The 72,089-nt window shown below is 44.7% G+C and overlaps 1 protein-coding gene and 1 pseudogene across 1 annotated transcript; one reads left to right on the plus strand and one right to left on the minus strand.

Moving 5' to 3' along the window:
* Positions 1 to 53,047: 53,047 nt before the first annotated feature.
* Positions 53,048 to 57,709, plus strand: LOC134483588 (uncharacterized). The gene is made up of 6 exons (XM_063278826.1): positions 53,048 to 53,175; positions 54,207 to 54,366; positions 55,547 to 55,690; positions 56,322 to 56,488; positions 57,209 to 57,314; positions 57,432 to 57,709. The coding sequence occupies exons 1-5, from the start codon at positions 53,049 to 53,051 to the stop codon at positions 57,271 to 57,273; spliced, it is 663 nt and encodes a 220-aa protein (XP_063134896.1). The 5' UTR covers position 53,048; the 3' UTR covers positions 57,274 to 57,314; positions 57,432 to 57,709.
* A 5,303-nt stretch (positions 57,710 to 63,012) lies between these two features.
* LOC134483585 (zinc finger CCCH-type antiviral protein 1-like) lies at positions 63,013 to 64,941 on the minus strand (annotated as a pseudogene).
* Positions 64,942 to 72,089: the final 7,148 nt, after the last annotated feature.

Consider the following 72,089-nt stretch of genomic DNA (forward strand, 5'->3'; position numbering starts at 1 on the left):
AGCACATGGCTGGGCCATGTTGAATTCACACAGTCACCTATGGATTTTATGTTTTGGCTTGTAAACACACACATATAAGATTCAAGTGACACCCAAGTGGAGAATTGCTGGAGTCCTCCATGGCTTTCTGAACTGTCTGAGAGACCATCCTGTCCACAGTGTATAGGGCACCATCTACTCATAGCTCACACAGCATGAGAAGATTAGTGAGGGTTAACCTGGCTTCTCTGTCTCCTACTTTCTGCCACACTAGCCCTAGCATCTTTCTGTATTGCAGTGAATGTTTAGAACCCAGGAGGATGGCAGCTTCCTTGCTCAAATATAGCAAGTTCCTCCTTGCCTGCTTTGAGACTGAGTCTCATGCAGCCCAGGCTGGCTTTGATCTCACCATTAGTTAAAATGGCCATGAACTCCTGGTTCTCATGCCTCAGACGTCTCTGAGCGCTGGGTGACAGGTATGCACCACTCTTAAGTCCTGCCACTGGGACAAGAGTGAGCAGAGCCAGCTCTGAAGCACACACTTTGCTGGTGTCAGGGATGACTGACTTATGATCCTGTCTTCCTTGCCCATGGCCCTTCTCCTTGGTGCATGCCATCCTTCCTCCCTGTGACTCATGGGGGACACCAAGCCTGAGGATGTCAGGAAGAAGTTTACTTACTTCACTGGGTTGGAGGCTGTTAGGTTCCTGCGTCAGTAGGTGCGATTCAAGCTAGAAGGTTTGTGGCATGAGAAACTGGAACAGAACTGGAATGGCAGGAACAATCGTCACCTGGCTCTGAGAAGACCAGGTGGGCAGAAACTCATCGTTGGGCAGGTAGTGAGCTCAAGACCAGGCTGGGCATTGCTCAGTGCACGTGAACAGGTGTGCTTACATGGACATGTGTTTCCCCCACATGGTCACCACTTATCCAGGCATGGTGAATACTCCAAGGAGCTTTTTATGTTTTAACATTGTGTGTGTTTGTGTGTCTATACATACATATACACACATACATTCGTACATAAACACGAATACACGTACCTGAAAACACATGCATATACATGACTATACACATTCATGCTCATGCACAGATATATACACACCTACATGCATACACACATAAATACACACACATACACACATACACACATACATGCATACACACATACACATATACATACACACATACACACACATACAATACATATACACACATACAAATACACCTATACACACATATAGACAGACATATACACACATATACATATACACGTATACACATACATGCATACACACATTCATATCCACACGTACATACAGACATATACATATATACTCACATACATGTAAGCACATGAGTGGAAGCCAGAGGACAGCTTGTCCCTTGGTTCTCTCCTTTTTACCACGTGGGTCCTGGGGATTGAGTCAAGCTCATCAGACTTGACAGCAAGCCCCTTTAACTGTAGAGCCCTCTCATTGGCTGCCAGTTGCCTCTTTCCACAAATTCTATCCATGGTGGAATGTTTACAGTTGTTATTCTCATGATTCCTTCAGCAATAGCGCAGACATCATTTACACTGCATTAGGAGTTATAATTCATGTAGATGTCAGGAGAGCTGGAGGCGTGCATGAAGAAGAGAGCCCACTTTCAATGTCATTATGTGGTATTGCCTTAGGCCCTTTTATACACTCCCCTGGCTTTGTCTGAGTATATGTTTGAGGTCTCTCTATGACTGTGCAAAGAAGTAAGAGATAGGGCTGGGCCACAAAATAGGAAAGTACTTGTTCATCCAAAAACAAAAACAAAAAACAAACAAACAAACAAAAATAGCTCTAGGGTTAAATATTGGTGCTAGTACTGAACTACACAGCCAGAAGGTATTTTTCTAAGTAAATAACACAATATTGGGGATGACAATATGATCAAATATCCTACAACATAAGTTTGCAATGTTACCTACATTTTATAAATCAAGTCTGACCACCGTTTTGGTTGTTTCCAATCCTGTCTGAGTGCATCATCACGGGAATCCCAAGGAAAATCAGAAATGGGTTCTTGAAGCTGTTGCACAGGGCCAGTATAGACCTAAATACCACAGAGGAAACCTTGATTCTTATCACAAGGGATCATTCACCATCCCTCTTGTCACATAACTTATGACAAGAGGTCACCTTTCCTAAACTTAGCCTTTTTCCCGAGTGCTGCAGAAGGGAAGACCTGGTGTCAAGGGGTCTGGATTCAAACCACAGGACACTGAATTCATTTAAATAGGTGTAGTTTATTAATGCACACACCAATACAGTTCAACCAGAGCAACAGCTCACAACTGTGTACTGGACATTGCTAGGCCCCGCTCATTGCAAAATCCACATGGGCTGGTGCACAAGTGTTGGAAATGCTTCGGTCTGTGGGCCCTGACTCAGGCCATTTTACACATAATTGTTCCTATTTTCCTTGAATCTATTGGGTCCTATGTGAAGAATACACTTGGGGAACTTGTTAAGATTAACAAACCTCATAACATACAGAACATAACAGGGTATGTGACCAGCACCACACAGTTCAACGTCAGAGTTTTTTGTTCTTTGTTAGTGTTTTTCTTGGCAACCATGATGTGGAGGCGTATTACAGAGTAATAGGAAAGAGCTGGCTGCTGTGTAACAAATTCACTGCTATTAAGGTAGGTATGGGGGCAAGACCTCAGCAATAGCCCTTAAGATCGGAAGGAGATGATGTGTTTAATAACTGAAAGGAGCTGCCTCAGCTGTGTTTCTCTGCCTGCTCAGTGCCCATTCAACATCACTCTGTCCCTGAAGAGGAACTCAAGGTCTGCCCCCAGCTGCCTGTGAGCCAGGAAGAGGCACAGAAAGGCAAGGCCACAGCACTGGTTTCCAATCCCTCAGTAATGCTGGATTTCCAATAATGTACTTGTATACACAAATACACTGTGGTAAGTTGCAATAGATACTAATCATTTCTCACATAGGGCAGCAGTTGATTGCCTACAACTAATTCTATTAAAAAAAAAAAACTGGCTCTTGTAGAAATATACAAAGAAATATCTAGGATGGTGGGGGATGAATTCTGCCATGGACTGAACTCGTGGAAGTGGGGTTGGGAGAACGATGCTGGTTAAATAGCCCACCAGGTTCACATTGTGTCAACTTGATTTAATCTAAGGACAAAGAAGTGGAGTATCTCTGATGACTTTCTTCTAGTCCCTTTAAAGCATCACTGGGGTTTGAACTCAGAACTTCACACTTCTTGATGGGGCAACTACACTCAAGGAAGCTTAAGACTGTCATAGGCACAGTATTATGCTATATATACAGAGTAGATAATACTAAGATGTTCAGATGGTGATGTCCATTTGTATGCACTCTTAATGTGGACCTAAAAAAAGAGAGATCAAGGTCCTTAAAATAGAAAGATCAGTTCCAGTTGTTTTCTACCATTCCAAACAGAACGACTGGTAGGGAGAGAATGGTAAATAATCGAGAATTCGTAGATGATGCTTTAAATGAAGTGTGGATTTCTGTGCTGGTTTAAAACAGGGTCTCAAGTATCACATGTTGCCCTCTACCTGGCTGGCCAGGATCACTTTGAGCTCAGATAAACCTCCATTCACTTTGCAATAAATAGGCTTATAAGAGTGGCCTCCAAGGACTGTGCAGACAGCATTAGCCTTTCACAGTTGAGGTGTGTAACCCACAACTATAGTTTTAGCCATGTTTTTCCATGTCTACCAGCTATTTCAGATTGTTGCTGTTCTATGCCTGACAATCAAGGATGCAGAAAAATAACCTGATACAGAGTAAGGACATGGTGATCACATCTTTGCCTCTTCCGTACATACTGGATGAGGTTTGTTAAAATTCCAATATTGCAAAAAGCTTTATATAGGGCCCATCACATTAAGGGTCACTATGCACTGTTCTATCTAAAATGGCCTAATCAGAACTGACTCCCATATAACACTTCCTGCAATCCTCATATGAGAAGCTTGAGCTTTTAGTTTTGACTTTGTCTTTTCTCGTTCTTTCTTATTTTTTGCTATATAAGTTGAGACAAAGGTAGTTAAGGCCATGAATTTGCCCCAAAAATTGGAACTATGGATGTGATCAATCAGTGTTAGTGGGTGCATTCTATAAAGTATTCATTTTTTACTATTATAAATGTGTTTTACTATGATAAATGTGTTACTACTTTTGTGTTTGGTGTGGTGGCCATTTCCCAGTGTACAGGTGCTGGGACCTTGCTCTATCCACTTAATGATGTTTATAGCCTCATTTTAGACATTTCTGTGCACCCTCTATATCTCTTGTTTATTTTATTTTTCTGATAGAAGCTCATGGTATATCTTACTCAGGCTTGTGAGCAGTGCTCCTTTAGCGACATTGGTGCAGAGAGCAGAACCCCACAAGCAGCATGAGGTTCCCTTCACTGGTGTCTCCAATATTGCATTTTCCTCTGCCAACTGGTCTCCACACTTTTCCTAGCACCTTAAAGACTTCAACTCTTTCTCCTTAGGAATTTTCTGGCAATTGTCGATTGCTAAGCACATGACTTCATGAGTGTTCCCCTAATACACACGCATGTTGTAACCTACCATGCAGACTATTTCTTGATGTGATATAAAGCACCTGTACATAATGAGACAGGAGAACTTTTGACTGCATATTCAAGCTGGTGTGAAATCTCAGGAAGTTTTAATGGCTTACATTGGTGAATGTGGACAATTTGAGTTAGGATGAGACATTTTTTGGGAAAGATTTGAAAGGAAACATTCATTTAGATGCATAAGAATTACTAAGGTTTTTATAATCAAGCCTTGAGGAAAATTTGGCTTTGGAAGCAGGAGATGCTCAGTGGCTCTGCCCCAGGAAAGTCTCCTGGAAAGGGCACCTCAGCTTATGCTCAGTACAGGGAGAACATTACCAGGGAGGCAAAGTCTGCTCCCCATGACATCAGCTGTCCCTTCTTGGACATTCTATTGTCTCCTAGAGAGTTCTGGAATCCTCTGTGATGTCACCAGTGTTGTAGTGACGACCAGTGCCCTAGTTTCTCTCAGTCTGAGTCTGGCAGTTACAAGCTAAGACATGTTTTCCCGTCTTCGCAAGCGTTTTGGGAGGGGGAACGTCGATTCTGGAGAGACTAGAGTGAAGGAGTCTGGCCTTTCGTCTCAAAGTAATGATGGACAAAGACAGCACTTCTGGGGAATGTGGAGTAAGTTCTGGGCAGTGTATTTTGAGCTTCCTGCCAGGGTGGCTGCAGGCTTACGCTGACCTTTCTAGCAATGGGCCACAACAACTGGAGCATCTGAAAAGGAATTGAATTTCCATGAATATCACAATTCCTGAAAGTCAGGATTTCATAACTTTAGTTTCCCCATCCCCACTGGGACGATATGGTAAGGCCAATGCTATTATACTGTGGACTTCTGGTCTTTACTTTTCAGTTCATTTGTTATGTTACATTGATATAATAACCTCATCAGTAGTCATGGAGGGTCCACCTTTTCTGAGTTTAGACAGGGCAGCAATGTATTTCACTATCATTGCTTCTTTAAATACAGTGGGTATCTGACAGTAGTAACAGGGAGAGATTGTGCTCCAGGCAATAACCTTATGTTCTTAGACCTTCTCTGATTTCTTCTAACTGGCAGGGTCATCGTTAGCTTTATATATTAGAGTGTGTGTTACAAACATGTTTCTAAAATACCAAAACTATTTGGATCGTGTAGACCAAGATTCAGCCTGTAACCTATTCGCACTTCTGGGGCATTTGGTATTTCACATAGGGACACTGATAAGTCTGTTGAACATATCCTCCCCGGAAATGCGTTTTAAATCCAAAGTTGTTGGCTTAGAGTATCAGGGTAGGGCATCTGAGTGTCTCCAATCACTCAAGTTTTCTGGATGGTGAATTTATCATCTGAGTTCTGAAGCCACAGGAGTGAGGGTCCTGAAACCAAGCTGTACCCTCTTCAGCTGATGATAATCCTGGAGAAGCCATCTCCGTGGTACATGTAAGCACGTGATGTCAGGCATAGGGAACACCTGGCTGCTTATGTCTCTTGGTATCTATAGAGTAGTGGGAGAACTGAGATCCACTGAGGAGGCCTCTTAAGCATAGATCAATCGCCTAGCAGTGACACTGGGTTCCTGGCTTATTCTCCTGTTTAGGCCTCACTGAGGTCTATGAACACTCTATGCATTCTCCCCATGCAGGTTCACTTGTGTTCTTCTACCTACAGACGCTGGGAGAGAAACATCATCCCCTGGCACTGAACTAAGCGAGAATCAGGCCAAGAAGGAAAAGGAGAGGCTGATTAAAGAGCTGCAGCTCATTACCGAGGAGAGAAATGACCTGAGAGATCGCCTGAGGTTTCTGACAGAGAGATCCATGAAGAACAGGTATGAATCGCTCCAAATGCTCTTGTTTCATTCCTGGGTCTGCAAGGTCACCTTCTTATCCTATTAAGGTTTTGGGTTCTAGAAAGCTGTGCCTCCCTAACCACCCTGTGCTAAACCTCACCTCCCATATAATGGAGATTCAGAACCTGACCCTTCCTGAGGAGTGAGATTGAAAATGGACTCATCTGCTTCCATTTATTTTAAAGCAGAACTTGTGGTCTGAATGAAGAATTCAGGGATAAAGTCAGGGAGAGTGAGTTCCCAGTGTGCATTTGCAAAGCCCTTGACAGCTGGTGGCTTTGCAAGATTGTAATTGCAGTGAGTTTATGGTGAGTCTCTGTACTTGCTAGGCAGGTGACTGAGTTCTGGAAGATCCAGGCAGCAGCCTGGGGTAATTTAGGACCCACCCTGAGTTCATATTATCCTAAATGCCGATGTTCATTGTATTCTATCATTTGGGGCCAGGTCACACTTCAGGCCAAATCCATATTATGAAGACCTGGAGAGAATGGAGGAGGCGGTCATGTCAATTCTGCACAACTTAGAGATGGAGAACACTGAGGTCCATGAGAACAACCATAAGCTGAAGAAGGAGATTACCTTCTCTAGGTAAGTCATGGTCAGAAAGGCTATCACTTGTGGAATGGCCATTTCTGACTTTCTTTGTTCTGGATTGGACGGTCTTCAGCTCTGGTTCTATCTCTTGTGCTATTTACCCATCAGTGTTCCAGGGTCATTAGGACTCAGTTTTCAGTTCCATAAAAGACTGTTCCTCATCCCAGGATTGTCGAGGCATCTTCAAAAGGCTCTAGAGAGAACAGCACTGATTGAAGTCAGCAGAAGTTTATTAGGCTGACCTGGACCTATGGTGTCACACCAGGTTTTACAACACTCAGTGCGTGGACCACATGGTTAGCATGACCTTCTCTTGGTTCTACTGACCTCTTTTGAGGGTGTTGGCCCAGTACTAATTCATGTTGCCCCCATGCATTGGGCTTTCATGGATAGTTGTGGATCCATGTTCTTTCTCAGAGGTGTGGACACTAATTGGTGTCAGGCCAAGCAAACAATTTATTCTTCCCCGAATTAACTCTTTATGTTCTGTGCAGCAGCCTTATATGTATCAAGATGCATTTTATTAAGTCTTCATGGGTATCTGGGACCTGGTAGAGTTAGTAGGACTTGGGAGTAGGAATGGGAGAAAGGGCCAGCATGATCTTACTATGCAGACTGTATTTCCAGAAACCTGCTCAGCCAGCTCCTGATGGAGAACACATGTAGGAAGAAGTTGGTCCCACTGAAGCAGGAGAGCAAGGAGGTACATCTTGATTGTGCACTGAACCAGAAATATTTGGTTGACTTTAACAAGAAAGATAAAGACCATCAACGGACAGAACCAGCATTATCAGGTAGGGACCTGTTAGCTTAACAATATCTGATAAAATTTGCCAATTTGATACATCTTTGCTTCTCTTACCACCTTTCTAATTTACACTCACAACCAGCCAACCACCTCATGTAATGGAATTGTTCATTGCTCTGCCTATGCACAAGTATTCTGGGAAGTTAACCACTTTTCAGAAACTGAATTATTGTGCAAGCATATTTTGCTGCTCGTTTTGAAGCTGCAGTCTAGAAATGGTGACAGATGAATAACATATCATATTATTGCATATCCATGTGATACATTGGATCCTATGTAGAGTTTTGAACAAGTTCTTCGTTCTTTGACAAATGACACTCTGTGGTCATGTGATCTCTTGTGTAGGACGCACCTTTGGGATAAGAACCAAGTGCAAATGTCAAATTAGTACTTGTCATTGGCTTTATCCTTGGTGACATATGGACATCTCCTTTCTTCCTGCAACCTGATGAGGTCTCTTGCCATTGCCCTGTTCTTGTTTTGCACTGGTATAAGTCTGGGTCCCATATTGTCAGCCCACATTACTGTGAGGCTCTCTGGAGATTTTGCCCTGCCCACAGAGTTAGCAACAATGATATCACTTAAAATGTCCATGTCGACTGTCCAATAGAACTGAGGTGGTAGAAGGCAGCATTCTGACAGCTGGCTTGCATTTCCCCACCAAATCAGTGTCTGAAAAACTGCCTTCCTCTCCCAGGTCTCAGAAAGTGCAAGAGAGCTGGAATTGGACACACAGCAGTAAGAGAGCTTCCTGAAGAATAAGTTGCTTTCTCAGGAGTCCCTGATGACCAACATCCTGAATGGTAACAACATTTTTTGGATGAGTATTCATCCTCTGAGTTAATTTGTCATTTCTTAGAGACGCTAAATTTATATACCACTAAGCCAGCCTGACTGATTGAAGTCTTACTTTCTTCTCAGAAAACAGCACTTGAGAGACAACTTGGGGGACCGCCTTTCATTATGTGGGCTAGAGGAGAAACAGCAATACATCTGTGCTTCTAAATGTTCCTTAAGAATATGCTTTTAGAAATATTTTTGTTATGATTTTAATTGAAGTTTTCTTTTTGTTGTTTCATATTTATATGTTCTTGTTACTATTTTTACTTTCAAATATTTTTAAATATTTTTATTCATTTTAATCCTGTTTTGTTGTAAAAATGTATTTGTTATGAATAAAAATTGAATTCTATCTCTTGACTCTTAAGACCATCATTCTTACTCAAGGGTTCTGTCCCCTCCTGTGGACTTAGAACTGACAGCTACACATGGATCTCTGCATGTTCCATGGATCCTGGGCTAATAAGTGAATTCAAAGTCACCAAGGGGTACTCAGTGTGACAGTGTCTTTTGTGTGGAGAATGTGGCTGTTCCTCGGACACACACTTTATGATGTAATCACTGACACACTTTACCCAATTGTTAGGGTCCATGTGGTTCTTCTGAGAGAGCAGCAGGTGCTCTACCCTGTGAGTCATCACCACATCTCCTGCAGGTGGCTTTTGTTATTCCACATGAGGTGCTGTATTAGGTGGACAGGATCACCTATGATTAAATAGAGAGACTCAGGAGATGTGTGTTCACAGGGAACTTACTGAGCTGTGCGTGCTCAACGTGTTAGGTTGCCAGGCATCCCTACAGGGCTCTGGTGTCCCCACTGCTCATTGTGGGTCAGGATCGTCCTCCAGCATCACTTAGTGTCCATATTAGAGCAGATCATTCACCTGTTATCAATGATGACCATATGTATTCTGCACATCTGATAAAATACAGAATAGAAACTAGCTTCTTGTAGGCCAGCTTGGCATAATCAGTTTTTTGATTGTTAGCAAGAAAATTATTGTAATCTAAGCAGTTTAGGAAGGAACCTCAAGAGCATCCATAGTGAATGTAGCCTGCAGCTGTGAACACAGGTTTCTTTTGGAGAGCAAGCCTGTGCAAGCCCAACCGAGGTGGGACAGTTCAAGCTACCCTTTTTCCATGGCCAATCTGGGATCGTATTGAGAATGTATTTTTTCCAGGTGACTGATTTCCAATTTGTGGAATTCATCTAACTTGCTGAGAGTGCAGGTGACTCAGAGAGTTAAAGTACAGAAGAACCAATCCAGTATGTCCACAAAAGCTTGCTGTCACCCCAGGGCTTTTAGAAGCTCAGCAGCTAGAGAAGAAATGTAGTATTTGGTTATTCTCATGCTTAGGTCTAGTCATTCACTATAAGCTGACCATGACACAAAAAGTGTCATCTGTGTCAAAACTAGTTGTAACTAGATTTACACCACACTATCACATCACTACCGTATTTGAGGTTCTCAGTTACTATCTAAGAACCTGGAAGAGGCCTGGGTCTTGCTACACAAACTCATAATTTATGTCTTCATGACACTGTGTGCTTTGTTCTGTTGATGCTACCATTGGCATACAATACCTTGGATACTTTGTGCTGACATCTGTGACATGAGACAATAGTTCATGTCATCCTATCCTGAATAAAATGTCCTTAGAGTACAGTGTAGTGGGAGGGGCCTTCTTTTCCTGTGAGATAGCAAAACATTTCCAGTCTTCAGTCAAGTCTGACAGCCATTGTCCAGTACCTGTCTTGAGTTGTCCACATTTTCAGCTAAGAGTCTTCATCCAGGCTGCTCTATAATTCTGTAGAAGATTAATAGGGTTCCAGCCCTAGGATTTAATTCAGTGTGACTGCACTTGCCGAACATGCTCAAAGCCCTGAGATCCACCCTAGCCCTTTGTGCTTTAGAGAAAGAAAATAAAGAACCACATTGCAGTTGAAGTTTCTCATCCAACAAAAGGAGAGCCTGCATAGGGCCTTTAAGTAACTCTAAACCCCAGCTTCTGCCCACAACTCCCTCCATCAATTCCATGATTGGTGTGTTTTCACTACTACTCACTTTCTTCTGTGTGCAAAGAATGTGCACCATGTCAGTAAGTGTGTGTGTATGTGTGTGTTTGTGTGTGTGTGTGTGTGTGTGTGTGTGTGTGTGTGTGTGTAGTCCCTAGTGAAAACTGTCGAGATACATGTAGACTCATGCTACTACTGTCCCATGGCACCTTGCAGGGAACCCTGAAATGGTGGCTACTTTAATACAGTCTAAACCGGGTGTGCATGGTTTCTGTAAGGTCACCACTACAGAGAGCAGGAAAAGCTTCAGTAGTCACATGGATGTGATCAATCAGTGTTAGTCATGCCCTTCCAGCGTGGTAGACTGCAGGTTGTCTGTCCCCATCACTTTGCTCTCTTGTGCCCAAACAATGCCAAGGTCAGGGCCATTGAGCCGTGAGGCAGAGGCTTACCACCCTCAGTTCTGCCTACGACCCCTAAGACTGTCTCTTTCGGGTGTGTGTGTGCTGGACACTCATGGATCCTGAGATCTCCGCAGCTGAGGTGAAACAGTACCGGAGCCATTGCAATGTGGGCACACATTTGGTTGTGGAGCTGGGCCACTCTTTGACATTTGGTGAGTGGACAGACAACTGTTGGCTGAGCCTTTGGTGAACCGGATGGCCCTTGGCCACATCAGCAGTCAGCAGTATCAAAGCTGAGCAACCAGTGTTTTATGTTCCATTTTGTCATCGCTGGTCAGTGTTCTGATGCCACAGCACATGGCTGGTCTCAATCTCCCCATGTGGCCACAATCCCTAATTGATATTGCCTCCACTTCCCAAGTGCCACTGGGATTTCTGTAGAACCCCTAAGGCAGCAGCAAGCAGGAGCTCCTGGCTATTCCCTCCCTGCTCTCTGCATCTGCATGTCGTTCTGTGTACATATGGCTATGTCCTCATATACTCTTGATGCCATGATACCTTAATAAACACTTGAATCATGCCCTGATGGCCAGTTTTCAACTGCTACCTGACACAATCTATAATCGCCTGGGAAATGAGGGACAGTCTGGATCAGACTGGCCTTTGAGCATGACTATGCGTGACTGTCTTCGTTGCTGTGGGAGATGCCAGGCAGCCTCTTTTCTGATCCTAGAGTCCCTATACCCAGCCACTTGTCCCCTCTACAGCCAGACCCTACTTCTGCTCCTAGGCACTGTCTTGGACTTCCTTCCCTCAGGTGGCTTCTCTCCTTTGGCTGCTACAGAAACCTGTTATGAGGACAGGAACAGGGAGTTAAGAGTTCAGAGCCATCTTCCCTTTGATGTTCTTTCTCAGAGGTCAGTGGGACACTTAAAGAGTTTTGTGTATACATTTTATTAAGCAAGGGACAATCATGCATCAGGCACAGGAAACTAACAGCACATCTACCGGACCTCCTTCAGCACCTGGGCATCTCTTCTGGCCTGTGCTTCTGTGTGCTGAAACCTGGGGACCAACTTCCTGTGGGGTTTCCCAGGATGACTGTGCACATTACTACACTGACGTAAATCCTCAAAACTCACAAACAGCAACAGGACTGACCGCCACAGGAAAGGTTCTTTATCAACATATACCACAGACCAGCAAGCAGAAGCATGGGCAGGTGGTGCTGTGGTTCACACACTTCTCTTTCCTCACTAGGGCAGGTGACCCACTGAAGAAAACAAGGAGGCAGCAGGATGGAAGAGGAAAACTACAACCCAGTCCTTGCATTAAACACCCAAGCACATTTAGACTAGAGGAGAGAAGTTTGCCAAGAATGAGGGCCACTTTGGACATCCATCATCAATAGCCCTGGCTGTCTAGGCCAGCATCAGATCCAGCCGTCTCCAGGCAGGTGTCCGCCAGGCCCTCAAGGGCACTAAGAGCATTAACCATGAAAAATAGAACAAGATATCTGCCTCTTGCCTGCCTGACAGCCAAGCATGTGTATGCCCTGGCTATGCTCACGCTGGGACCCCTGCTAGATATTAAGATATAGAGACCTGATAGTTGATTAGGACCCTGTTCGAAAAGGAAGATACAGGATATTTCCCTCTGGCATCCATATGTGCATGCATGGTTGTACAAGCTGGTAGAATCTCTCTCTCTCTCTCTCTCTCTCTCTCTCTCTCTCTCTCTCTCTCTGTCTCTCTCTCTCTCTCTCACACTCTCTCTCTCTGTCTCTCTCTGTCTCTCTCTCTCTGTCTCTCTCTCTCTGTCTCTCTCTCTCTGTCTCTCTCTCTCTCTTTCTCTCTCTCAAAGTTTTGAAGCACAGCAGAAGAATCTCTGGGACTCTAAGCCTGAGCAACCTCATCTGTGAGCCACAGCTTCTGTGTGAGAGCTCCTTTGTGTGAGAGGCATAGGGTGACTGAGGAAGGTTGCTGGTGTCCATCCCTGGCCTGCATGTGCATGCATACAGACACATGGATACATGCACACGCTGAGTTCCCCTCATCCAATCCTGAAATCTGAAAACACTGAATTTCAAATCCAGGCGTTCTCCTAACCTACACCTTCCCTCAGGAATTGGAGATGAGGCCTTGCAGGAATCCTCAACCAGTGAGACTGGCCCAGACCTTCTGAGATCCATTCTGCCCCAGGAGAACACAGCAGGTGTTATCAGGACAACACAGAAACTCAAGACTCCAGCCTGATGCAGGGACAGCCTGCTGGGTTAGGAGAAGACTCAGCATCAGGTTCCTGAATGAAAACATCACCTCTGAACACACAGGGTCGCTGTGGCTATGCCTTCAAGGCATCTTCAGCAGCAGCTTAAATGGACTAGGGATGACTATGGGAATCTGCCTGCAGGGTGATGTGGGAATCCTGTTGCTAAGGCTTGATCGCTAGATGTTGCCACAGAAACCCTTGAACTCTTCTTGGAGTACAGTCCAGGCAGAGGCTGAACACAAAACATTCTGATTATGAACTGAGTTTAACAGATAATCCGGAACCTGAAGGCCACAGGTCCAAAGGTCTGCACTGCAGGGGTGAGGCATCACTGCAGGGATGACCACACAGTGCAGGGGTGAGGTGTCACTGCAGGAATGACCACACACTGCAGGGGTGAGGTGTCACTGCGCGGATGACCACACACTGCAGGGGTGAGGCATCACTGCAGGAATGACCACACACTGCAGGGGTGAGATGTCACTGCAGGGATGACCACACACTGCAGGGGTGAGGAGTCACTGCAGGGATGACCACACACTGCAGGGGTGAGGCGTCACTGCAGGGATGACCACACACTGCAGGGGTGAGGAGTCACTGCAGGGATGACCACACACTGCAGGGGTGAGGTGTCACTGCGCGGATGACCACACACTGCAGGGGTGAGGCATCACTGCAGGGATGACCACACACTGCAGGGGTGAGGAGTCACTGCGGGGATGACCACACACTGCAGGGGTGAGGTGTCACTGCAGGGATGACCACACACTGCAGGCGTGAGGAGTCACTGCGGGGATGACCACACACTGCAGGGGTGTGGTGTCATTGCGGGGATGACCACACACTGCAGGGGTGAGGTGTCACTGCGGGGATGACCACACTGCAGGGGTGAGGTGTCTCTGCAGGGATGACCAGGAAGTTGACTGAGCTCCTCAGGGCTCTCCCTGTCCTGAATGTGCTTCCCTTCTAGGTGAGCACTGCAGCCTTCAGGGTGCTGGAGCCCTGTGTGGGCAGCAGTAGAAACTGCTAGCCTTGTTATTCACAGCTGAAACTATCACACAGGGCATTCCAGAAGTGAACACCACCAAAGTGGGGCCTTTCACAGCATTCTGGGTAGGATGGCACAAAGCCCCATGACAATTTCGCCTGTGATCCATACCAAATGTCTGCTGTCACTGCCTGTCTCTTAGGAGCCACCTGGATGATCCAGGGGATGGTCCTGAAGAAAAGGCTTGGCAAAATTGAGGTCTCCAAAGCCAGAGGAGCAGTGAGGAGGTGCAGGGGCCGTAGACCATGGAGACTGATATATGCTGATGTTAGACTACCCAGACTCATCCCTGTGTCCAAGTCTGGATGTCACAGAGGCACCTGGCAAAGGTCCCAACAGTTTCCTTCAGGATTCAGCTGTCTCCCTACTTGCCCTCCACCTAACCCACTTCCTGTGGTTCTGGGAGTCAAGGACTTCATCACCTTTTTCGTTTTCTTGTCATATTGCAGGTACTGTGACTCGACCACTCTTCCTCCTGCAGGAGACACATCATTTGTCACAGAACAGGACTGCTGCACCAGGAAGACCCATAGCATAACCAGGACGCTACAATGAAAACATGACTGGCCCTTCATGCTGAATGACAGGAAAAGCACCCAGCCTTCTCTTTGTTGCAGACTGGATTCCTCAGCCTTCCTGTTATGAACAGGGCATTAGTACCCTTCACAGGATACTTAGTGTTTATAAGACATTTATAGAATTCATCTTGTATATAAAGCCATTGGGCTAGGAGCCAGCATCAAGGCATCAAGTAGGAGGAAATACAGAAACATTCTAGGAAGGGACAGCCAGGGGCCAGTGGGATGGCTCAGTGATTGAGGACCAGAGTTCAGTTTCCAGCACATGGATGTTCACAGTCATCTGCAGAATCAGATCTAGGGGGTCCCATGACCTCCGCAGCTCCCAAGCAGCTACATGTATGCGTCTTAGACACTTCCTACTCACCGTGAAACAACCTAAGCCACAAAACATCCCACACCTTCTTGGATGGGCCCATCCCTGGGGGAGTCTTGTGTGTTCTGGGCTTCAACTCTAGGAAGGCTTGGCCTTGTTTTATAGGATGTCTTATTCCTTGTATCAGCAGAGAGAGAAAAAAAAAAAAAAGATCCAGTCCTGGAACCCTAGAGGACACTGCCATGATGTCACTGCTGTGCTGGCATAGGCTTAGAGATCTCTCCATGATCCGTCCGAGTCACCTAGAGCTCAGGGAATGATGGAAAAGTCCATGTGAGATCGCCCAGCGCTTGCAACCATGAGAAAGCTTGGAAAACACAGGGCACATGTGGTGTTTGATCCTGTGACAGTTCAACCCTCTTGAGCCTGCAGCTAAGACAAACAGTTACACTGGCCTGAGTGCACAGGCCAGATCTCAGAACCTGTTTGCCAACCATGGAACACTCTGGATCCCTCCTCACAGCTGGACCTTGATCTGCTACACCTCATCCACCCAAGCTTCTCAAGAAATGAAGCTACCAGGTTAATATAACAACTAACTGAAGGCAGCAAGAGCCTTCAGCCGCCCTGTGGCAGTAAGGTCAGTCCATAGGTCTCCTGTCCCTGCACCCTCAGTACCTGTGAGAGCCATGGCCACCTATTCCCTTCTGAGGTGAGAACAATTATACACACAACCTTGCTTTCAACAAATCCTGCCTTGGCCACTGGTGGGACCCTCATGAGATGCAGCAATCTGATGCAGACCTCCTCAGACACTTTGGCTTCCTTTCTGGCTGCTGGAGCTTGGGCCCTCTGGCCTGGCCTAATGTAGGATCAGCAACACACAACTCTGTTGGGCCCCAGCCATCCCACATTGGGGGCCCTGCTTCACTCCTAGGTGCATCCGTTTCCCACATCTCTCCAGTCTCTCCCTCATCCCTAATTCCCCTAGCCTCTCAGGCCCAGCCCTTCAGTCTCTGATGGAGACTGTCCTGGAAGGACAGGAGCCACTCCCCTGAGATACTCTCCCACCCCATGCTGCTGGACTCATCTCTACAGGAACAGCCTGCTGCTCCCCTGCCCCTGCAACCCACTTCCTAGCTCTGCTTCACACAAACACTCTAAGATCTCTACACTGGATTCCTGTTCTATTTTGCTCCCTCTCTGTCCTCCAGAAGTTCTGCTGCTCTCTCTCACCACAGCAGGACCCACCAAGACACTGCTCCTGACCCCAGCAGCCACCAGCAGCCCAGGTCATGGGGCTACTAACAGCTTTGGCCCAGGACTCAGGGCTCCTTCCTTCTTCAGTATCGAGTCCAGGCTGAGACCATCTGGCCTGCTGCTGGGTCCTTGAAACCCTCAGTCTCACAGCCTCTGGGCACTCTGAGCCCTAGTCCTTATGGCTAACAAGTAGCTGCCCAGTCAAGCAACATGGGCCTCACTGGCTTCCTGGTGTGCCATGATGCTTTCCCTGCATGGCCGGGGATGACTGCATGCTAGGATTATGTCTGGAACTAGACCTGCAGGTAACACCTGATGGGTTGGCCAGGCTGTCCTCCTACTCCTGTTCTCAGGAGATTCTCCTGACTAAGCCTCCCAAGTGCTGGGATGAGAAGTATGTGCCACCATGCCAGCTAGGGGTCTTCAGGTGTGATGAAAGACTGGGATCTGTGGCCCTGGTTACTTCCAAGAGTGGGGACACCAGTGTTCTGAGCATTCTGTCATCTGGGACTTATATTCCATGTACTTCACACGATCACTCTGAGACTTCTGCACTGGTTACCTGTTCTCTTTGAAACCTGTCTTCAGGTATCTGACAGTGGGAGTCTCCATGAAGTTTTTGTCACCCTGAGGATGTGGCTATATTAATAAGCTCAGGCAGCATGCAAACACAGCAGAGGTTACAAACAAGACTACCAGGCTGGGGCCACTTAGTGATAGAGTGCTCCTTTGGCATGGTGAGGGCCCAAGTTCTCTTGCAACCAACATCTGCTGGGGATGTAGCTCAGTGATTAGGCACTTGCCTAGCGTATGTGAGGTCCTGGGCTCCATCCCTAGGACTAAACCCTCATCCCCTACCCTGAACTCACCAGGTCCAGGCATCACTGTCAATCCTGAGGGCTTGAGTTTGATCCTTAGGCCCTCTCTGATACAAAAAGAGAAAAAAACTCCCTTGATTTGTGTTTGACCCCCACATGTGTCATGCCCGCCCCACTTCGAGTGTACAATTAAGGAAAGCATGAGTAAGTGGTTGAGAGGCACACACTGCCCTTGCAGGAGACCCCAGTTTGCTTCTCAGCACAAACTGCATGTGACTCAGCAGGTCTCAGGGTGGAACTGGATATGTGACCCTGTGCTATAGCACTGTCCAGAGTGGTAAATGCAGCTTCTGAAGAGGAATGCAGGCCTGGCCTCCAGACCTCCACCTTCAAGTCCTGTCTGGAGAGCCTGATGCCCTGGCAAAAGAGACTCCTTCTCTCCAGAGGAGCACTGCACTCAAATGACACCTCAGTGATGAAAACTATCTGTCCCCAAAGGCATGCCACTGAGCAGAGATAGCCTCAGTCATGCACCTCTGCCCATCCCCAGTTCCTCATGTCAATAACTCAACCTTTCATGAACTAGATGGTAATGCTTGAGGTAGGATGATCAGTAGTTTACTGGCCAGTCTGGGCTGTATGAGATGCTCTCCCTGAAATCAGAGTCAGCAAGAAATTCAGCATGAAAGCTCTTTGTAAAGAAGCTCAATGACCCAGTTCAGAGCCTGGGACCCCGCACAGTAGGATAAAGTGACTCCCATGGCTTTTCCTCCACCTTCAACACTCATGCTTTGGCATGCACACCCCTACAAGGAGATCAATACACATGGAATAAAAAATTAAACAGAAACATTAATGAAGACAATGCAGATAATGTTTTAAAGGATCCCGGGAACCCTCACTTAGCACTTTCCTTTCCTTTGTCTTGGGAACAGCACCTGCACCAGAGACTGGAGACTTCCTGCAAGAGAGAGAGGAGAGATGCACTGTTCATTCAGCTAGAGAGCTGTGCAAAGACCAGAGCCACCCTCCTTTTTCTGACAGTGGGAGCTGGGCCCAAGTGTGGGCTGCTCCTACTAGAGGCACCACAAGAAGAGGACCCCCTTCCTCAAACCTTCCTGGAAGTCAGAGCACTGGCTATGGATGTCCCTCAGTCCTCAGAGGACTCTCTTTCAGCGATGGCTCAGAGCCTGTTAGGACAGAGAGGGACCAGAGCTTCCCCCCAAAGCAAGATCCCTGTCTTATCTGACAGGTATGAGGGCTTAGGGATGGGACAGAGGATGTGACAAGGTTACATGTAGCACAGGGCTAGGTTAGTAAGGCAATCAAAGAGGAAAGAATCCTGGAACATTCCTCATCTGTTCTTTGTGCTATGTTCGTAGGGATGAGGGGCAGTGTGGGTAGAGGACTAGGACACAGCACAGCCTTCTCTGCACATGGTTAGCTTTCTAGGCTGCCTGGTCACTGTGACCAGCAAATTTTCAACTGTGCCATTCTACTACCAAGGCTGACACAACTGGTGCACCATGTAGCAATAGGACTTTACTGACTTAGCGACATTTGGAATCACACAATGATCATGTGTCACAGAAGAGTTTTTTTTTTTTTTTTTAAGAAAAGGATTTTAAAAAACTAATTATTTTGTCCATCTGAGTACGCTGTCCCTGTTTTCAGACACAACAGTAAAGGGTAGTATATGAGAGTAGAAATGGTTATGAGACACAATGTGTGGTTGCTGGGGATTGAACTCAGATCCTCTGGAAGAGCAGTCAGTGGTCTTAACCACTGAGCCATCCCTCCAGCCCCAGTATACTGTATTTTCAATGTTGTTTGTTTTTATTTCCTTTTTCACGTATGTCTGTATGGCGTTTCTGTGAGTACAGGTGTGTGTGTGCCTGTGTAAAGGTCAGAGACAAACTGAGCACAGGTCCTCACCTACCTCTCATCCATGGCTGTGATTGCTAGGCTAGCCCTTCCCCCTAATCCTAGAGACTGTCCACTTTAGGTTCATATTTCCCAGTAGGAAGGGCAGGATGACAGACACTACTGCATCCAGGTTTACGTGGCTTCTAGGGACCTAAACTGTTGTTGGGCTTGTTCAGCATGAAAATAAATCCCATTTCACAGCCCTGGCTGGGCCAGGCAGCGCACAGGTCTTTGCTGCTCTTGCAGAAGACTTGAGTTCAGTCTCCAGCACCAAGGTCAGGTGGCTCACAACCACCTGAGACTCCAGGTCCAGGGACTTCCAACCTCTTTCTGGATAAACCTACATGGCAAAAGCAGGGCTGGGAGCTGGAGGTTTCTGGTGTTGGCTTCTCCCTGCTGCAGGGGGCAAATCATGGGCATGTGAAACATATAACCCTGTAATTCTACAAAGTGCAGAAGCTCCTGAGGTCCCTCATGGTGCCCTAGAGCCTGTCCACCACTCATGGAGGCTTCAGGAACATGGCTTTTTCCTGACCTGTGTGCACTGTGCATCCTCACTCTCTACCCCCTGCTTTTCGGGGTTGGAAGTCTCAGGTGTAGGAGGCGCCTACCATAGGCCTCTTCTCTCAGCATTTCAGCATTTTACCCACTTGACCTTCACCAAGCATCCTTTGCTCTACACAGTTACCTCAGCCTGTGACCCTCATCCTCCAGACTCTTGTGAAGCAAACACCCATGGGTGTGCAGCTCTCATAGTTAGCCAGGCTAAAGGGGAAGGCAGCAAATCCTTCATGAACTCTACAGCTCCTAAGGCCTAGGAAAATGTTTATACCGGGGCTAAACTCATGCTGACCTGTAAGACTACATTTTTCCTTTAAACAGAAGGATGTGTGGTGGTGTGGCACAGGCCTTTGATCCTAACACTTGGGAGGCAGAGGCAGACAGATTTCTGAATTCCAGGCCAGCTTCCTCTACAGAGCTAATTCCAGGTCAGCTACACAAAAAACAACACTGTCTCCAAGAGTAAATCAAAAAGAGAAAGAAAGAAAGAAAGAAAGAAAGAAAGAAAGAAAGAAAGAAGGAAAGAAAGATAGAAAGGAAGGAAGGAAGGAAGGATTCATATTTTGTATACAATGAGATGCCTGCCTGTCTATACCTGAACCACCATGTTAACTATAACTCTTGTCACATCTGTATTAATTCAAATACTGAAGGCCAAATGGTTAAATCTTAATGACTATACAATTGGGGGGTGGTGCTGAAGAGATGGTTGGTTTAGTGGCTAAGAGCAGAAGACCAAGGTTCAGTTCCCAGTGTCCACAGGGTGGCTCCTATTAACCTGTAATTGCAATTCTAGGGAATCAGTCTGGACTTCACGGGCACCACACATACCACATGGTGCACAAGCATTTATTAGGTGAAGCACTCAGGCCCATAAAAATAAGTAAATAAAATATATGGTTAACAGACACTGTGATTCAGGAAGTTCTTAGTGACTTTGGTTATCATTTCTCTCTCCCAGAGACCTGTCTTCCTCATGCTCAGCCTCCCTGGCTTCTAGGACATTTCCTAGCTCTGTGGAGCATGAAGTACTCAACACCATAAGCCAAGCATTGCAAAGCCATCTGCACCTTCACTGCTACACCTTCTCCATGGCTGTGTCTAAAGGGAGAGACTTGGAATCCCACAGATGCAAGGACAAACCTGTTGGGCTATATGAGCCCAGCCACCCAATAGTCAGATCTACTCCTGTCCCTGGCTATGGCATGAGGCTCTTAAGACAAATTAATCTGAAGGATCTCAACAGCTATGCTGTTAGACCTCTCATTGCTCTGCCCAACCTACAAGCTCCTTTACTGGCTCAAATTCACACCCGAACTCCTCTCCTGCCTCAGCCACCATCAGCTCTTCTACTCCTCTCCACCTGTGCTCTGAAGAATCCACACTAAGGTGGATGTTAACCTCCCCATGGACCTCCAGACGTATGCTTGTGATTACTCTTCATTGGCTGTTTTGTATAGGTAGGCGGGTTCTTCTACTCTCATGCAGAACACTGCTCACACATTTTGGAACTTACAACACCCTCTTGATTGAGAATCCTGACTAATGACTGACTGAACCTTCCATGCCTGAAGTCACCCTCTGTCTCCCAGTCCAAGATGAGAATCCCCACCCTAACCCCATAGTGTCCAGTTTCATCTCAGAAGCTAGGCTCTGTACTACCCAATATCATTTGGATCTTGGCCTCTAATTCTCTGTTAAATCGTTCCTCTCTTCTTTAAAACAAATTCATTTTGTTGTTTGTTTTTTGAGACAGGGTTTCTCTGTTTGGCCCTGGCTATTCTGACATGCTCTCTGTAGATCAGACTTGTCAGGAAGCCAGATATCTGCCTGCCTCGGCCTCTTAAGCACTGGGATTACTGGATTGTGCCAGCATGTTTAATTAAAAATTAATTAGTGGCAGTGCATGTTGGCACATGCCTTTAATTCCGTCCGTTGGGAGGCAGAGGCATTGTGAGTTCCAGGACAGCCAGGGCTATAAATTAACACCTTGTCTCAAAGAAAACAAGCCAAAAATGAAACAAAAATGTTGCAATATGGTCTTAGGAATGTAACTGAGTCTGTTCTTGAACTCTGAATCCTCCCACTTTCACTCAGGTGCTAATCAGCAGGCTTCTGTCTTGACTTTCACTGAGCACTCAGGGCTGCCAGGACTGTTACCTCTCCCAGTGTAACTCCCGACTCTGTCATCCCCATCATCACAAAACTCCTGCTAAGAATTAAGGAAACCTGAATTCTAAGGAACAGTCGGAGCTCCAGTATTTCCAAAGCTCACTCTAATACAGATGGATCCTATGCTGCAGTAAAATGGTCACAGCTGGAGGTCTTAATTCCAGGACTTGGGACAGAGGGGTTGGTGGATCTTGAACTCAAGGTTATTTTTATGTTACATTGTTGCTCAAAGCAAGTTGGGCTGCTACAAGATACTCTGTCTCAAAATTATACCAAACACACCTAAAATGAAACAGAGGAGTTTGAGTGGGCACAGATGGGAAAGCTCGGCACTTTATGGCTAAGCCACCTGCTGCCAGCACCAAAGTCCATGCACAGCCCCAATTCTGAGCTGTGTCTGGGACCCCACTTAGGAGCACGCACCAAAGTAGCTCAGATCCAGGGCTTTTGGTCTAAGAGGAATTCAGGCAGTCACACTTTGGATGCCAGTTCTCCAGCTCAACTGCCTGTCAGCCCAGGATCTGGTCTTAGTCATGGCTTGGCACCCCTAAATTCCTCCCAGCTGTGCTCTGAACTCACCCTGTGCCCCGTTCTGATGAATCTGCCATTCTCCATGGGAGTAGCCTCAAGAAGTCCCTCACATCTGAAGCAACACTCTGAGTGCACTAAATACTGCAGGGGAGGGGCGTGGCCAGCAGAGCACCCACCCCTTTCAGCTGTAGAACATTTAGCTCTAGAGTGAGCACTGCTGTGCATTGTGGAACTTAAGCAGTATCCCAGTCTTGGCCTGGGAAGAGCCATTGACACCCACACTTTCTGGGGTGACATTGTCTCCTGAGGATAGAGTCAGGTCAGGAGCAGCAACTGATGTTCACGAGAGACAAACTTTCTTCACCACCTGCCCATGCTGGCCCTAGGATCTGGGCTTTTTGGGTGACATGAGTGCTGAGCCCCCCAGGTAGATGGGTTTTCAGGGGTCAGGTGGTTATTGTCACCAAAGGTATCCACAAGGATAAGTCATACTGTACTAATTCCCATATTAGATCCCTTCTCACGGGTCACAGAGGCCGTGCTGGGTCCTAAATGTGGACCCAGGTTCCTGCGCACTTTTGAGGAGACTGGTCAGGGCGCAGGCTTCAGGACATTTTGTTTGAATTATTTTGGGGGATTTTATTTTTACTGTTGGGGACAAACCTAGGGCTGCCATGTGCTGGGAAAAGGCTTTGCCACAGCTGTAGATCATCCCTAATTATAAACTCCTAAATTCTCCCAATCCTGGAACTTTATAGGTCCCTCACATGATGCAACCTTTGGGGGATTCCTCACATAGAATCATGGGGTGGAATGCATCCCAAAGAGAGACAGTGGGAAATGTTCCCCAGTGTCTCCCTGTGGCTGTGGTGATGAGAGTGCTGACCAGTAGATGGCAGGGCCCATGTGAAACCCTTTTGTTTTCTACTTGAGTGGAATATTCACCATGCCTTTTTTTTTTTTTTTCTTGAACCACAGGTTGCCCTGGAACTTACAGTCTTCCATCACTCTGACTCAGTTTCCCATGACTGGGATCACTGGCTTAAATTACTATGCCCATCTTTCTTTTTTTGTATTTATAAATCTTCTAAAAGCCAGAAGGATCTAGAATTTAAAATTTTGTGGTCCAAGGCATTTCCAACAGGGGATTCTTGACCTAGGAGTATCCAGACCAATTTTTATTGTGTGGGTCCTTCATTCCCATAACAGCTTATGCTTGACAAAGAGTTCCAAGGTGTGATGTCACTGGGGATCAGGCGGTGTCCCAAATAGCGGCACTGACTCAGGTTGTAATTTAGGCTGGAGAAACTTACTAGGACCCTGGTAATCCTAGCACCCTGGAGCCTCACATGTCCTTAGTCTGATCTATTGATGAATCAACTGCTCTTGAGGGTGGATTGGAATTCTAGTCACTGTGAGGCAGGAGCATTAGTATCCTACAGCCACTCTGGGCTCCATAGGAAGACCCTGTTTCAATAGTAAAAGTGGTCACTTGTGAGTTCTTACTGTCTTCCCTGAGGCCTTCCTGCTGGAGTTAGAATAGCTGTCTCACCAAGTTGAAGTAGAGGGCAGAATGTTGGTGCCTTCTATAATGAGGACGAGTGACAGATAGTCTATGGAAATTCTAGAAAGATCTACAGGTATTTATGTCCTGTGCATGGGAATTGCTGGCTTCCCTGTGTCCTTTGCCTTTAATTTGCAGTCCATGGGGCACCTGGGAATGTCCCAAAACCAGGCTGCACACAGGGCTTGTCCCATGATTCTCACTTGCACCCAGTGCCTGCCTGATTGTCATAAGTCTAACAGAGCCACTGTATGCTCTCCTGACACCTGCAGAGAGCACTATATGGGACCCTACTATCCCGACATTGCCCATCAGTGTCTACAATGTCTCTATATGGCACTGAGATGGTCTAAGCTGCTTCCCGCCTATATGCTGCATCAGAATCTGACCATTCCTAATTTACTCCTCTCACACCCACACTAGAAGCCCTGTACCCACACTAGCCCCAGCTGGCCTGTTGCCTACTAACATCTCATGGACTCTGCCCCAATCCCCTGCCCTGCCCTGCCCTGCCCTGCCCTGCCCTGCCCTGCCCTGCTCCAATGCACTACCCAATGCCCTGCCCTGCCCCGCCCCAATGCCCTGCCCAATGCCCTGCCCTGCCCTGCCCCAATGCCCTGCTGTGCCCTGCCCCAAACCCCTGCCCTGCCCCAAACCCCTGCCCTGCCCCAATACCCTGCCCCAGTGCTCTGCCCTCCCCTGCCCTGCCACAATCCCCTGCCCTACCCTGCCCTGCCCCAATCCCTTGCCCTGCCCTGCCCTGCCCTCGACTCAGCTGACATTGTGGACATCTCAAGAAAGTCAGTGGACAATGGCTGACACACTTGTCTGAAGACTGGAAATGTTTCTCGATCTTGGAGAGGAAAGAAGGACCCTCCACCTACACTTTCCTCTAAGGAAGTTTATTCAGGTGAGGGATGACAGGGACTGTTTTGTCTCATGTCACACATGTCAGTAGAAAATATCCTAGGTATTGGATGGCGCTGTTAGCATTAACAGAACAAAGCCCATAGTGTTGGGAAGGATAATACATTATGAGTAGGATTAGAAAACCCCAAGCCTCTTCCAGGTCCTAAGAGGGCAAAAAATAGCACCAAACATAGCATTAATGTGATAGGTTGGTTAAATCTAGTTACTAGGTTCTAGTGTGATACCTATGACCCTTTTTGTGTCATGGTCAGCTTATAATGACTAGAGGACCTAAGCTTGAGAGTCACCAATGCCTCTCCCTTGCTTCTCCAGCTGCTGAGCATTGAAAAGCCCTAATGAGACAGCATCTGTTTGCAGACATACTGGATTATTCTTCTTCACTTTATCGCTCTGAGTCACCTCCACTCTCAGTAAGTCAGTTTAATTCCATAAATTGGAAATGAGTCCCGTGGAACATATACTTTCTCAATACAATCACAGATTTCCATGTAAAAGGTGAAACATGAACTGTCCCACCTAAGCTCTGGGCTTGCACAGACGTGCTATGCAAAAGAAACATGTGGTCACAGCTGCAGTCTGCATTCACTATGGATGCTCTTGAGGTCCTCCCTGACCTGCATAGATTAAGATAATTATCTTGCTTTCTATCAAAAGAATTCATTATGCCAAGTTGGCCTGTAGAAGGAGGCTAGTCTCTTCAGTATTTTATCAGATGTGCTTAATGTATATAATCATCGATAGTAAGTGAAAGATCTGTTTGGAATTGAAACTGAGTGATGCTGGAGGATGATCCTGAATGCACAATGAGCAGTGGAGGCACCAGAGCCCGGTGTGGATGCCTAGCAGGCTGCCACATTGAGCAGACACTGCTCAACCACCTGTACATACACATCTCCTGAGATCTCTCTCCTTAATGGGAGATGATGGCGTCCATCTAGTATAGCACATGCCCTGGAAGGACAAAAGCCACCTGCAGGAGCTGTGGTGATGACTCCCAGGTTAGGGAATCTGCTGCTCTATCAGAAGAACCACGTGGTCCCTAACAATCATCTACAGTGGGGAATGCTATTCCCTCTTTTGGATCATGAGGGAAATGCACTGAGGAGTGCATACATACATACATACATTTGAAAAAAAAAAGATCCATTGAGTTAAATGATAAAAATAAATATAATCAGCAACAATAAAAAACACAGCATATGAATGATCAAGTGAAACAGCACCTATAAAAACCTATTTCCCAAAATGACGTTAATGGTCATTATCTTTGTGGTTTAATACTAATGCTGTATTGTAAGAAAAACTGAGGCACATGGTTCTCAATTAGGATTATTCTATATTCCTTTGTGAAAGTTGTCATTTTTTCTGCAGCTCTACAGGCATGAGTGTGTGTTACTCAATATCTGGTGCACACAGTCAATAAGGAATGTGTGTTGTAGACTGATATAGTTAGGATGAGAAGAATACATGACAGCATGGATACAGTATGTCAGTGATTACATCATAAAGTGTGTGTCCATAAAAAAAGTCACATTATCCACACAAAAGACACTATCACCCTGTGTACCCCTTGGTGGCTTTGAATTCCCTATTTACCCATGCTGCCTGGTCCATGCAAAGATCCATATCCAGCTGTCAGTTCTAAGTCTACAGGAGGGGAAAGGACCCTTGAATAAGATGGTCTTAAGAGTCAAGAGTTTCAAATCAATTTTTATTCATAAGGAGTACAATTTACAAAAAACAGGAATAAAATGAATACCTAAAATGGTATAAAATGAAAAACAGTAACAAGAATATATAACTATGAAATAACAAAAAGAAAACTTCAATGAAAATCATAACCAAAAACATTTCTTAACAGCATTTTCTTAATGAACATTTAGAAACACAGTTGTAGTGCTGTTTCTCCTCTAGGACGTGAGATGTCAAGGCAGTCCCCTCAGTTGTCTCTCAAATGGTGTTGTCGGTATGAGAGAGGAGAAAGACCTCAACCAGACAGGCTGGCATACGGATACATAAATGTAGGGTCTCTATACATTGAGGAAATTATCTGAGAAGAAGAATATTCACCCACAAAAAGTCTTTGACTGTGAGGATTGTCGTCACAGGGAACTCCTGAGAGAGAAACTCATTCTTCAGGGGGCTGTCTTCCTGGGATCCGTCCTATTCCATGTCTCCTGCAGTTCCTGAGACCTGGGAGAAGAAGGCAGCTATTAAGACACGGATGTGGTGGGGACACGCATACCAGCTGTCAAGTTGCTGCCTTCAGTCATGTGATATGTTATTCCTCTGTCACCATTTCTGGATTGCAGTTTCAAAAAGGGCAGAGAAGTATAATTGCCCATAATTCAGTTTCTGAAGAGTGGTTAACATCCCAGAATACTTGTGCATAGACAGAGCAATGAATAACTCTATCACATGAGGTGGGTGACTGACTGGGTGTGGGGAGATTAGAAGGGTGATAGGGGAAGCAAAGATGTATCCAATAGGCAAATGGTATCAGACATTGTTAATCTGACTCAGCTGCTTGTTCCTACCACATTTTGCTGGGTCTGGAGGTTGCTGGTCTTCTCCTGTTCGTCTTCATCATTCGGGTTCAACTCAAACAAATATCGCTGTAACTCCTTGCACTCCTGCTTCAATGTGACCAACTTCTTCTTCATACATGCCTGGTCCATCAGGAGCCGGCTGTGCAGGTTGCTGGAAACACACTCTGCATAGTAAGATCCTGAAGCCTCTTCCTCCCATTCCAACTGCCAAATCCCACAAACTCCACCAGGACCCAGATTCCCATAAAGACTTCGTAGAATACATCTCCATACATGTAAGGCTGCTGCACAAATAGCAAACGGCCAATCCAGGGAAGAATAAATTGTTTCTGTGACCCAAGCACCAATAAGAGTCCATGTCTCTCCAAAAGAACAAGGGATCTACAACTATCCATGAAATCCCAATGCATCGGGGCAACATCAATTAGTAGGCAGTAAACAACCACAAGAGGACAGTAGAACCAAGGGAGGTCATGCTAACCATGTGGTCCACACATTCAGCTTTGTTAAACCTGGTATGACCCCAGAGGCCCAGGTCGGCCTAATAACACTCTGATGCCTGAATCAGTATAGATCTATCCAGAGCCTTCTAAAGATGCATAGACACTGTGGTGAGAAGTCACAGTCTCTTATGGAACTGAAACTGAGTCCAAAAGACCCACGGCACAGTGATATTTAAACAGCAGAAGACATGGACCCAGAGCTGCAGGCTCTCCAGTCCAGAACAAAGAGAGGCAGCAATGGATATTCCACAAGTGATGGGCCCTTCTGACCAGTACTTACCGATAGAAGTTAATCTCCTTCTTGAGCTCCTGAAATTTCTCACGATGTTCAATGTTCTTTGTGTCTAAGTTGTGCAGTTATGACATGACCTGTTTCTCCTTTATCTTCAAGTTTTCATAAAATGGATTTGGCCTGAAGTACGGGCTGGCCCCAGGAAGATAGAACCCAATGAACATCGAGGTTTAGGATTATATGAACTCAGGCTGCGTCCTGTACTACCCCAGCCCTGGAAGGACACTTTCTGAATTCTACATATTTGGATCTTCTTCAGCTTCAGAAACTTGGAATTGTGTGCCCAGGATAACAGAAGCTAAGCACCCAGATAAAGGGTTCCCTGGCTCACATTTTTCAATCAGGGGGGCTGGATCTGCATTCAAACCTGTTATGCTGTCAAGAGCCTAGGCCATAGAGCTTACCCAACCACACACACACACACACACACACACACACACAAACACACACACACACACACACACTTCCAGAAACCTCTGATTTCATTTTTCCTGTTTTGACAAGTGGAATGCTACAAGCCGAATAACTAATATTCTAGAGGCAGACAGTACACATAATTCTGGAGATGAGACCAGATATTGCCACAAACTTATAATCTGCCCAAGGCATACAAATGTATAGACAAATGTGACCACACAGGCAAAGAACTGTGCTGTTGAAAGTGGGGCTTCCAAAATAAAGCACTCACACCTCCATGAAACTATTATACAGGTAAATCCTGAGGTCAAAAAACAGACCCCTAAGTTCCAAGGGTGGAGGGACACAGAAACATATAAAAGTTGTGCATATGCATGCAGACCTGTGCACACACAGACACACAAACTGGGACACACCCACAAGAAAAGGAAAGTAAACAGACTCAGAGAATGAGAAAGAGAGACAAATATGGAAAGAGCACAATGAGAATCAGTAGAAATGTATGCACCATTACTGTCTCGGAATTTAAGGCACAGAGACAAGAAGGAACAGGCCTGAGCCTCAGGACTTCTAGTTAAGCATTGATATGAACACTGTGGGACCTGTCACCTAAGGGTGCTGCCATGAGATGATAGCATTCAGTCACCTTCCTAGCAAGTACAAACACTCTCCATAAACTCACAGCACCTAGAACCTTGCAAAGCTACCACCTGTCAAGGGCTTTCCAATTGTACACTGGGAACTCATGCCCAAGTGACTTTATCCCTGAAATCTTCACTCAGATCACAAGTTCAGATTTTCAACAGGTGGAATCAGAGGGTCCATTTCCAAACTCACTCCTCAGTAAGGGTCAGGTTCTGCATCTCCTCTCTATGGGAGATGAGGTTTAGAACAAGGTCGTTTTCTTGGAGCAATGCATACCTCTTGCTCATGGATCCACCTGTCACATAAAGGAGGCGATCTGTCAGCTCATTTCTCTCCTTGGTAGTTAGCTCCAGTTCTCTATTCAGCCTCTCCTCTTCCTCATTGGCCTGCACCTTGTTTTGGACATTTTCAGGGGATGACGTCTGTCTGCAGGCCTCTGTAAGTAGAAGAATACAAGTGAACCCGCATGGGGCGAATGCATAGAGCATACACAGACCACAGTGTCGCCCAAACAGGAGAACATGCTTGGAAGCCAGTGTCACTGCAAGGAGTTTGGTCTATGTGTAAGAGGCATCCTAAGTGGATCACAGTTCCCCCACTACTATATACAGACCAAGAGATGTGAGCAGCCAGGTGTTCCCTATGCCCAACCACACAGGCTTACAAGTACCAGAAAGATGCCTTCTCCAGGATTATTATCAGGTACGCAGGCTACAACCTGGTTTCAGAAGTCAGATCATCAATTCAGCATCCACAATGACTTGATTGATCAGGGATACTCAGATATCCTACACTGTTACTCTAGTCCAATGACTTTGCATTAAAAAGTCATATAGGGGGAGGACATGGTCAACAGACTCATTAATTCCCCCTACAGAAATGACAAATGCCCCAGAAGTGCCAATAGGTTACAAGCTCTTTCTCTACCTGCTCCGTATAGTTGGCTACTGTAGAAAAATATCTGCCACACAGAACCTCTAATATATGAAGGTAAGATTGGCCCCGTCAGCCAGAGGTAGTCAAAGGAGTTCTAAGAATATAAGGTCATGGCCAGGAGCACAGTTCTCTCCCTCTTACTACTGTCAGATAGTCACTGAATTTAAAGAAGCAATGAAAGTGAAGTACATTGATGCCCTGTTTAATTCAGAAAAGTTATACCCTCCATGACTACTTATGGTGTTATTATATCAATTTAACATACCGAATGCACTGTAAAAGTAAAGACTAGAAGTTCACCCAATAATAGCATAGGCACTGCCATATCCTCCATGTGGTTATGGAGAAACTAATGATGTGAAAACCTTGACTTTCAGGAATTGTGATAATCATGGAATTCAATATCTGTGGAGATGTTCCAGTGGTTGTGGCCCATTACTAAAAAGGCCAGCGGAAGACCCCCACACACACCCCTGACAGGAAGCTCAACATACACTGCCCAGAACTTACTCCACATTCCCCATGTCCTCTGTCCATCATTACCTTTAGGTTTCGTTTGCTTCACTCTAGACTCTTCTCTATCAACATCAGCTCTCCCAAAGCGCCTACAAAGACGGGCAAACATGTCTGTGGATATATCCTTTGGACACTAAGAGAAAAAGTAGGGAATTGGTTGTCACAACGGTACTGGTGACATCACAGGGATTCCAAGGTCTCTCTAGGAGACAATAGAATGTCCACGAAGGGACGGCTGATGTCATGGAGAACAGACTTTGCCTCCCTGCTAATGTTCTCCCTGTACTGAGCAAAAGCTGATGGACCCTTTTCAGGGGACTTCCTTGTGGCATAGCCACTGAGCACCACATGCTTCCAAAGCCAAATTTGGCTCTAGGCTTGATTGGAAAAACCTAAGTCATTGCTATGTATCTAAATGAGTGCTTCCTCCCCAATCCCTGCACAGAAATGTTTCATCCTACCTCAAATTCTCCTCAGTCAGCAATATTACCCATTAAAGATTACTGAGAAATCACACCAGTTCCTATAAGTAGCCAAAGAGGTCTCCTGTCTCATCATGTGCAGGTGCATGAAATCACATGCAGAAATAGCCTGTAGGGTAGGTTGCGATGTGGGTGTGTGTTATAGGTACAACCTGAAGCTTTGTGCTTAACATTTGACAGTTGCCACCAGATTCCTTAGGAGAAAGAATTGCATTCATTATGGTCCTGGCAACAATGTGGTGATCTGTTAGCAGAGGAAACTGAAATATTGGATTCACCAGTGAATGCACCCTCAGGCTGAGTGTGGGGCTCTCCTCTTTGCACTTAAGTTACCAAAGCAGGATTGCTTACAGGCTTCTCTAAGCTATAATGTGTGATTTCATCTGAAAAATAAAATAGTCAGCAGATGTGTGTGTGTGTGGGGGGGTGGTGCAGCCAAAGGAGTAGGACAAGCTTAGAGACATAACTCAGTGGACAGAATAAGAAACAAGCATCTTCACTTCTGTTTCATGGATCACCCCACAAAACACAAAAGCATCTATCGTACTAAAAAAAAAAAACCAAATTATTTTATTGAATGCATACACTAAAGTATTAGTAGCAAAGCTCAAATTTTGGGGGCAGATCCATGACTTGAACTATCTTCCGGACAACATATAAAGCAATAAATAAATAAATAAATAAATAAGAAAAATACAGAAAAAATACAAAAACACAAAAAGCACGAGCCTCTCATGTGAAGTTACAGAAGAGTGATCCAGTGGTCACTTCTGACCAGGCCATTTTAGCTGTGACGGTGCATAGTGACCCTTAATTTGATGGGTCCTACATAAAGCTTTGTGCAATATTGTCATTTTAACAAACCTCATCCAGAATATACATAACGACACAGGATATGATCACAATGTCCTTGCTGTGTATCAAGTTATTTTTCTGTGTCCTTGATTGTCAGGCATATTACAGCAAAATCTGAGATGGCTGGTAGACTTGGAAGAAAGTGGATATGAAAGATCCCCATTTATATATCAGTACAGCCATTTCTTAAGAATGAGAATCTTTTAAGCTGGCCTTCGCTTAGACCCTTGACATTAGACAATAGAGCAGAAAGTACAGAAAGCACATTCCCACCCACTCTCTAGGAAGCTGCCTGACCATAAGAACAGAGGGTATAGAACATATTTACTGCAGGGCAATTACAAGACAGGAAACATCTCTGGGAAGCTGACTGACCACTATAGAAGTGAGATATCCTTGGTACTGAATGCAGCTGTGCTATAGGCTGACATCGCTATAGCCTTGTCCTGGGAACTCCAGAAGAGAAACACCTGCCAAGACAGATATCCTTGGTCCTTGTCCTGGGAACCCCAGGATAAGAAAACATATATCAAGTCAGACGTCCTTCATACTGAAATAGCTGCATTGATGTTGTTACGGCCTTATCCCAGGAATTCCAGGACGAGAAACATCTGCCTAGATATCCTTGGCACCGAAATAGCTGAGCTAATGAAACTGTGTAATCTTAACTGACTATTTAAGCTGTACATTTCTGTTGTTTGAGCCTCCTCACATCCCTCCTGCGTGAGGACTGTGTCAAGCCCCAGTGCATTGGTATCCCAAAGTAAACCTCTTGTTTTTACATCAAGACTGAGTCCTGTGTGTTCATGGGGTGGTGATTGTCCTCAGGACTGGAGCGAGAGTCTCCTCTGTCTGAGGGTCTTTCAGATAAAGCTATAGTTGTGGGTTACACACCTCAGCTCTCATTGGCTAATGCTGTCCTCACAGTCCTTGGAGGCCCCTTTGTAAGACTACCTGTTGGAAAGTGGAAGCAGCTTTATTTGAGCTCAAAGTGAACAGGACGAGCAACTTAGAGAACAAGATGGGGTAATTGAGACCCTGTCTAAAACCAGCACAGAAACCCACCCTTCAATCAAAGCATCATCTACCAATTCTTGAATTTTTACCATTCTCTGCCAACCAGTCTTTCATTCAGGAAAGGTAGAAAAGAACTGGAAATGATCTTTGTATTCTAAGGACCTTGATCTGTCTTTCCTTAGGTCAACGTTAAGAACAAATGAAATGGGTATCACCATCTGAATAACTTACTATTACCTACTCAGCATTTCTAGCCTAATACTGTGCCTATGGCAATCTCAAGCTTCCCCGAGTGTTGCTGCCCCAGCAAGAAGAATGAAGAACTGAGGTCAAACCCCAGTGAACCTTTCAAGGGGTTAGAAGAAAGCCATCAGTGATACTGAACTTCTTTGTCCTTAGATTAAATCAAGATGATACAACATGAATAGATTGTGCTATTCAACCTTACATCTTCCACACAACCCCACCTATCTGAGTTCATTGCTTGGCAGAATTCATGCCCCACCATCCTAGATATTTCTTGATTCATTGCTGCCAAGGGCCAGGTTTCCTGAGTTTTGTTTTTTATAGAATTGGGTGTAGTCAATCATAGTTGCCCTCTGTAAGAAATGACAAATATCTATAATAACTGACCACACTGTACTTGTGTATACAAGTACAGTAGTGGAAAATTCAGCATAACTGAGGAGTGGGAAATCACCACTGTGTCCTGGCCTTTCTCTGCCCATATCACAGCTCACAGGCAGCTGGGGCAAACCTTGAGTTCCTCTGTAGAAACAGAGTGAGGATGAATGGACACTGAGCAGGCAGAGCAACACAGCTGATGCAACTCAGTTCCAGCAACAAACACATTATTTGTTTCCCATCTTAACAGCTTGTTTTGAGGACTTGTCCCCACACCTAGCTTAAACACAGCAATTTTCATACATGCCAGCCTGCTATTTCATATTGTTGCTGTAATACGCCTCCACATCATAGATTTCAAAAAAGAAAGATAATAAACCTGACAGTGAGAAGGGTGATGCTTGTCAACATCTAGTGCGTTGGCGGCCCAGGTACGGTCACAAATAACCAGGACACAGGGGATGCAGAGCAAAGGCAGATGCAACTGCATGCAGCTGCAAGTTTATTAACCCTTATATAGGCATGAATATGAATTACCTCACTTTCCCTTTTGGCAAGATATAATAAGATCGTTATTCCCATGATACCAGGAACAACCGAGGCAAGACTAGGCAAAGAAGTAAGACTAAGCAAAGCCTTCTTCTTAAAATATCTGTATAGCAAATCACCCCTCTTCCTAGTATCACAATATCCTTGTCATAACCCAGAGAGCATGAGAGCCGCTTCCACAAAATAGGACATAGTACAACATAGTGTGAGGTAAAGTGAGAAAAACATTTCCTTCTCAAGGGCAGCGTTCCAGCCCCTGCTTGCATCTCTCAGCAGTGTTTCTTTGATCCTGTCTGGGAAGTGTATCTCAATGACTCCACAATTTCTTTCTTTGTTCTTTTGTTTTAAAAGTAACACTGTCTATAACACAGCTAAATGTCCTCGAAGGGGTTTAATCATGCAAAAAGAAAGCAATATAATATATAATATAGGCAACCTTTAATGAGTGTATCTATTTTCTTAGGTGTATTTTTCAGATATCTTCCCAGATCTGGATTTAACTTTGGTAATTGTTATCTGTCTAGAAAATCAACAATATCAAATAAATATTTCTATTTTCTGGCGTAAAGTCCTCGGGAGTAAGAACTAATGATTTTGGAATTTGCTCCGTGTCTGTTGTTATGTCCCTCATTTCATTTCTGATTTTTAATTCATGTATTGTCTCTCTTGTGCATTGTTAGTTTGAGGAAGGGGTTGTCTCTCTTGTGGATCATCTCAAAAAAAAAAAAAAGAGGAAGAAAAGACAGCTCTTGCTTTCCTTGACTTTGTATTTTTCTCTTTGTTTCTAAAGGCTTGATTTCAACCCTGAGTTTATTGCCCTTCATCAGATCCTACCAGACTCTCTATGGGATGAGGCTTTGCCTCACTTGGTAACAGCAGCATGGAATAAATGAAGCTTCTGCTGATCTCTGTTGTGGTGTTGCACATCACAATCTCACCGAAAACCATGCATAGCCTGGTTTTAGGCTCTATAAAAGCGGCCCACTATTTCAGTGTTCCCTGCAAGGTGCCATGGAACGGTAGTAACATAATTCTGCAGGCACATCGACAGGTTTCTCCACGGTCTTCTGGGTCATTTGATAATAATTTATAGTGAGTTCATGGATGAACACACACACACACACACACACACACACACACACACACACACACTTTACTGACATGGTGCATATTCTTTGCACACCAAAAATAAAGTGAGCGTTACTGAAAATGCACCAGTAGGGCAATCCATGGAGGGAGCTGTGGGGAAGCTGGGGCTTAGAGTTACTTAAAAGACCGATGCAGATTCTCCTTCTATTGGAGGAGAAACTTGATAGACAATGTGGTTCTTTATTTTCTTTCTCTAGAGCACACAGGACTAGGGTGGCAGCTAGGGCTTTGAGCATGTTTGGCAAGTACTGTAGCACTGAATTAAATCCTAGGGCTGGAACCCTATTAATCATCTACAACAATTACAGGGCAGGCTGGATGACGACACTCAGCTGACAATGTGGACATCTCAGGACAGTCACTGGACAATGGCTGACACACTTGTCTGGAGACTGGAAATGTTTCTCGATCTTGGAGAGGAAAGAAGGACCCTCCAACTACACGGTCCTCTAAGGAAGTTTATTCAGGGGAGGGATGACAGGGACTGTTTTGTCTCATGTCACACATCTCAGTAGAAAATATCCTAGGTATTGGATGCCGCTGTTAGCATTAACAGAACAAAGCACATAGTGTTGGGAAGATTAATAAATTATGAGTAGGATTAGAAAACCCCAAGCCTCTTCCAGGTTCTAGGAGAGCAAAAAAAAAAAATACCATGAAATACAGCATTAATGTGATAGTTTGGTTAAATCTAGTTACTAGTTTCTATTGTGATCCTATTGTCAGTGTCTGCGCCGACAGTGTGTGAATATCGGGTGTAGGTTTGTGGGGTTGAAAGAAAACACGTACACGGGTCACCCCTTTTTAGCCAGTGCCACCAAGGCTTTACTGAGATCTCCTTATATACCAGAGGCAAAAGCCGTGGAAAATCAACAAGGCAGGTGAAAATCCCCAACCAGGAAAATAGGACAAGTCTGTGTGGTGAAAGTTCCAGCCCAATCAGGGGCATAAACAGCTTCTTAAAAACAAGAAGCAGGAAAGCTCAGTGGGGAGGAAGGGTGCCATGGAAAATCCCAGCCCCAAATCAGGGGCTAAGAGCAGCTGTCAAAGGTGTAAACAATTTCTTGCTATAGCAGGCTGAAAGGCTCAGCGAGGGGGGAGGGAAACACCAAGGTAGGGCCCAACAGGAGTCTTCACTGGTGGCTCTAATGTTTCACTTTCCTCTGCCAACTGGCCTCCACACTGTTTCTAGGACCATAATGATTTCAAGTCTTCCTCATAAGGAATTTTGTGGCAACCGTTGAATGCTAAGCACAAGGCTTCATGAGTGTTCCCCTAACACACACCCATGTTGCAACCTTCCATGCAGGCTATTTCTTGATGTGATTTCAAGCACCTGTACATAATAAGACAGGAGAACATTTTGAGTGCATATTCAAACTGGTATTATTTCTCAGGAATTTTTAATGGCTAATATTGGTGAAGGAGGATAATTTGAGTTAGGATGAGACATTTTTGGGCAGGATTTGGAAGGAAACATTCATTTAGATGCATAGGAATTACTAAGGTTTTTATAATCAAGCCTTGAGGAAAATTTGGCTTTGGAAGCAGGAGGTGCTCAGTGGCACTGCCCCGGGAAAGTCTCCTGGAAATGACACCTCAGCTTATGCTCAGTACAGGGAGAACATTAGCAGGGAGGTAAAGTCTGCTCTCCATGACATCAGCTGTCCCTTCTTTGACATTCTATTGTCTCCTAGAGAGTTCTTGGCGTCCTCTGCTATGTCACCAATGTTGTAGTGACAACCAGTGCCCTAGTTTCTTTCAGTCCGAGTCTGGCAGATACACCCTAAGACATGTTTTCCAGTCTTAGAAGTGTTTTGGGAGGGGGGATGTCGATTGTGGAGAGACTAGGGTGAAGGAGTCTGACCTTTCGTCTCACAGAAATGATGGACAAAGAAAGTGGTTCTGGGAAATGTGGAGTAAGTTCTGGGCAGTGTCTTTTGAGCTTTCTGTGGAGGCGGGGGGGGGGGAGGGATAGTGGGTTCCTGCAAGCTTAAGCTGACCTTTCTAGCAATTGGCCACAACAACTGGAGCATCTGCAAAGGAATTGAAATTCCATGAATATCACAATTCCTGAAAGTTATGGATTTCAGAACATTAATTTTCCCATCCCCAAAGAAAGGATATGGTAAGGCCAATGCTACTCTTCTGTGAACTTCTGGCCTTTACTTTTAAAGTTGATTTGTGGCTTGTTTTTTGTTTGTTTATTTATTTATTTAGTGGGTAATATTATTTATTGCCAAAGTCAAACATCTGGGTTACATCCTGGGACCCATATGACAGAAGGAGAGAAATGGCTCCTGAAAGTTGTTTGGTCATGTGCTGCACACACACACACACACACTCACACACACAAACACACACAGACACACACACACACTCACACACACACACATTCACACACACTCACACACATACACACTCACATTCACACTCACACTCACATACACACAGACACACACATACACTCACACACACACACTCATACACACACATTCACATACACACACTCATACTCATACTCACTCTCACACTCATACACACACAAACTTTAAAACAAAAGTAATTTTTCTTACAGTCTGATATAATTGGTTCTAATAAAAAGACAGCCTGAGTGTAGTTACTATGTAATTAAATAGTACTCATGCTCTCAGGCAAAGAGTTTAAAGTTTATAGGTACCTAATAAACTAGCATTGGGACATATGAAGAACATTTAAATGTTCAGCTGAAATACAACGAATAGCTAATTTAATTTGTTAAAAGTGAAAGCATACATAATTCTGAAGGTTTTTATACTAGTTTTATTATACATATAACTATGAAACAGAAAACATACATATTTGATCAATGAAATGAGGAAGATTGATTTAATGAACAGAAACATGGATGGTACTTCAAAATTTCCGTGATTACATATTATCTATTTTATTCCCTCCACAATAGCAAGAAACGGACATTATTATTTATGCAACATTACAAATACTTAAACCGAGAAAATATTAATTGTTTGGCCTGCTTTTCTGAGCTTCCTTAAAGATATAGTTAATTGACAGAGCTGTGGTTTAAAATTAGGGTACATATTCTTCTGTTTTGAATGTGTGCCTTTTCTTTCTATTTTTTTCTCCATCTTTATTAAATTGGGTATTTCTTATTTACATTTCAATTGTTATTACCTTTCTGGGTTTCCAGGCAAACATCCCCCTAACCCCCCTCCCCTTCTCTATGGGTGTTCCCCTCCTCAATCCTCCTCCCATTACCACCCTCCCCCCAACAATCCCTTTCACTGGGGGTTCAGTCTTGGCAGGACCAAGGGCTTCCCTTTTATATCTAGTGGGTGCTGCTCTCCCTGCTCCGTGGGAAGTGGATGGGGGGAAGGCCCGGGCCTGAGGTGAGTTGGAACTGGGGTAGAAAGGCATAGGGCCTCCTAGGTGAGAATGTCAAGCTGCTGCTGCAGCCACCATGGAGAAGCCCTTGTTCCTGTTGCAGGGAGGAGAGTCTGGTGCCCACAAGATGGCTGAAGGGGAGCTGAGAGCAGACAGCTTCATCACCCGCCTGCTGGACGTATGAGGATATCGTCCGGGAAAAATTGTGCAGATGACTGAAGCAGAAGTCCGAGGGCTGTGTATCACATCTCGTGAAATCTTTCTTAGCCAGCCAACAGCTGTGAACACAGGTTTCTTTTGGAGAGCAGGCCTGTGCAGGCCCAGAACCTAGGTGGGACAGTTCAAGCTACCCTTTTTCCATGGCCAATCTCAGATCATATTCAGAAAGTATTTCTTGGGCTAAAGAGATGGCTTAGTGGTTAAGAGTACTGACAGCTCTTCCAGAGTTCCTGAGTTCAAATCCCAGCAACCACATGGTGGCTCACAACCATCTGTAATGAGATATGATGCCCTCTTCTGGTGTGTCTGAAGACAGTCACGGTGTACTTGTATATAATAAATAAATAAATAAATAAATAAATAAATAAATAAATAAATGAATAAATCTTTAAAAAATAGAGTATTTCTTCCAGGTGATGGATTTCCAATTTATGGAATTGAACTAACTTACTGATGGTGGAAGTGACACAGAGAGTTAAAGTACAGAAGGAATAATCCAGAATGTCCACCAACAGTTGCTGTCACACCAGGACTTTTAAAATCTCAGCTGCTAGAGAAGCAATGTAGTCTTTGGTCATTCTGAAGCTTAGGTCTTCTAGTCATTATACGCTGACCATGACACAAAAAGAGTCATCTATATCAAAATAGAGAAAGTAACTAGATTCACACCACACTATCACATTACTACTGTATTTGAGGTTCTCAGTTAATATCTAAGAACCTGGAAGAGGCCTGGGTCTTGCTACACATACTCATAATTTATGTCCCCATTGTCAGCTGAGAGTCTTCATACAGCCTGCTCTGTAATTTTGTAGAAGATTAATAGTGTTCTAGTGAGCACAATGTGATTAGGAAATCGGGGGATCCCAGGAGCCTCTCTGACTTCTAGCACTCCATGCACTGTCAGATGCAGTCAGAAGACAAGGGGCTGTCGGTTCCAGGACTCTCCACATCCCTGCTGGGGTGCCATGCCCAGCCTGGAGAGTGAGGGTCGGTCCTGCTGTCCCCAGTCCCTCATGCCCAGAGCCTATCCACTGGCTGGCTGGGCTTGGCTTTCCTGTGCCTGGCCCTCCTTTGCCCATCCCTGCCCTGCCTTGCCCTGCCCTGTTGACTCTCACTACTTAGGCCAAAGAATTTGAGATTTGGGCTCCCTGGCCCTGCACTCAGAGCCTCTGGGAAGCAAGGAGACCCAAAGGGACAGACCCCAGGCCTGGCCCTGGACTCCTGCATCTCCCCCTACCCAGAGGTGTATTCCACAGTTCTCCACTCCAAGTTTAGTTTCAGGGACCCCAGCAGGTGGCGTTCTTTGCTGAGCCTCACATGTGAGCCTGGGATAGTGGTGGGATGTAAAGTGCTGGAAGTCTTTCAGAAAATTCAGGCTTTTCTCAAACTCTCTGACCATCCAGTGCCCTCCCTGGTTCACCCACCCTGTGGAAGGTGGGAATCCACTTTTCCATGTCCTGTGTGACTTTCCCTGCAGACTGGGCTCTCCTGCAGGAGATGCTTTCACATGCTTCTTTAAAAGCACCTGTTCCTCAGACTTAGATCAGCTGTGAAAACAGGCTTCTTCAAGTCAGTGTGCGAGCTCCCCCTCCCAGCTCTGAGCTGCAACACCATAGGATCCTCCAGCCCCAGTGCTGGGTGAGTCCCCCAAAGGACTTAGAGCAAAGTGCCCCTTCTGAGAAGTGACCTTAGAACAGAAAGTCCAGAAGTGACAGTCAACCCCCAAGTGCTTCTTCCAGGAGAAAGCAACCAGCTCTCCCTTTGAAACAGTGGTGGCTCCCACATGACCCAGTTCTGTGATTGGAGAAGATTTTCTGGTACTTTGTTGCCCAGTCACAGTGGGGATACATTCTTGATCCATGCTCATTCCTACAAGAAAAGGTCCTCCTCCCCACCCAGGCCCTGAGGTGAACCCAGGTACTTAAAGATCAACGGACCAGAGAGAACAGAATGCAGTCCAGGGGAGAGGAGAGGCCAGAATGATCTTAAAGCAGAGAAAAGCCCCATATCGGCCATCTAACAACTTTAGGGTTTGTGCATATTGTGTACTTCAGAACCTTAAGGTCACATTTTCTGATAACACTTTTAGGAGAAGCAGAAGTCTACTGTGGGTGGGATTGTCCCAGGCAGGTAGGGGATCTGACTCTGCAGGCCTGGCCACCCTCTGTGTTCTCCTGAAAATAATTGTTGGTCAGCTGTCAATCTGAAGTGAGAATTTTTTTTAAATTTATTTAATACTTAATAATAATTCTTTGGTTTCCGGGCAAACATCCCCTCCCCCCTCCCCTTCCTTATGGGTGTTCCCCTCCCAACCCTCCCCCCATTGCCACCCTCCCCCCAACAGTCTAGTTCACTGGGGGTTCAGTCTTAGCAGGACCCAGGGCTTCCCCTTCCACTGGTGCTCTTACTAGGATATTCATTGCTACCTATGAGGTCAGAGTCCAGGGTCAGTCCATGTATAGTCTTTAGGTAGTGGCTTAGTCCCTGGAAGCTCTGGTTGCTTGGCATTGTTGTACATATGGGGTCTCGAGCCCCTTCAAGCTCTTCCAGTTCTTTCTCTGATTCCTTCAACGGGGGTCCTATTCTCAGTTCAGTGGTTTGCTGCTGGCATTCGCCTCTGTATTTGTTGTATTCTGGCTGTGTCTCTCAGGAGCGATCTACATCCGGCTCCTGTCAGTCTGCACTTCTTTGCTTCATCCATCTTGTCTAATTGGGTGGCTGTATATGTATGGGCTACATGTGGGGCAGGCTCTGAATGGGTGTTCCTTCAGTCTCTGTTTTAATCTTTGCCTCTCTCTTCCCTGCCAAGGGTATTCTTGTTCCCCTTTTAGAGAAGGAGTGAAGCATTCACATTTTGATCATCCGTCTTGAGTTTCATTTGTTCTAGGCATCTAGGGTAATTCAAGCATTTGGGCTAATAGCCACTTATCAGTGAGTGCATACCATGTATGTCTTTCTGTGATTGGGTTACCTCACTCAGGATGATATTTTCCAGTTCCAGTGAGAATTGTTTTTTGTCAACTCAAACGGATGATATTTCAAGTCTCACACACTATGTGACTTTACACACAGGGGACTTGAACTTACTTCTAGAGAAGTGACTATGGGCCGTCAGAGGGAAACCATTCTTGACTTTAGCATTCTGTCTGTATAACAGTCTACAGGGACTGGCTTCCTGGACAGACATGTTCAAGCAGACTCACATTGTTATGGGGAAAACCTGAGGCAAGAAATGTCCTAGGGACAGTGATTTCAGATTGTGCCTTTAGCCGGGAATCTCTGTTGTCATTAAGGCCTGCTAAATCATGTAACTAGTTCAGGGCATCTCTGCTCTAACAACTGTTCCGGGTTCTCCTGAGAAGAAGGCCTTACTTTAAAAGTATTTCACAGAGCAATGTTTCTCAACCTGTGGGTCACGACCCCTTCCCAGCCCCTTTTTTTCTGATACTTTCCCTATCAGATATGTTGCATATTATGACTTACAAGAACAGCAATATTAGTTACAAAGTCGTAATGAAATACTTTTATGGTGGGGGTGACCACAGCATGAAGTGCTGTATTAAAGCGTTTCATCATTAGGAGTGATTTGAGCCACTGCCATAGAAGCTGACACATGGGAGCAGACTCCTCAGCTGAGTAGAGACCCATGGCAAGGGATACCGTGTCACACCCTAGAACCCAGAGGCAGAATCTACCCCAGGAGTCTGTGGGTCACCTTGTCTTAAATTCTTCCAGGGTCAAGAATAGCATTGATCATCTCAGCAGAGTCAGCTTGCACAGCCACATCAGGCCCATGGCTTCCCTGTACAAAGAAGGATGTGGGTCTAAGTGACAGCCAGTGAGACTGAGGGGACCCTGACACTGATTTGCTTTGAGCTGTGGTTTCTTCACCTGTAAAATGGACGTGTTTCTGCTGAATTGGGTTGTAGTGGAGATTAACAGAACATACAACCTGCTCAGTGTCTGCCTGGCATGGACACCTGCTGGTTAAATGGAAGTTGTCCGAGGTGATGCATTTAAAAGAAGAATCTCTAGCCCCATAGTGTTAGATGCCGGGTTGTGGGGAGCGGGTGTGGCGGCAATCCCAAGATGGTGCCCGGGACAGCTGCCAAGTCTTATGACTAGCACCTGACTTCCTCATACAACCAAAAGTAAGCCACGCCCATCGTGAGAGCTGCGCAGGTGCACCATGACACAAGATCAGGCCATTTGGCGTGGACCTATGAACTGAGACTATGTAGACTGGACTGATGGGGCGTGGTTACTGTTTTTTTAGTAGGGAGTGTCCTTGGGGGTAGAAGATTGCTGCTTGCATGCAGAAAGAAAGGTTCCTGAATAAACTACTTTGAGAAGAACTTCGTGGTGTCTCTCCTATCTGCAGGACGGAGACGGAGACGACACCGGTGCCATACAGGTATTGTAAGCATTTTGTGACTCTACGACCACCTCAGATTAAACCCGAAGGCTCTTGTTTAAAATTAAAAAAAAAAAGAATCAAGTATAAATTACTAATATGAAAAAATCATAATCAGAATTGAGGTAATTCCTGTGAAGACATTTAGTTTTTCATTATTTTCTCCTTGAGGACTTCTCAATTGTCTTTCCAAAATGTGATGGCCACACAAATGGTTCCCAGCGGGTGTGATCTCTCTGTCCATGGGCCTTCCCAAAAGCTGCAGAGCCAATGTGTTGTTTTACAACACAAAATTCCAGACATTAAGTTTACCAATGAAGTCTCAGGAATCAGATGCTGAAGTCAAGTAAAGCTCCCAACTGTCCTTCCTAATTCACTGACCTCTCAGAAGAAGAGCATTCCTGTTCCCTCTGCACACTTTCTTAAAAATCCTTCAATTCAAAGACTTTCCATTGCATTAGTCATCTTCATTTCCTTTCAAGATATGCCTTGATCTCCTCTGGACCTAAGTGCACGTTTTACCTTTGCAATGAAGGTGTGTAGTAGGTGAGTCATATGGTAATAAAGTCCATGTTTGCAGTAAACAAACAACTTTTTCTTTAAATGTCTGTGCCATGGCAATGCTATACCACACACTAGTTTTTCACTAAATAATACATTCATAGAGATCACCGTGTGATCTAATATTTTGTAACATAACTTAGTAATGTTCTCTCTATTATAGAAATCAAGTTCTCTCATGTGTATTCTGGTCTTTTTTCTGTCCTGTCTGAGTACATCATCATGGGAATCCCAAGGAACATCAAACCTGGGCTTTTGAAACTGTTGCATGTGGCCAACCGGGAACCAAAACCACCCAGGAGACTACTGATACTTGACACACATCAATTCCCCTCCCTATTTTCATATAGTTTATGGGAAGAGGTCACCATTGCTGACCATGTCTCATTATCCAACGTGCTACTAAATGGAACAGTTGGGGTAAAGGAGGTCACCCACAAAGCACAACACACCCATCTCAGATAAACATGTATGGTTTATTGAATCCAAACATCAATGAATTTCAGGACACAATTAAATGTCGAAACCTAAGGATAATAGATAGAGAAGAGAATTAAGATGTCTAGTTCATAGGTCCAGTAAACACCTTCAACAAATCATAGCAGAAAACTTCCATAAGGTAAAGAAAGAAAAGACCATAAAGGTACAACAAGCTTACAGAACATCAAATTAATTATACCAGAAAGAATTCCTGCATTCACACAATAATTAAAACACTAAATGCACAGATCAAAGAAAGAACATTAATAGGTGTAAGGTATTGAAGAGTTAAATTTCAAAAAGTCAGTCACAAACAAAGTCCTGACATGCCTAAGAGATTTTGAGATAGGGTTCACTGACCCGGCTATCAGCCCCCAAGGACACTGGCCATCTGAAGCCACCCTTTCCCCTTCCTTCACTCCCTGAGGATTAGTCATCCCCCTGCTGAGTGAGATGAGTCACCCTACACACATTGCTGAGATGCTAGATTACACGTATTCTCTGCTGATGTAACTCCGCGACAAAAGTAACTGTGCACCATTTGAATCAGCCAATCATGTGTAACCACGCGAAATCCCCTGGCTTTCCCTATATAAACCCCTGCCTTTAGAGGCTCAAGGTCGGCTCCATGAGATACATGTCGGCCCGAGATCTCTTTAATAAAGCTACCTCTTGTTGTTACATCAAGATCGGCTACTCGTGTTTCCTGGGGCACGCCATCCCGAGACTGGAGCAAGAGTCTCCCCAAATTTGGGGTTCTTTCAGTATAAATATCCAGTAACAAAAAAATTCAGACGTATCTGAATTACACCAGACTTCACAACAGAGACTCTAAAGGTCAGAAAATCTTGGGCAGATGTAATGCAGACGCAGGCTCCTATATCCAGCATAATCCTCAACCACCATAAATGGAGAAACCAAGATATTTCTTGTCAAAACCAAATTTAATGAATAATTTTTTTTCCGGAGCGGAGGACCGAGCCAAGGGCCTTGAGCTTCCCAGGCAAGCGTTCTACCACTCAGCTAAATACCCAACCCTACAAAACCAAATATAAACAATACTTTTCTCTAAGAAAGCACAACAGAGGATAATAGGAGGAAAACTCCAAGACAATGAGCTAAACTATAACCAAGAAAAACCAAGAAATTAATCATCTCTCAATAATTTCAAAAAAGAGAAGCACACAAACATAATTTCACCTACAACCAGAAAAAGAAGAAAATGCAGCAATCATTGGCTTTAATATCTGATCAGATCGTCTTTCCCTAATCCCCAAGCTCCTAGGGGCCAAACTGCGAGCCAAAGTGTATGCAAGGATGCTCTATGGTTAAAGGTGAGGCCTATTGCCCCACCAAACACAGATCCTAGAGGAGTGAGGTGGGGATGGATATGTGTGGGTGCAGGAGCACTGTCACATAGGCAAAGCTGAGCAGAAATGGAATGTAAGGTATGATGAGGGGAGTGTGGAAAGTAGGACAATATTTGAAATGTAAATAAATAAAATAACCGATTAATAATAAATAGCCAAAAACAAAATAACAAGTAAAAAGGTAAATAAAAATTAAACCAAACCAACCAACCAAACAAACAAAAATCCCTGTAGTGTATTGGCCTAATGCTGCTTGTATTTTAATGCTAATTTGTAGAACTCAAGACTGGTTAACCCCAAATAACTGACCCTGCTCCCAGTTAACTGTGATTATAAAGAAGCCAACAGCCAACAGCAGCACAGCAGAGAGATGGGGGAGGTGAGCTTTGAGGGCTTTGCTAGAGAGGATCATGAGGAGGGAAGAAGGAAGAAGAAGCTGCCAGAGAATAAAGGAAGAACATGTGTGATGGAGAGGAGAGAGGAAGAGGACAGCAGCCATGGTTAAGGGAGAGGAGAGCCTGGTCCTGAGGGCTGTCCAAGGGGAACAAAGAGCAGCCAAGATGCTACACAGTAGTAAGAGCAGCTCTCAGGCGAGCAGAGATCAGCAGAGACCCCAGACCAATAAGCTACGCAAGCATAACTCCATCCAAACTCCCTCTCAATATCCGTGTCCTCCATGGGCCTGGCCTTAGCGTGTGTCCTGTGTCAGCACATGTGTCTGTCTCAGCTGACATCACTCTGCCCATCAGCCCGAGTCCAAGGAAACAGTGAGAAACTACACAGCCCACCAGAAGGGTTTTTGCTGTGGTTCTATGAAGTCCCAACAAATGCAGCTCAATTACAGAATGCAAGGCAGACCAATGCATGTGTGTCCTTAGTGCAGAACCCTTCATCACGTGTCCCTTCACATGCGTGCTTTAGCAGAACATCCTTTTACCTGTGTCTGCTTCAGTGAAACGTTCCTTCACACATCTGCCTTAGCCTTTCACCTGTGTCCACTTCAGGGAACCACTCCTTCAGGTGTAGAATTTCTCAAGATTAGCAAACCGCATACAGAACATTCAGAACAAAGCAAGGTGTGTGGTCAGCATGTCCTTGAGCCAAGTCCCTTCTCCTCGTCAGTGATGGCAGGCGTGTTACAGCAACAATATGAAATGGCTGGCAGACATGGAACAAAATGGCAAAGGCATTCTGGGGGATGTCAGACCATACCAGCCAGCAGGTCAACTGAATTTTTAAGTTTTGATGTTACAAGTGAATATACTTGACCTTCAAACACTGAGAGAGCCCATTATAATATGAACTATATGAACTAGGTCAAGACCACCTCTAGGGTAAAGGCCCTCAGCCTGGGGGTCGTGACCCACACAGGGTCTCCTATCAGATAGTTTACACTACAATAAAGATTCATTACAGTAGCAAATTTACAGTTGTGAAGTAGCGACAAAATAATTTTGTAGTTGGGGTCACCACAGCATGAGGAACTGTTCTAAAGGGTTGAGGCCATAGGAAGGTTGAGAAACACTGCTCTAGGAATTTATGTTTTCTTTCTCTTTCATATTTTTCAGACAGAATCTCAAATTGTAGCCAAGATTGGCTTGGCTTGGAACATGTGTGTAGTTCATGCTGGCATCAGACTTATGGCAATTCTCCTGCTTCAGCCTCCTACTCAGGAGCCTACCAGGGTGAGATCACAACCACGGGTAATGTGATTGCTGTTCTTGGCTGTCAACTTGAGTGTACCTGGAATTAACTAATGCCAAATGGCTTGATGCCCTGTGAGGGGGAGATCTCTCTCTCTCTCTCTCTCTCTCTCTCTCTCTCTCTCTCTCTCTCTCTCTTACTCTCTCTCCTTCCTTCTTTCTGTTTTCCTCTCTTCAACCCCCTCCTCTTGGTCCTCCTCCTCTTCTTTGTTTTTTTTTGAGACAGGGTTTCCCTGTGTAGCTCTGGCTGTCCTGGAATTCATTTTGTAGACCAGGCTGGCCTTGAACTCAGAGATCCACCTGCCTCTACCTCCTGGATGCTGAGGCTAAAGGCATAAGCACCATTGTATTTTTTTTCTTAATTAAATTTTCTGAAGCAAGAAGACCTACTTGTAATCCAAATCTTGGAGATCAGAAGATAAATCTTTAATTCAGATCTTTTGAGATGGAAAGGCCCACCTCTAAGGTGGACCACACCTTCTTTTTTCTTTTTATTTTTTTCATCTTTATTAACTTGAGTATTTCTTATTTACATTTCGATTGTTATTCCCCTTCCCGATTTCCAGGCCAACATCCCTCAACCCTTTCCCCTCCCCTTCTATTTGTGTGTTCCCCTCCCCATCCTTCCCCCATTAGCGCCCTCCCCCCAACAATCATGTTCACTGGGGGTTCAGTCTTGGCAGGACCAAGGGTTTCCCCTTCCACTGGTGCTCTTACTAGGCTATTCATTGGTACGTATGAACTTGGAGTCCAGGGTCAGTCCATGTATAGTCTTTGGGTAGTGGCTTAGTCCCTGGAAGCTCTGGTTGGTTGGAATTGTTGTTCATATGGGGTCTTAACCCCCTTCAAGCTCTTCCAGTCCTTTCTCTGATTACTTCAACAGGGGCCCGGTTCTCAGATCAGTGGTTTAATGATGGCATTCAGCTACATATTTGCCGTATTCTGGCTGTGTCTCTCAGGAGAGATCTACATCCAGTTCCTGTCGGCTTGCACTTCTTTGCTTCATCCATCTTATCTAATATCTGTATAGGTATGGGCCACATGTGGGGCAGGCTCTGAATGGGTGTTCCTTCTGCCTCTGTTCTAAACTTTGCCTCCCTATTCCCTGCCAAGGGTATTCTTGTTCCCCTTTTAAAGAAGGAGTAAAGCATTCCATTTTGGTCATCCTTCTTGATTTTCATGTGTTCTGTGCATCTGGGGTAATTCAAGCATTTGTGCTAATATCCACTTATCAATGAGTGCATACCATGTGTGCTTTTCTGTGATTGGGTTACCTCACTCAGGATGATATTTTCCAGTTCCATCCATTTGCCTATGAATTTCATAAAGTCATTGTTTTTGATAGCTGAGTAATATTCCATTGTGTAGATGTACCACATTTTCTGTATCCATTCCTCTGTTGAAGGGCATCTGGGTTCTTTCCAGCTTCTAGCTATTATAAATAAGGCTGCTATGAACATAGTGGAGCATGTGTCTTTGTTATATGTTGGGGCATCTTTTGGTTATATGCCCAAGAGAGGTATAGCTGGATCCTCAGGTAGTTCAATGTCCAATTTTCTGAGGAATCTCCACACTGATTTCCAGAATGGTTGTACCAGTCTGCAATCCCACCAACAATGGAGGAGTGTTCCTCTTTCTCCACATCCTTGCCAGCATTTGCTGTCACCTTAGTTTTTGATCTTAGCCATTCTGACTGGTGTGAGGTGAAATCTCAGGGTTGTTTTGATTTGCATTTCCCTTGTGTCTAAAGATGTTGAACATTTCTTTCGGTGTTTCTCAGCCATTCGGCATTCCTCAGCTGTGAATTCTTTGTTTAGCTCTGAGCCCCATTTTTTAAATAGTGTTATTTGTCTCCGTGAGGTCTAACTTCTTGAGTTCTTTGTATATTTTGGATATAAGGCCTCTATCTGTTGTAGGATTGGTAAAGATCTTTACCCAATCCATTGGTTGTTGTTTAGACCACACCTTCTGCTGGCTCATATCAAGGACATGGAAGAAGGAAGTTTGCTTTATTAATTCGCCTACTTCTTCAGGATTACTGCATGTACTGAAGACCAGCTTAAATATCCAGCCTTATGGACAAAACCGTTGGAGTCCAGGGGTTGCCCCATAAACCACACAAACTCTGACCTCACTTAGACAGGGATGGTTTATTGAATGCCCACCCTAAGACTGATCATCAGAGACATAGCTGAGAATTTGTCAGGCTACGACCCTGGACATTTTTCTATGTCAGTTTATAAAGACTAAAACTGTGAGGTCATAGGCAGGTGCTGGAAGGGCTGTCTGGTTGTCAGCCCTGACTCAAGCCATTTTAGACAACAAAGGTTCATACTGACTTTTTATCTGTTTAAAGATTTATTTATTTATATATAAGTACACTGTAGCTTTCTGCAGACACACCAGAAGAGGGCATCAGGTCTCATTACAGATGGTTGTGAGCCACCACGTGGTTGCTGGGATTTGAACTCAGGTCCTCCGGAAGAGCAGTCAGTGCTCTTAACCATGGAGCCATCACTGCAGCCCTCATATTGACCTTTAATTTTATTGGTCCTACATGAAGCTTATAATTATGAAATTTAAGATTAAGAAACCTCACAACATAAAGAACTTCCTTCCAGTGGTTCCGGAATGGGTGGGTGGGGGAGCACCCTCGAGGAGGCTGGGGAAGGGGGTGGAATGCAGGGTTATTGTAGGGGAAACTGGAAAAGGGGTTAACATTTGAAATGCAAATAAACAAAATAACCAATAAAAAAAAACATACACAAGTTATGTGATCATTCCTGACCCTGCTCTGAGTTAAATTATTTTCAGACAATCATGACAGACAGACATAGTACAGCAAGAATATGAACTATCTGGCAGGCATGGAACAAAATGGCTACAGCTATGCTAGGGGGATTGGCTTCAACAGGGGCAACTACTGCAATTTGGACCTTCCATTCCTTGTTGAATTAGCTGTACCACAGCCTATACACCATTCTAATAAATTTTCTTTCTCTATATACAGTCATTCTAGGAGGGATGATTGGTTATGCATTGTTAAATGCAATGCTGATCATTAAACCCCATCACTTCCACAGCAATATGTAAGTTACTGAACAACTGAACAAAAATTAAAATTTACTGCATTTATTGCGTGTGTCAGCAGGCATAGGGAACACTTGGCTGCTTACATCTCTTGGTCTCTATAGAGTAGTGGGAGAACTGAGAACCACTGAGGAGGTCTCTTAAGCATAGACCAAACTCCTTGCAGTGACACTGGATTCCAGGCTTGTTGTCCTGTTTAGGCCTCATTGTGGTCTATGTACATACACTCTATGCATTCTCTCCATGCAGGTTCACATGGACTGAATTCAGAAAGGTGGGGATGGCAGAAAGATGCATGGTTAAATAGCCCACCAGGTTCACATTGTATCAGCTTGATTTAATCTAAGGACAAAGAAGTGGAGTTTCTCTGATGGCTTTCTTCTAAACCCTTGAAAGGATCACTGGGGTTTGACCTCAGTACTTCATACTTCTTGCTGGGTCAGCGAAACTCAAGGAAACTTGAGATTGCCATAGGCACAGTATTATGCTAGATATACTGAGTAGGTGATACTAAGATGTTCAGATGGTCATACCCATTTGCATGAGTTCTTAATGTACACCTAAGGTAAGAGAGATCAAGGTCTTCAGAATAGGAAGATCATTTCCAGTTCTTTTCTACAGTTCCAGTCTGAAAGACTGGTAGGGAGAGAAGGGTAGATAATCGAGAATTGGTGGATGATGCTTTGAATGCAGGGTGGGTTTCTGTGCTGGTTTAGACAGGGTCTCAAGTATCCCATGTTGCCCTCTTCCTAGCTGGCCAGGTTCACTTTGAGCTCAGATAAACCTGCTTCTACTTTCCAGTAGACAGTCTTACAAGAGTGGCCTCCAGGGACTGTGAGGACAGCATTAGCCTTTGACAGTTGAGGTGTGTAACCCACAACTATAGTTTTGTTATAGCCACTTTGTTCCATGTCTACCAGCTATTTCAGATTGTTGCTGTCTATGCCTGACAATCACGGACACAGAAAAATAACCTGATAGAGAGCAAGGACATGGTGATCACATCCTTTCCTGTTCTGTATGTTCTGGATGAGGCTTGTTAAAATTCCAATATTGCAGAAAGCTTTATATAGGACCCATCACATTAAGCATCACTGTGCACTGTTCTATCTAAAATGGCCTAATCAGAACTGACCACCAGATCACACTTCCTGCAATCCTCATATGAGAAGCTTGAGCTTTTTGTTTTGACTTTTTTCTTTCTTTCTTATTTGTTGCTGTATAAGTTGAGAGGAAGATATTTGGGGCCATGGATCTGCCCCCAAAATCTGGGGTATGGATCTGATCAATCAGTGTTGGTGTGTGCACTCAATACAGTATCCATTTTTTTACTGTGACAGATACTTTTGTGTTTGTGGGGAAGCCCATGACCCAGAGCACAAGTGCTGGGTCCTTGCTCTATCCACGTAGTGATGTGTATAGCCTCGTCCTACACCTTTATCTGCACCCCCTATATCTCTTGACTATTTTATTTTTTTGATAGAAGCTCAGCTTCTGATAGAAGGCCTGTCAGCAGTGCTCCTTTGGCGACATTAGCGCAGAGATGAGAACCCCACAAGCAGCATGAGGTTCCCTTCATTGGTGGCTCCAATATTGCACTTTCCTCTGCCAACTGGTCTCCACACTGTTCCTAGCACCATAAAGACTTCAACTCTTTCAACTAAGGAATTTTCTGGCAATTGTCAATTGCTAAGCACATGACTTCATGAGTGTTCCCCTAACACACACGCATGTTGTAACCTACCATGCAGACTACTTCTTGATGTGATATAAAGCACCTGTACATAATGAGACAGGAGAACTTTTGACTGCATATTCAATCTGGTGTGAAATCTCCGGAAGTTTTAATGGCTAACATTGGTGAATGAGGACAATTTGAGTTAGGATGAGACATTTTGGGGCAAGATATGGAAGGAAACATTCATTTAGATGCATAAGAATTACTAAGGTTTTTATAATCAAGCCTTGAGGAAAATTTGGCTTTGGAAGCAGGAGATGCTCAGTGGCTCTGCCCCAGGAAAGTCTCCTGGAAAGGGCACCTCAGCTTATGCTCAGTACAGGGAGAACATTACCAGGGAGGCAAAGTCTGCTCCCCATGACATCAGCTGTCCCTTCTTGGACATTCTATTGTCTCCTAGAGAGTTCTGGCATCCTCTGTGATGTCACCAGTGTTGTAGTGACGACCAGTGCCCTAGTTTCTCTCAGTCTGAGTCTGGCGGTTACAAGCTAAGACATGTTTTCCCGTCTTCGCAAGCATTTTCGGAGGGGGAATGTCGATTCTGGAGAGACTAAAGTGAAGGAGTCTAGCCTTTCGTCTCAAAGTAATGATGGACAAAGACAGCACTTCTGGGGAATGTTGAGTAAGTTCTGGGCAGTGTATTTTGAGCTTCCTGCCAGGGTGGCTGCAGGCTTAAGCTGACCTTTCTAGCAATGGGCCACAACAACTGGAGCATCTGAAAAGGAATTGAATTTCCATGAATATCACAATTCCTGAAAGTCAGGATTTCAGAACTTTAGTTTCCCCATCCCCACTGGGAGGATATGGTAAGGCCAATGCTATTATTCTGTGAACTTCTGGTCTTTACTTTTACAGTGCATTTGTTATGTTACATTGTATAATAACACCATCAGGAGTCATGGAGGGTCCTCCTTTTCTGTGTTAGACAGGGCAGCAATGTACTTCACTATCATTGCTTCTTTAAATACAGTGGATATCTGACAGTAGGAACAGGGGGAGAATTGTGCTCCAGGCAATAACCTTATGTTCTTAGACCTCCTCTGATTTCTTCTAACTGGCAGGGTCATCGATAGCTTTATATATTAGAGGTTGTGTGTTACAAACATGATTCTAAAATACCAAAAGTATTTGGAACATGTGGACCAAGATTCATCCTGTAACCTATTGGAACTTCTCGGGCATTTGGTATTTCAAATAGGGGAACTGATAAGTCTGTTGACCATGTCCTCCATGGAAATGTGTTTTTAATCCAAAGTTGTTGGCCTAGAGTATCAGGGTAGGACATCTGAGTGTCTCCAATCACTCAAGTCTTGTGGGTGGTGAATTTATCATCTGAGTTCGAACCCACAGGGGTGAGGGTCCTGAAACCAAGCTGTACCCTGTTCAGCTGATGATAATCCTGGAGAAGCCATCTCCGTGGTCCATGTAAGCACCTGATGTCCGGAATAGGGAACACCTGGCTGCTTACATCTCTTGGTCTCGATAGAGTAGTGGGAGAACTGAGATCCACTGATGAGGCCTCTTAAGCATAGACCAATCGCCTAGCAGTGACACTGGGTTCCAGGCTTGTTCTCCTGTTTAGGCCTAACTGTGGTCTATGTACACTCTATGCATTCTCCCCATGCAGGTTCACTTGTGTTCTTCTACCTACAGAGGCTGGGAGAGAAACATCATCCCCTGGCACTGAACTAAGCGAGAATCAGGCCAAGAAAGAAAAGGAGAAGCTGATTAAAGAGCTGCAGCTCATTACCGAGGAGAGAAATGACCTGAGAGATCGCCTGAGGTTTCTGACAGAGAGATCCATGAAGAACAGGTATGAATCGCTCCAAATGCTCTTGTTTCATTCCTGGGTCTGCAAGGTCACCTTCTTCTTATCCTATTAAGGTTTTGGGTTCTAGAAAGCTGTGCCTCCCTAACCACCCTGTGCTAAACCTCACCTCCCATATAGAGGAGATTCAGAACCTTGACCCTTCCTGAGGAGCAAGATGGAAAATGGACTCATCTGCTTCAATTTATTGAAAAGCAGATCTTGTGGTCTGAATGAAGAATTCGGGGATAAAGTCAGGGAGAGTGAGTGTCTAGTGTGCATTTGCAAAGCCCTTGACAGCTGGTGGCTTTGCAAGATTGTAATTGCAGTGAGTTTATGGTGAGTCTCTGTACTTGCTAGGCAGGGGACTGAGTGCTGGAAGATCCAGGCAGCAGCCTGAGGGGCCTGTTCCCAAACTGTTCATCTCAATGCTTGACTAGAAGGTCTCAGGCTCAGGCCTGTTTGTTATTGTCTGTGTGTCTTGCACTCTGAGACAGCAATGGTGCATGCATTTCTCCTGGTTCTCACAGTGCTCTCTGTTTCCATATTTGTTTTTCTCTTTCTCTGATTCTGTTAACTTTTCTCTTTTTTTTGTGGGTGTGTCTCAGTCTGTGAGTCTGTGTGTGCATACATCCAAATGCATATGCACAACTTTTATATGTTTATATTTCCCTCCACACCTGGAATCTAGGGGTCTATGTCTTAGACTGAGTATTTACCTGTAACACTTTCATGGTCATGTGAATGCTTTGTTCTGGGAGCCCCACTGTCAATAGCACAGTTCTTTGCCTATGTGGCCACGATTGTCTGTACATTTGTATTCCTTGTGCAGATTATAATTTTGTGTTGATATGTGGTCTCTTGTCAAAACAGGAGAAAAGAAATCACCGGTTTCTGGGTGTGTTGGGGTCGGGGAGCATGGAGAGGTGTGGCCTAGGCTCTTGATAGCTTAACTGGCTTGACTGCAGATTTCCTCTTGATTGAACAAAGGGAGCCAGGGAAGCCTCCATCTGGATGCTGAGATTCTGGTGTCCTGGACGCAGAAAAACACGTTTCTGAAGCTGAAGAATATCCAATATGTACAATTCAGAAGGTGTCCTTCCAGGACTGGGGTAGTACAGGACCCACCCTGAGCTCATATATTCCTAAATGCTGATGTTCATTGTATTCTATCATTTGGGGCCAGGCCACACTTCAGGCCAAATCCATATTATGAAGACCTGGAGAGAATGGAGGAGGCGGTCATGTCAATTCTGCACAACTTAGAGATGGAGAACACTGAGATCCATGAGAACAGCCATAAGCTGAAGAAGGAGATTACCTTCTCTAGGTAAGTCCTGGTCAGAAAGCCTATCACCTGTGGAATGGCCATTTCTGACTTTCTTTGTTCTGGATTGGACGGTCTTCAGCTCTGGTTCTATCTCTTGTGCTGTTTACACATCAGTGTGCCAGGGTCATTAGGACTCAGTTTTCAGTTCCACAAAAGACTGTTCCTCATCCCAGGATTGTCTAGGCATCTTCAGAAGGCTCTAGATAGAACAGCACTGATTGAAGTCAGCAGGTTATTAGGCTGACCTGGACCTATGGTGTCATACCAGGTTTTACAAAACTCAGTGTGTGGACCACATGGTTAGCATGACCTTCTCTTGGTTCTACTGACCTCCTTTGAGGGTGTTTGCCCACTACTAATTGATGTTGCCCCCATGCATTGGGCTTTCATGGATAGTTGTAGATCCATGTTCTTTTTGAGAGATGTGGACACTAATTGGTGCTCGGGCCAAACAAACAATTTATTCTTCCCGGAATTTACTCTTTGTGGTTTGTGCAGCAGCCTTATATGTATCGAAATGAATTCTATTAAGTCTTTATGGGTATCTGGGTCCTGGTGGAGTTAGTGGTACTTGGGAGTAGGAATGGGGGAAAGGGCCAGCATGATCTTACTATGCAGACTGTATTTCCAGAAACCTGCTCAGCCAGCTCCTGATGGAGAACACATGTAGGAAGAAGTTGGTCCCACTGAAGCAGGAGAGCAAGGAGGTACATCTTGATTGTGCACTGAACCAGAAATATTTGGTTGACTTCAACAAGAAAGATAAAGACCAGCAACGTCCAGACCCAGCATCATCTGGTAGGGTTGAGCAGCTGTGTTAGCTTAAAAATATCTGATAAAGTTTGCCAATTTGATACATCTTTGCTCTCTCCTACCACCTTTCTAATTTACACTCACAACCAGCCAACCACCTCATGTAATGGAATTGTTCATTGCTCTGCCTATGCGCAAGTATTCTGGGAAGCCAACCACTTTTCAGAAACTGAATTATTTTGCAAGTATATTTGTCTGCTCTTTTTGAAGCTGCAGTATAGAAATGGTGACAGATTAATAACATACCTCATCATTGCATATCCACGTGATAGATTGGATGCTCTGTAGAGTTTTGAACAAGTTCTTGGTTCTTTGACAAATGACACTCTGTGGTCATGTGACTTCTTGTGTGGGAAGCACCTTTGCGGGATAAGAACAAAATGCAAATGTCAAATTAGAACTTGACATTGGTTTTAACCTTGGTGACATATGGACATCTACTTTCTTCCTGCAACCCAATGAGGTTCCTTCCATTGCCCTGTTCTTGGTTTGCACTGGTATAAGTCTGGGTCCCATATTGGCAGCCCATATTACTTTGAGGCTCTCTGGAGATTTTGCCCTTCCCAAAGAGTAGCAACAATGATATCAGTTAAAAGGTCCATGTTGACTGTCCAATAGAACTGAGATGGTAGAAGGCAGCCTTCCGACAGCTGCCTTGCATTTCACCACCAAATCAGTGTCTGAAAAACTGCCTTCCTCTCCCAGGTCTCAGAAAGTGCAAGAGAGCTGGAATTGGACACACACCAGTAAGAGAGCTTCCTGAAGAATAAGTTCCTTTCTCAGGAGTCCCTGATGACAAACATCCTGAACGGTAACAAATTTTTTGGATGAGTATTCTTCCTCAGAGTTAATTTGTCATTGCTTAGAGACCCTAAATTTATATAACACTAAGCCAGCCTGACTGATTGAGGTCTTACTTTCTTCTCAGAAAACAGCACTTGAGAGACAACTTGGGGGACCTCCTTTCATTATGTGTGCAAGAGGAGAAACAGCAATACATCTGTGCTTCTAAATGTTCGTTAAGATTGTGCTGTTTAGAAATATTTTTGTTATGATTTTAATTGAAATTTTCTTTTTGTTGTTTCATATTTATATGTTCTTGTTACTGTTTTTATGTTTTCAAATATTTTTAAATATTTTAATTTATTTGTTTTAATCCTGTTTTGTTGTAAAAATGAATTCCTTATGAATAAAAATTGAATTCTATCTCTTGACTCTTAAGACCATCATTCTTATTCAAGGGTTCTGTCCCCTCCTGTGGACTTAGACCTGACAGGTGGAGATGGATCTCTGCATGTTCCATGGATCCTGGGCTAATAAGTGAATTCAAAGTCACCAAGGGGTACCCAGTGTGACAGTGTCTTTTGTGTGGAAAATGTGGCTGTTTCTCCGACACACACTTTATGAAGTAATCACTGACATGCTTTACCCAATTGTTAGGGTCCATGTGGTTCTTCTGAGAGAGTAGCAGATGCTCTATCCTGTGAGTCATCACCACAGCTCCTGCAGGTGCTTTTGTCCTTCCACATCATGTACTGTATTAGGTGGACAGGATCACCTCCAATCAAATAGAGAGATCTCAGGAGATGTGTATTCACAGGAAATTTACTGAGCTGTGCATGCTCAATGTGTTAGCTTGCCAGCCATCCCTACAGGGCTCTGGTGTTACCACTCCTCATTGTGGGTCAGGATCATCCTCCAGCACCACTTAGTGTCCATATTAGAGCAGATCTTTCACCTATTATCAATGATGACCATATGTATTCTGCACATCTGACAAAATACAGAATAGAAATTAGCTTCCTGTTGGCCAGATTGGCATAATGAGTTTTTTGATTGTTAGCATGAAAATTATTTTAATCTAGGCAGTTTAGGGAAGAACCTCAAGGACACCCATAGTGAATGCAGCCTGCAGCTGTGAACACAGGTTTCTGTTGGAGAGCAGGCCTGTGCAGGCCCAGAACCTAGGTGGGACAGTTCAAGCTACCCTTTTTCCATGGCCAATCTGGGATCATATTGAGAATGTATTTTTTCCAGGTGACTGATTTCCAATTTATGGAATTGAACTAACTTACTGAGAGTGGAGGTGACTCAGAGAGTTAAAGTACACAAGGACCAATCCAGTATGTCCACAAAAGCTTGCTGTCACCCCAGGGCTTTTAAAAGCTCAGCAGCTAGAGAAGCAATGTAGTATTTGGTTATTCTCATGCTTAGGTCTAGTCATTCATTATAAGCTGACCATGACACAAAAAGAGTCATCTGTGTCACAATAGAAGCTAGTTGTAACTAGATTCACCCCCACACTATCACATCACTACCGTATTTGAGGTTCTCAGTTACTATCTAAGAACCTGGAAGAGGCCTGGGTCTTGCTACACAAACTCATAATTTATGTCTTCATGACACTGTGTGCTTTGTTCTGTTGATGCTACCATTGGCATACAATACCTTGGATACTTTGTGCTGACATCTGTCACATGAGACAATAGTTCATGCCATGCCTAACCTGCATAAACTGTCCTTAGAGTACGGTGTAGTCAGAGGGTCCTTTTTTTTCTCTCTGAATTTTCAAAATATTTCCAGTCTTCAGACAAGTCTTCAGCCATTGTCCAGTGCCTGTCTTGAGATGTCCACCTTTTCAGCTGAGTGTCTTCATCCAGGCTGCTCTGTAATTCTGTAGAAGATTAATAGGGTTCCAGCCCTAGGATTTAATTCAGTGTGATTGTACTTTCCAAACATGCTCAAAGCCCTACATTCCACCATAGCCTGTGTGCTTTAGAGATAGAAAATAAAGAACCACATTGCACTTGAAATTTTTCCTCCAACAAAAGGAGAGCCTGCATAGGGCCTTTAAGTAACTCTAAGTCCCAGCTTCTGCATAACTCCCTTCATCGACTCCATTATTGGTGTATTTTCATTACTGCTCACTTTATTTTTGGTGTGCAAAGAATGTGTACCATGTCAGTAAAGTGTGTGTGTGTGTGTGTGTGTGTGTGTGTGTGAGAGAGAGAGAGAGAGAGAGTGAGAGAGAGAGAGTGAGAGAGAGAGAGAGAGAGAGAGAGAGAGAGAGTTTGTGTTTGTTTGTGTTTCTGTGCAGGTGTTTGTGTATGTTCATCCATGAACTCACTATCAATTTTCATAAAATGACTTAGAAGACTGTATTGAAAACTGTCGAGGTGCATGCAGACGTGTGTTACTAGTGTCCCACGGCACCTGGCAGGTAACACTGAAATGGTGGTCTACTATAATACAGCCTAAAAACAGGCTGTGGATGGTTTACACAGAGATTGTGACGTCATCACCACTAGAGAGAGCAGCAAAAGCTTCATTTATCACATGCTGCTGTTACCAAGATGAGGCAAAGCCTTATCCTACAGAGAGTCTGGTATGATTTGATGGCAGGAAATAAACTTAGTACTAAAATCATTCAATTACAAACAAAGAGGATAATACAAAGAGTCATAAGATTATTCTCATAAGAAAATAGATAGTATTTAGACGATGCCACTACAAAAATTAAAAAATATATATGAGGGCCACTAGGCTTTAATGCAGCCTTTCTACCAGACGTTTAATGACGACCTAATAACAATAGTGCTTCAATTATTCCTCTGATTTGAAAGAGAAGGAACATTGCCAAACCCCTTCTCTGAGTTTCTCTTTTTACCTAGAATTCCTGAGTCTGTTGCTTCTTCCATTGTCACCCCATCAATAGAGCTGCAGGGCGAGTCTGTCCAGCCCCAGAGCATATCCGCCAGCTGACAGGGCTGGGTTTTGCTCTGTTTGCCCCTACTCCTGCCCCCGCCCCTGCTCTTGCCCCGGCCCACGCCCCCGCCTCACACCCGCACTCGACATCGCCTCCGACCCAACCCCCCCTCCCAGTCCCACCACCGCCCTCAACTCAGACCCGTCCCAACCCCCGCCCCCAGCCTGCCCTCGCCCCTACCCTGCCCCCGCCCCGACCCCCCCACACCCGTCCTCTCCTTCGCCCCCCCCCCCCGCCTGTGCCCTCACTGCCGCTGCTTGCGTTGCTACCATTCCGTCTTCGACTCCCCTGTCGTCCCCACCGCCACTGCTGCTACCTTCTCCCACTTCTTCAGCCCAAGACTTTTGAGATCAGGGCTTGCAGCACTCTGCACTAGGAGGCTAATGGAGGTGAGGAGAGCCTAAGGGACAGACCCCAGGCCTGGCCCCAGAGACTTGTGTCTCCCCCTCCCCGGAAGTGCTTTCCCGCAGTTCTCCATTCTGGGTTCAGTTTGTGGGGACCCCAGCAGGTGGCAGGCTTTGCTGATCCTCAGGTGTGAGTCTGGGACAGTGGTGGGACTTATGGTTGAGGGAAGTCTTTCAGGCAAATGCAGGCTTTTCTCAAACTCTTGGACCATCTGGTGCCCTCCCTGGGGTCACAGGACCTGTGGACATTGGGAAGCCACTTTTCCCTGTCCTGTGTGACTTTCCCTGCAGAGTGAGCTCTCCTGCAGGAGGTACTCTCACATGCTTCTTTAAAAGCACCTGCTCCTCAGATATAGATCAGTTGTGAAAACAGGCTTCTCCATGTCAGTGTGCTAGCTCCCCCTCCCAGCTCAGAGCTGCCACACCTAAGGATCCTCCAGCCCCAGTACTGGTTGGGTCTCATGGAGGAGTTAGAGCAAAGTGCCCCTTCTGAGAAGTGACTCAGAACAGAAGGTTCCTACAACCCAATGAGGTCTCTTCCAGTTGCCCTGTTCTTGGTTTGCACTGGTATAATTCTGAGTCCCAGATTGGCAGCCCACATTGCTGTGAGGGTTGCTGGAGATTTTGCCCTGCCCACAGAACAGAAGGTTCAGAAGAAAGGCCAGTTTGGCATAATGAATTCTTTTGATAGATGGCAACAAAATTATCTTAATCTAAGCAGTTTAGGGAGGAACCTCAAGAGCATCCATAGTGAATGCAGCCTGCAGCTGTGAACACACGTTTCTTTTGGAGAGCAGGCCTGTGCAAGCCCAGGACCTAGGTGGGACAGTTCAAGCTGCCCTTTTTCCATGGCCAATCTGTGTTTGTATTGAGAAAGTATTTTTTTTCCAGTTGACTGATTTCCAACTTATGGAATGGAACTGACTTACTCAGAGTGGGGTTGACTTAGAGAGTTAAAGTACAGAAGGAATAATCCAGATGTCCACAAAAGCTTGCTGTCACACCAGGGCTTTTAAAAGCTCAGCAGCTAGAGAAGCAATGTAGTATTTGGTTATTCTCATGCTTAGGTCTAGTCATTTATTATAAGCTGACCATGACACAAAAAGAGTCATCTGTGTCACAATAGAAACTAGTTGTAACTAGACTTATACCACATTATCACATTATTACTATATTTGAGGTTCTCAGGTATGATCTTAGAAACTAGAAGAGGCCTGGTTCTTGCTACATATAGTCATATTCTATATCTTTACAGCACTGTGTGATTTGTTCTGTTAATGCTACCATTGGCATACAATACCTAGGATATTTTGTGCTCACATCTGTGACATGAGACAACAGTTCATGTCATCCCTTACCTGAATAAACTGTCCTTAGAGTACAGTGTAGACGGAGGGGCCTTCTTTTCCTCTGAGATAGCAAAACATTTCCAGTCTTCATACAAGTCTGTCAGCCATTGTCCAGTGCCTGTCTTGAGATGTCCACATTGTCAGCTGAGAGTCTTTATCCAGCCTGCCCTGTAATTCTGTAGAACATTAATAGGGTTCCAGCCCTAGGAATTAATTCAGTGTTCTAGTACTTGCCAAATATGCTCAAAACCTAGTTTCCACCCTAGCTCTGTGTGCTATACAGAAAGAAAATAAAGAACCCCATTGCACTTGAAGTTTAGCCTCCAACAGAAGGAGAGCCTGCACAGGGCCTTTAAATAACTCTAAGCCCCAGCTTCCCCACAACCCCGTCCATCGATTCCTTTATTGGTGTGTTTTCATTAATACTCACTTTCTTCTTTGTGTGGAAAGAATGTGCACCATGCCAGTAAAGTGTGTGTGTGCGTTTGTGTTTGTGCATGTTCATCCATGAACTCACTATAAATTTTCATAAAATCACTTAGAAGTCCCTAGTGAAAACTGTCGAGGTGCAGGCAGACTCATGTTACTACTGTCTCATGGCACCTTGCAGGGAGCACTGAAATCGTGGGCTACTTTAATACAGTCTAAAACGAGGCTGTGCATGGTTTTCAGTGAAATTGTGACGTCGTCCCCACTACAGAGAGCAGCAAAAGCTTCATGTATCACATGCTGCTGTTACCAAGGTGAGGCAAAGCCTCATCCCATAGAGAGTCTGGTAGGATTTGATGGCAGGAAATAAACTCAGAACTAAAATCAATCAATTACAAACAAAGAGAATGATACAAAGAGCCAAGCAAAGCAAGAGCTGGCTTTTTTTTTTTTTTTGAGAAGATCCACAAGACAGACAAACCACAGAGCCTATATCTAAAGTACCAAATCAGAAATGAAAAGGGGGATATAACAAAGGACACTGAGTGAATTCAACAATCATTAGGGCTTACTTCAGAGGCCTTTACTACAGAAAAGTGAAAAATCTATTTGATACTGGTGATTTTTCTAACAGATAACAAATACCAAGTTAAATACAGATCTGGGAAGGTAATGAATAATTCCCATAAGAAAATAGATACAGTCATTAAAGGCTGCCACTCCAAAAATTAAAAATAATAATAATCAGGGCCACATGGCTTTAATGCATCCTTTCTACCAGACTTTTAATGAAGACCCAATAACAATAGTGCTTCAATTATTCCACTGAATTGAAAGAGAAGGAACATTGCCAAACTCCTTCCCTGAGTTTCTACCTTTACCTAGAATTCCTGAGTCTGTTGCTTCTTCCATTGTCACCCCATCAATAGAACCATTTAAAATGGGATGTAATCGATGTCTGGAGCCTCATTCTTTCCCTTGACCTCCATGCGGTGTCCAGAAGGCATGCCTGTTCTCATGGACATGGACTCATCTCTTTTTGCTGCAGCAAGAAGAAAGCCAGCAGAGAGGGCAGGAGCTTACAAAGAATCAGTAGGATTTCTAGAAAAGAAGCCATCCAGATGTCCATTCTCAGAAAACCCCTGGCTTGCTCTCATGTGACTGGGTCCTCAGACACCAGCAGCCTTAGATGAGACCAAGGAAAGCTGTGCAGAGTCCTGGGTCCCCAGGTTCTTGACCTCCTGAGTGACAGCTGTAGACACGTCCTCCAGGGAATCCTTACAGCTGGTGACATCTGGACAAGGTGAACCAGATGCCAAAATGAGACATGGGAGAGAAATCCTAGGCTGTTTGGAAGGAATCAGTCTCTGCTATTGCTTCTGTCTCTGTGTGCCCTGCTGCTATGATGTTCATGAGGAGCTCTCATGCCAGTGGGTCTCCTCCTAATGTGTTTGTTGTTGCAGATGTCCTGGATGTTCTGGACCCCATCAGAACTCAGCCCGTGCTCAGTCACGGAGGTCAGCACCTTCCTGTCCATCAGGTCATGAGACCTGAGACAGTTGAGGTAACGGCAGTTGGCCTGGGTGAAGTGCTCACAGACTTGGACTCTCTTGCATGGCTGTGGCTTCAAGCAGATCTGTTTGTGGCTGTCTCCTTTGTAGTAACTTTTGCAGGAGAAAAGCATCCCCCTGTACCAGGAAGAAGGCTGGCTCCTCTTGGTTAAGCCCAGAAAGCTCATGATTCTTCAGGACCTGGAAGCTCTGTTCCTAAAAACTTGGTGTGGATATTTGCAGAGGTTTCTCTGGGATTTTGCATAATGACTCTGTCCCAGAAGTTTGAGCTTGCAGAGGCTTGGGCAATCTGTAGCATGGTCCCTGGATGCACTTGAGATTGAAGCCACAGGCTTCAGTAGTAGCCGCCACCTACAGCGTGATCCCTGCCTGATCTCCAGTCTCCAATAGGAATAAGCAGTCTTGCCCAGCAGCTCATAGAGCTCTGCCTCTGGAGCCTGCTCCTACTCTGCAGTTCCTTTAAGGTCATGCATCCCCTGTGGGTCCACAGGATCTTGGTGATGAAACAGTCTGCCCCAGGATCCCCCATGGTGCACTATGGCTGCAGCTGCTCAGGCTTGTGAGCTGGACTCTGCTTCGTGGAGAAAGGAAACTGGAAAAGGGGATAACACATGAAATGGAAATGAAGAAAATAACCAGTAAAAATTAAAAGAATTAAAGTCATCATCTCAGGAGAATGAGTGGGAAGCCAGGTCCTTAAGCAGGCAGGTTCTCCACAACAATGCATGCTGGGTTCAAGACTGGACATGAGGTGCCCTGAGCTTGGGACTGCCAGGCTCCTACTGGGAAGAGAGCTTTCTTCTTCATTTCCGTAAGTCTCTCTAGTTTTCTTTTAAGGCTTTCATCTCATCATTGACTTTCCCAATGACCTTTTATGACAAGCCATTATGGTTAACAAGAATTAAGTAAGGGCTCATTGAGCTGTTGGTAGTTGGAGGTCTGGGGGAAGCCCTGGACAGAGAGATCTTGCCAGCCAGGGGTGGGATGTGCATGGTGGGAGGGACTAGTGGAGTGTCATTGGCCTCAGTATGCACAGGCTTGGGGCTGGTGCCTGGCTGCCTGGTGCGCCTCTGTGGCTACTTGGCCTGGGTCCCACCGCAGATGCCCATGGTGGTTGCTGGCCAGTTGTGCTTGCTCTCCCTGTCCTCGGGGCTTCTGGCGGGGCTGACCACAGCCTTGAACATGGACAACCATGGACAAAGTGGGCCGGAAATCGGAGGATCATGGGAGCATCTTCAACTTCCCCCTCCCCAAGCACTGGCAGTTGCAGCTGGAGGACAAGCCACTGTGAGTTTCCCCACATCCAGGCAGGTGTTCTGCACCACCAGGAGAGCAAGGGCAAGCACTGCTGCCACCAGTCCCACATGCGCAAGGCCTATTTGCTGACTGGCAGGGCTTCACTTTGCTCTGCCTGGCTCTGCTTTGCCTTGCTCTGCCCTGTGGGCTCTCACTTCTTTGGCCAAAGACTGTTGAGATCCCGGCTTGCCTCACCTTTCAATAGGCACCTCTGTGAAGTGAGGAGAACCAAAGGGACAGAAGGCTGACCTGGCCCTGGAGACTTGTGTCTCCCCCTCCACCAAAGTGCTTTCCTCAGTTCTCCACTGTGGTTTTAATTTGCAGGGATCCCAGCAGGTGGCAGGCTTTGCTGAGCCTCCCCTGTGAGAAGGGGACAGTGGTGGGACTTATGGTTGTGGGAAGTCTTTCAGGGAGATGCAGGCTTTCTCAAACTCTCCGACCATCCATCCAGTGCCCTCCCTGGTTCCCATTCCCTGTGTTTGTTGCGAAGTCACTTTTCGCTGTCCTGTGTGACTTTCCCTGCAGACTGGGCTCTCCTGCAGGAGATACTCTCACATGCTTCTTTAAAAGCCCCTGTTCCTCAGATCTAGATCAGCTGTGAAAACAGGCTTCTCCATGCCAGGGTGAGAGCTACCCCTCCCAGCTCAGAGCTGCAACACCATAGGATCCTCAGGCCCCAGTGCTGGGTGGGTCCCATGGAAGAGTTAGAGGAAAGCTTCCCTTCTGAGAAGTGACTTAACACAGAAGGTTCACAAGTGACAGTCAACCCCCAAGTATTTCTTCCAGGAGAAAGCACTCAGCTCTCCCCTTTAAACAGTTTAGGCTCCCACATGGCCCAGTTTTGTGATTGGGGAAGATTTTCTGGAGCTTAGTTGGCCAGTCAGAGTGGGGCTACATTCTTTTTTTTTTTTTCTTTATTAACTTGAGTATTTCTTATTTACATTTTGATTGTATGCTCTTTCCCGGTTTCCGGGCCAACATCCTCCTAACCCCTCCTCTTCTATATGGCTGTTCCCCTCCCCATCCTCCCTCCATTACCACCCTCCCCCTAACAATCACGTTCACTGGGGGTTCAGTCTTGGCAGGACCAAGGGCTTCCCCTTCCACTGGTGCTCTGACTAGGCTATTCATTGCTACATATGCAGTTGGAGCCCAGGGTCAGTCTTTGGGTAGTGGCTTAGTCCCTGGAAGCTCTGGTTGGTTGGAATTGTTTTTCATATGCGGTCTTAACCCCCTTGAGCTCTTTCAGTCCTTTCTAAGATTCCTTCAACGGGGGTCCTATTCTCAGTTCAGTGGTTTGCTGCTGGCATTCGCCTCTGTATTTGCTGTATTCTGGCTGTGTCTCTCAGGAGCAATCTACATCCGGCTCCTGTCAGCCTGCACTTCTTTGCTTCATCCATCTTATCTAATTGGGTGGCTGTATATGTATGGGCCACATGTGGGGCAGGCTCTGAATGGGTGTTCCTTCTGCCTCTGTTTTAATCTTTGCCTCTCTATTCCCTGCCAAGGGTATTCTTGTTCCTCTTTTAAAGAAGGAGTGAAACATCTGCATTTTGGTCATCCTTCTTGATTTTCATGTGTTCTGTGCATCTAGGGTAATTCAAGCATTTGGGCTAATATCCACTTATCAATGAGTGCATACCATGTGTGTTTTTCTGTGATTGGGTTACCTCACTCTGGATGATATTTTCCAGTTCCATCCATTTGCCTATGAATTTCATAAAATCATTGTTTTTGATAGCCGAGTAATATTCCATTGTGTAGATGTACCACATTTTCTGTATCCATTCCTCTGTTGGGTTCTTTCCAGCTTCTGGCTATTATAAGTAAGGCTGCTATGAACATAGTGGAGCACGTGTCTTTTTTATATGTTGGGGCATCTTTTGGGTCTATGCCCAAGAGAGGTATAGCTCAGTCCTCAGGTAGTTCAATATCCAATTTTCTGAGAAACCTCCAACTGATTTCCAGAATGGTTGTACCAGTCTGCCTCCCACCAACATTGGAGGAGTGTTCCTCTTTCTCCACATCCTGGCCAGCATTTGCTGTCACCTGAGTTCTTGATCTTAGCCATTCTCACTGGTGTGAGGTGAAATCTCAGGGTTGTTTTGATTTGCATTTCCCTTATGACTAAAGATGTTGAACATTTCTTTCGGTGTTTCTCAGCCATTCGGCATTCCTCAGCTGTGAATTCTTTGTTTACCTCTGAACTCCATTTTTTAATAGGGTTATTTGACTCCCTGCGGTCTAACTTCTTGAGTTCTTTGTATATTTTGGATATAAGCCCTCTATCTGTTGTAGAATTGGTAAAGATCTTTTCCCAATCTGTTGGTGGGGCTACATTCTTAATCCATACTCATTCACACAACAGAACATCTTCCTCCCCACCCACGAGGCCTTGACTTGAACCCAGGTCCTTCCAGGATCAACAGACCTGAGAGAACAGATTGCAGCACAAGAGAGAAAAGAAGCCAGAATAGTTTAAACTGGAGAAAACCCCCATATAGGCCGTTTACCAACTTTAGGGGTTTGCATATTGTGGACTTCAGAATCTTACGGTCAGATTTTTCTGATTACACCTTATAGGTGAAGCTGAAGTCTACTGAGGGTGGGATCATCCCAGGCAGGGAGGGGATCTGACTCTGCAGGCCTGGCCACCCTCTGCATTCTCCCAAAAATAATTTTTAGTCAGCTGTAAATCTGAAGTGAAATTTGTTTTTTGTCAACTCAAACGGTTGACATTTCAAGTCTCACACACCATGTGAGAGACACACATTTATCCACAGGGGATTTGAACTTACTTCTATAGAAATGACTGTGGGCCAACAAAGGGAAAGCATTCTTGCCTTTAGCATTCTGTCTGTATCAGAGACTACATGGACTGGCTTCCTGGACAGACATGTCCAAGCAGACAGACATTGTAATGAGGGAAAACTTAGGCAAGAAATGACCTGGGGACAGTGATTTCAGATTGTGCCTTTAGCCAGGAATCTCTGTTGTCATTAAGGCAAGCAGTCTTGGGCCTGCCAAAACATGTCAGTATTTCAGGGCTCTTACAACTGCTCCAGGTACTTCTGAGGTGAAAGCCTTTCATTAAAAAAAAAAGTTTATAGAGCAATATTTCTCCACCTGTGGGTGGCAACTGCTTCACAGAGATTGCATATCAGATACCTTGTACATTATGACTCATAAGAGTAGCAATATTATTTATGAAGTAGCAATGAAATAATTTTATGGAGGGGATCATCACAGTATGGAGAGCTGTATTAAAGGGTTGCAGCAGTAGGACTGTTGAGAACCACTGCCATAGAAGCTGACACATGGGAGCTGACTCCTCAGCTGAGTAGAGAACCACGACAAGGGATACTGTGTCCCACCCTAGAACCCAGAGATAGAATCTATCCCAGGAGTCTGTGGGTCACCTTGTCTTAAATTCTCCCAGGGTCAAGAATAGCATTGATCATCTCAGGGGAGTCAGCTTGCACAGCCACATCAGGCCCATGGCTTCCCTGTACAGAGAAGGATGTGGGTCTGAGTGACAGCCAGTGAGACTGAGGGGACCCTGATACTCATTTGCTTTGAGCTGTGGTTTCTTCACCTGTAAAATGGACGTGTTTCTGCTGAATTGGGTTGTTGTGGAGATTAACAGAACATACAACCTGCTCAGTGTCTGCCTGGCATGGACCCTGCTGGTTAAATGGAAGCTGTCGATGATGACGAGATTAAAAGTAGAATTTCTAGCCAGATAGTGTTAGTTGTGGGGCGCCATACAAGTGTTCTAAGCATTTTCTGATTCTAAGACCGCCTCACCTTACAACCTAAGGCTCTTGATTTAAATTTTAAAAAAAGAATAAATATAAAATACCAATATGAAAAAATCATAATCAGAAATGAGCTAATTCCTGCGAAGTCATTTAGCTTTACATTTTCTGCTTCTATTTCCAAGGCATCTAGAGTAGCACTATCCGAGATCCTAAAGCCTTCTATTATGGTGCTACCCATTCATTCCTCTCTCCTTGAGGACTTCTCAGGTGACTTACCAGAATCAGATGGCTTTTAAGATTGTTCCCATCAGGTGCGATCTCTCTGTCCATGGGCCTTGCCCAAAGCTGCAGGGCCAACCTGTTGTTTTACAATCCAAAATTCCAGACATTAATTTTACCAATGAAGTTTCAGGAGTCAGATGCTGAAGTCAAGTAAAGCTCCCAACTGTCTTTCCTGATTCACTGACCTCCCAGAAGAAGAGCAGTCCTGTTCCCTCTGAACACTTTCTTAAAAATCCTTTAACTCAAAAACTTTCCATTGGTTTAGTTATCTAGATTTCCTTTCACGTTGTGTCTTGATCTGCTGGACCTAAGTGCACTTTTTACCTTTGCCATAAATGTGTGTGGTAGGTGAGCCATACCGTAATTAAGTCCATGTTTACATGAATAAACAACTCTTGCTTTAAATGTCTGTGCCATGGCCCTGCTATACCACACACTAGTTTTTCAGTAAATAATACATTCTTGGAGATCACAGTGTGATCAAATATTTTGTAACATGACTTAGTAACGTTCCCTCGATTTTATAAATCGATTTCTTTGACGAGGATTCTGGGTGTTGTCTGTCAGGTCTGAGTGCATCATCTTGGGAATCCCAAGGAACATCAAACTTGGGCTTTTGAAACTGTTGCATATGGCCAACCCGGAGCAAAAACCACCCAGGAATCTACTGATACTTGACACACATTCATTCACCTGCCTTTTTCATATAGTTTATGGCAAGAGGTCACCATTCTTGACCTTGTTTCACTATAAAACGTGGTGCTAAGTGTAAGAGTTGGGGTCAAGGAGATCACCCCACAAATCACAAAATACCCATCTCAGATAACCATGTATGGATTATTGAATACAAAACATCCATGAATTTCAGGACAGAATTAAAAGTCCAAACCTAAGGATAATAGAATAGAAGAGAATTTAGATTTCCAGTTCACAGGTCCAGTAAGCATATTCAGTAAATCATAGCAGAAAACATCCATAAGGTAAGGGAAGAAAAGGCCATGAAGGTACAACAAGCCTACAGAACGCCAATTTAATCATACCAGAAAAAATTCCTCCATTAACATAATAATTAAAACACTGAATGCACAGATCAAAGAAAGATCATTAAAAGGGGTAAGGTACAAATAACCAGTAACAAATAAGTTCAGACTCATCTGAATTACACCAGACTTCTCAACAGAGACTCCAAAAGCCAGAAAATCTTGGGCAGATGTAATGCGGACCAAGGATCCTATACCCAGCATAATTCTCAATCACCATAAATGGAGAAACCAAAATATTTCATGACAAAACCAAATTTAAACAATATTTTTCTCTAAGAAAGCACAACAGAGGATTGTAGTAGGGAAACTCCAAGACAATGAGCTAAACTATACCCAAGAAAAACCAAGAAATAATTCATCTCTCAATAATTTCAAAAAATGAAGCACACAATCACCATTTCACCCATAACCAGAAAAAGAAGAGAAAGCAGCAACTATTGGTCTTTAATATCTAACCAGACCCTCTGTCACCAATCCCCCAGCTCCTAGGGAATAAACTGCCAGCCAAAGTATATACAGGGTCTATGGTTCTAGGTAACTGTGTAGAAGGGGACTAATTTAAGTGGCACCCATGTGGCGGGAGGCCATTGTCTACGCTGAGGCCTGATGCCCAACAAAAGTAGATGCTGGAGTTGTGAGGTGGGAATGGATATGTGTAGGTGGGGGAACACTGTCATATAGGCAAAGCTGAGCAGAAATGGGATGTAAGATATGATGATGGGAGTGTGGAAAGCAGGACAACAGTTGAAATGTAAATAAATAAAATAACCAATTAATAAAAAAATAGCCAAAAATAAAATAAAAAGTGAAAAGGTAAAAGAAAACTTACACCAAAACAAAACAAAAGAAATCCTTGTAGTGGATTGGCCTAATTCTGCTTGTATTTTAATGCTAATATGTAGAACTCAAGACTGGTTAACCTCCAAAAACTGACCCTGCTCCCAGTTAACTGTGATTATAAAGAAGCCAACAGCCAACAGCTGCACAGCAGAGAGATGGGGGAGGTGAGCTTTGAGGGCTTTGCTAGAGAGGATCATGAGGAGGGAAGAAGGAGGAAGAAGCTGCCAGAGAATAAAGGAAGAACATGTGTGATGGAGAGGAGAGAGGAAGAGGACAGCAGCCATGGTTAAGGGAGAGGAGAGCCTGGTCCTGAGGGCTGTCCAAGTGCAACAAATAGCAGCCAAGATGCTACACAGTCAGTAAGAGTTGAGCGTTATTGTTTGGAAAGTAGATCTGATGCCATGGAGGGCAGGCAGCTGCCCAGCTACTGTGCTGATTAAGGCATATGATGAATAAATTTACAAAATATGTATAACCAGTAAGGAGCTCTATAGAGGATCCTAAAAGGAATACTTTAGTTTGAAGAGAAGGATAAAATACCAGAGGAAACAGGAAATAATTTAACAAAACTAGAACAGTCAATCAAAAGAAGACAATAAAACCCACAAAAATTAACAAAATTAAATACATAGATTTAAATAATATTTGCACGTCACTAAACTCAATTCCCCAGTGAACAGACATTATTTAGCCAGAAACAGGATCACCATCATGAGATGTAGAGGATATACTAGGGAAACAGACCTAAGACACAGGTCCCTATCGCAATTCTATGCAGTTTCTCTATCCAGCTGACAGAATAGATTTCAAACCAATCCTGTTCCGAAGATGTAAGGACATTCATT

This window comes from Rattus norvegicus, chromosome 19 (genome assembly GCF_036323735.1).
Source record: "Rattus norvegicus strain BN/NHsdMcwi chromosome 19, GRCr8, whole genome shotgun sequence".
NCBI classification, from domain to species: Eukaryota; Metazoa; Chordata; class Mammalia; order Rodentia; family Muridae; genus Rattus; species Rattus norvegicus.

What these genes read in the sequence shown, in the direction of transcription:
- LOC134483588 (XM_063278826.1), top strand. Translation starts at nt 53,049, where the DNA reads ATGTTTTCCCGTCTTCGCAAGCATTTTCGGAGGGGGAATGTCGATTCT. An exon ending in AAGGAGATTACCTTCTCTAG is followed by an intron (nt 55,691 to 56,321) that starts GTAAGTCCTGGT and finishes CTGTATTTCCAG; the next exon opens with AAACCTGCTCAGCCAGCTCC. An exon ending in TCCAGACCCAGCATCATCTG is followed by an intron (nt 56,489 to 57,208) that starts GTAGGGTTGAGC and finishes TTCCTCTCCCAG; the next exon opens with GTCTCAGAAAGTGCAAGAGA.